General features: G+C 46.2%; 2 protein-coding genes and 1 pseudogene across 4 annotated transcripts in view; 2 read left to right on the forward strand and 1 right to left on the reverse strand.

Moving 5' to 3' along the window:
• Nucleotides 1-7,883, forward strand: part of NCKAP5L (NCK associated protein 5 like) — a gene marked incomplete at its 3' end in the record, with an annotated part of 16,459 nt that extends 8,576 nt beyond the window's left edge. For both annotated transcript variants that reach the window (XM_080705437.1, XM_080705438.1), the window contains exons 6-12: nucleotides 1-14; nucleotides 960-3,583; nucleotides 6,108-6,270; nucleotides 6,525-6,606; nucleotides 6,860-7,156; nucleotides 7,234-7,376; nucleotides 7,671-7,883. The exon at nucleotides 1-14 is cut by the window's left edge and continues 100 nt beyond it. In XM_080705437.1, coding sequence (XP_080561563.1) covers nucleotides 1-14; nucleotides 960-3,583; nucleotides 6,108-6,270; nucleotides 6,525-6,606; nucleotides 6,860-7,156; nucleotides 7,234-7,376; nucleotides 7,671-7,883 — 3,536 coding nt within the window. The remainder of the gene's footprint in view (nucleotides 15-959; nucleotides 3,584-6,107; nucleotides 6,271-6,524; nucleotides 6,607-6,859; nucleotides 7,157-7,233; nucleotides 7,377-7,670) is intronic.
• A 1,902-nt stretch (nucleotides 7,884-9,785) lies between these two features.
• LOC308270112 (KATNB1-like protein 1) lies at nucleotides 9,786-10,695 on the forward strand (annotated as a pseudogene). The gene has a single exon. The product of its transcript is annotated as a KATNB1-like protein 1 (transcript).
• A 29,778-nt stretch (nucleotides 10,696-40,473) lies between these two features.
• Nucleotides 40,474-57,144, reverse strand: TMBIM6 (transmembrane BAX inhibitor motif containing 6; the record flags this gene model as incomplete). Its single annotated transcript, XM_080706079.1, has 9 exons — nucleotides 40,474-40,497; nucleotides 41,871-41,946; nucleotides 44,471-44,571; nucleotides 45,717-45,796; nucleotides 45,994-46,091; nucleotides 46,992-47,040; nucleotides 51,486-51,606; nucleotides 53,439-53,547; nucleotides 57,089-57,144. 9 exons carry the CDS (start codon nucleotides 57,142-57,144, stop codon nucleotides 40,474-40,476), a joined length of 714 nt encoding a protein of 237 aa, XP_080562205.1.
• Between the last annotated feature and the right edge of the window lie 5,815 nt (nucleotides 57,145-62,959).

Below are 62,959 nucleotides of genomic sequence, written 5' to 3' on the forward strand. Positions count from 1 at the left end.
CCGGGCAGAGAGAGGTAGGAGGGGAGGGCAGAGTGACCAGAAGCCTCGCTGGCTAGCTAGTCAGTCTGTTTCACTGCTAGTTCCTAACGAGCCCCCAGGGAAGGGCTGTTTTCCCTGCACAGACTCTTGTCCAGGCTGGAAGCGTGAGCCCTCAGCTCAGCCTCATAGCAGGAAAAACAGATCCCCGCCCCCAGCACTGGCCCACAAGCAAGAGCATGAGTAATGCTCGGAGAGTCAGTTAACTCTTACTCCGTGCCAGGCACTGTGCGGGCACCTTGGGGCGCTTTTATTTTATGAGGTTAAATATAATTACCACCTTACCTGACAGATGATACTGTGAAACGTAGAGATCAGATTAACTTGCTGAAGGCCATATTGCTAGGCGGAACTGGGACTTGAACCTACACGGTCTGACTCCAGAGCTGATGTAGTTAATCACTGCACCAAACCCGAGAGGGAGCTGGGTAGCAGCACTTGGCCTGGTGTCATCCCTGGTGCTTCTGCAGGTGGGCCAGCTGGGGAGGCCTGGGCTCGCCCGCAGGGACTGGCTCGGGTCTTGGCAAATCACTCTCCCTGCTTGAGTCTGTTCTTTCTGAAGCCTGAGATACAGACAGGCCTCCTTCCCAGGGACAAGCACAGAGGTCGGAGTTGAAGCTGGTCAGGTCTGCCAATGTGAAAGGCAGTGGAAATAGGGGGCTAGGATAACCAAAAAGGGGATGCGGGGTACCTGCTTACCCCAAGTGTGCCAGATATGACAGTTGGGGAAAACGGGGCTCCGTGATCCCTGAGGAAGCTGAGCCATCATGTCCTAAGAGCTCTGGATTTGTCTGGGGGACACGATCACACAGGACCAGGCCAGCCCTGTGCCTGACCTACTGTTACGCTCAGCTTGGGGCCGGGCCGGGGCCGGGCCTGGGCCTGGATGCCAGCCCCACGTGTCTTCTTCTCATGCCACTCAGGTGTGTTGGGAGCAGCAGCTGCGGCCCGGAGGCCCAGGCCCCCCAGCTGCCCCACCCCCAGCTCTGGATGCCCTGTCCCCATTCCTGCGGAAGAAAGCCCAGATTCTGGAGGTGCTTCGAGCCCTGGAAGAGACTGACCCGTTGCTTCTGTGCTCCCCTGCCACCCCCTGGCAGCCTCCAGGCCAGGCTCCTGGCTCCCCAGAGCCCATCAACGGCGAGCTGTGTGGCCCACCCCAGCCTGAACCTTCGCCCTGGGCCCCCTATCTGCTACTTGGCCCGGGTAGCCTGGGAGGCCTGCTGCACTGGGAGCGCCTCCTGGGGAGCTCATGGGAGGAAGAGGGTGCTGGGCGGCCCTGGGGCCCCAGCAGGGCCCCCCCGCAGGCCCAGGGAACCAGCTCTGGTCCACACTGTGCCCCCGGCAGCAGTTCTTCCTCCTCTTCTGATGAGGCAGGTGACCCCAATGAGGCCCCCAGCCCTGACACCCTGCTGGGTGCCCTGGCCCACAAGCAGTTGAACCTGGGCCAGCTCCTTGAGGACACAGAGACTTACCTACAGGCCTTTCTGGCTGGGGCTGCAGGCCCACTCAATGGGGACCACCCAGGTCCCGGGCAGCCATCCTCCCCAGACCAGGGGCCCTCGCATCTGTCCAAGTCGAAAGGCCTCTCAAAGACAGCTTGGGGTGGGGGTGCCCCAGAGGCCCACAGGCTGGGCTTTGGTGCTACCTCAGAGGGCCAGGGGCCCCTGCCCTTCCTCAGCATGTTCATGGGTGCAGGGGATGCCCCACTGGGCTCGCAGTCTGGACAACCCCAGTCTTCATCTCAGGTGAAAAGCAAGCTCCAAATTGGGCCTCCTCCTCCCGGGGAGGCCCAGGGACCCCTTCTGCCCTCACCAGCCAGAGGACTCAAGTTCCTCAAGCTGCCTCCAGCCTCGGAGAAGGTCCCCAGCCCAGGAGGCCCACAGCTCAGCCCCCAGCTCCCACGGAACTCTCGAATCCCCTGTCGCAACAGTGGCTCAGATGGCAGCCCCTCCCCATTGCTGGCCCGCAGGGGTCTGGGTGGTGGAGAGCTGTCCCCAGAGGGGGCACAGGGCCTGCCGACGAGCCCTTCACCCTGCTCCATGATGCCAGACTCCACACAGCTCAGACCCCCCCAGTCAGCCCTGTCTGCCACGCTGTCCCCAGGAGCAGTAGTGTCTCCCTGCTATGAGAACATTCTGGACCTTTCTCGGAGTACCTTTAGGGCGCTTTCCCCAGAGCCACCTCCATCCCCACTGCAGGTGCCCACCTACCCACAACTGCCTCTGGAGGCACCACAGGCCCCTGAGGTCCTCAGGAGCCCTGGAGTCCTCCCCAGCCCCTCCCTCCCAGACTCCTGCCCCTCTGGGAGCCCACAAGAGGAGAGTCTGGACAAGGCAGGCTCAGAGTCTCCCCACCCCAGCCGCAGGACCCCAGGCTCCTCCAGGAAGCCCAGCCAGGGGTCAGGGCGGCGGCCTGGGGATCCCAGCTACACACCCCTGCGTGACAGACTGGCAGCACTGGGAAAATTAAGGACAGGCCCCGAGGTGCCCCTGGGTCCAGAGAAAAATGGGATGCCAGCCAGGCCTTGCATCGAAAAGGCCCGAGGACCAGCGAGGGCAGGGGAGAGCACTGGAGACATGGTGCTCCCCACCACCAGACCCCTTGAGCAGCCAGAAGCTAAGGGGGGCTTGAGGGGGGCAGTGGCCTTAGGCACAAGTAGCCTGAAGCAGCAGGAACCCGGACTTGGGGATTCTGGGGCCCGAGTCTACTCCTCTCATTCCATGGGTGCCCGGGTGGACTTGGAGCCCGTCTCACCAAGGAGCTGCCTCACCAAAGTGGAGCTGGCCAAGAGTCGGCTGGCTGGGGCCCTGTGTCCCCAGGTGCCACGCACCCCTGTAAAAGTGCCAACCTCAGCCCCCAGCCTGGGCAAGCCCAGTAAGAGCCCTCACAGCAGCCCTACAAAGCTTCCTTCCAAGTCACCCACCAAGGTGGCTCCCCGACCTGGGCCCGCCCTGCTCACCAGGGAGCCCCCCAAGCCTGACAAGGGGAAGGGCCCACCTTGGACAGACTGTGGCAGTACTGTGGGGCCGCCCACGTCGCCTGGCCCGGGGCCTGTCGACCCTAGCCCGGGCCCTGAAGGGCCAGCCCCACACTCGGCCATCGAGGAGAAGGTGATGAAGGGCATTGAGGAGAACGTGCTGCGGCTCCAGGGCCAGGAGCGGACCCCCGGCTCTGAGGCCAAGCACCGCAACGCCAGCAGCATCGCCAGCTGGTTCGGCCTTAAGAAGAGCAAGCTGCCAGCACTCAGCCGCCGCACAGAGACCACCAAGGGCAAGGAAGGAGCCAGTGGGAGCTCCCCACTCCGGAAAGAGGTCAAAGTGGAGGCCCGGAAGCTGGAAGCCGAGAGCCTCAACATCTCTAAGTTGATGGCGAAGGCAGAAGATCTCCGCCGGGCGCTGGAGGAGGAGAGGGCCTACCTGAGCAGCAGGGCCCGTCCACGGCCTGGGGGCCCAGCCTCAGGGTCCAATACGGGCCTAGGGCAGGTGCAGGGCCAGCTGGCCGGCATGTACCAGGGTGCAGACACCTTCATGCAACAGCTGCTCAACAGGTGAGGGCCTGGACCAGCTGGTGGGTGTTCAGCAGGTGGGAGACAGCCCGATTCTGGGCCCCAAATTGCCCTTCGGGAAGCTTGGGCTTCCCAGAGGTCAAAGGGGGCAGGATGTCACCAGAGTGTCTCAGCATTGGTGACCTAGCTTGGAGGAAAGATCTGGGTCTGTTATCAGAAGCCTGGAGTTTATACCCCACTCCCCTCCCCGCTGGCTGGCTATCAGACCTGAGACAGCTCTCATTTGAGAAGAGTTCACAGTCCCCATCTTTCTGGATTGTCTCATGTCCGATGAGGTGGCCTGAGGTGCCTTCATGCGATAGTTAAGTGAATGCTAGATCCAAACTGCAGGCAAATGAAGGTCTTCCTCTGGGAAGGGATACATAGATTTGTGGCTTAGAAAAGGGACCTCACTTATCTTGAGGTTGTGGTCTGACTGAAGAGGCAGAGTCCAAAGGAGCTGGGCCTCAAGTTGGGCGTGAGGCTGGGAAGGCAAGTACGCGCAGGCTCAGGGAGCAGGCAGGTTATGTTGCGCATGGACCCTGATGTGACCTGGTCTGCCAGGATACCAGAGAACAGTGACCCTGGATAGCTTTAGAGGGAGTCTCCCACCTTCTCCCCTGTGCCTGTTATTCCTCTGGGGGTTCCCCAAGGTCCCTGCCTGTTGGCAGTGTTTGAAGGGGTAGTTGGAGCAACTGCCAGCCATAGGTCATGGGTGGCAGTGAGTATCTCACTAGGCCCCCATCATTGGAGGGTACAAGGCTGATGTATTAGGCCATTTCCACTGCTATAATGAAAGAGTCAAGGCAGGCTTTTTGTTGCTGTGGATCAGAGTGCATTCTACCTGTAAGCTACATTCCCAGCCTTTTTTTTTTTTTTTTTTTTTTTTCTTTTCTGTACTGAGGGTGGAATCCAGGGGCATTCTACCTCTGAACTACATCCTCAGCCCTATTTTTTATTTATTTATTTTTTATTTATTTATTTATTTATTTTTAGTGGTACTGGGGTTCCTGGAAGCCCTTCTACCTCCGGGCTACACTCCCAGACCTATTTTATATTTTTGAAACAGGGTCTCTAACGCCAGCACGGCTGGCTTCGAACCTGCGCGATCCTCCTGTCTCTGCCTCCCAAGCGCGGGGATTACAAGCGTGTGCCACCACGCCCGGCTCTATTTTTTATTTTGAAACGGTCTCACCATGTTGCAGAGGGCATCACTAAGTAGCTGAGCCTGGCCACTAACCTGTGATCCTCCTGTCTCAGCTTCCCAAGTACTAGGATTACAAGTGTGTGCCACCACGCACAGCTAACTCTAGCCAGTTTTGTTTTGTTTTGTTTTGAAATGGGGTTTTGCTAGGTTGATGAGAGTCTCACTACTTGCTGAGGCTGGCTGTCCTTCAACCTGCGATCTTCCTGTCTCAGCCTCCCAACTACTGGAATTACAGGAATACGCTACTACACCTCACTCAGGCAACTGTGTGTGTCTGTGTCTGTGTTACTGGGGATTGAACGAAGGAGTACTCTAGCTCCCAGCTACACCCCCAGCCCTATTTTATTTATTTATTTGTACTGAGGATTGAACCCAGGGGCCTTTTACCTCCAAGTTACACTCCCATCCCTAATTTTTATTCTTTATTTGGAAACAGCATCTCACTGAGTTGCAGAGGGGAGCATTTGACCTCTGAGCTACACACCCAGCCCTATTTTTTATTCTTTATTTTGGTTGTGGGTTTTTTTTTTTAAGGGGTTCTTTTTTTTTTTTTTTTTTTTTTTTGGTCTCTTTTGGAACCGGGAATCGAACCCAGAGCACCACACCTGCAAAGCAGGTGCTTACCACTGAGCTACATCCCAGCCCCCTTATTCTTTATTTTGAAACAGCGTCTCACTGAGTTACAAAGGGCCTCATTAAATAGTTGAGGCTGTGAATCGCAATCCTCCTATCTCAGCCTCCCAAATGCTGGGATTATAAGCCTGCACCACCACGCCTAGTTCTTTATTCTTTATTTTGAAGCATGGTCTTAGTAAGTTGAGGATCTCACTAAGTAGCTGAGCCTCACTGCAAACCTGTGATCCTCCTGTCTCAGCCTCCCAAGTACTGAGATTACAAGCATGCACCACCGTGCCCAGCTCACTAGGATACTCTATATTTTTTAAAAAAGGTTTATTTTGGCTCACAGTTCCAAAAGAGCATGGTATAGGGGCCGCATCTGGTGATAGTCTTCTTGCTGGCATGGGGAGGACACGTGTATATGCAGCTCTGCATGTCTCCCCTAAAGCCACCAATATTCAATCAAGACCACATCTAATCCTAGTCACCCCCCAAAGACTCCCACCTCTAAACACCACATATCAGGTTTCCACCCTCTAGACATGTATGTGTGTATGTCTAGAGGTAGAATGTTTATTCCTTAATATAAAAAGATTTGAACACCTGAAGCCTGGGGTAGGGGATAAATGTCCCCAAACCATAGCAGGTAGCACGTGTGCTGAGCACTGCCCTCCCTCACCTCACCTCCACTATTGCTCCTAGGGTGGATGGCAAGGAGCTGCCACCCAAGAGTTGGCGGGATCCCAAACCCGAGTATGGGGATTTCCAGCCAGCATCCTCTGACCCCAAGACTCCCTGGCCAGCCTGTGGGCCCCGAAATGGCCTGGTGGGCCCACTCCAGGGCTGTGGAAGACCTCCTGGAAAGGTAAGTTCTTGGGGTAGGGTGGGGAGAGGGGCCGGGCTCTCGACAGCTCCCCCTTCCCTTGGACCTGCATCTGCTGTGCACTTGTGCTCTGCACCGAGAGCTAGGGAGGAGGAAGGGTTCTGAGGGCCAACAGTCAGCCATACTCATGGCCTTAATGCCCTCCTCCTTGTCCCCTTGCCCATCAACTCCCCAGAGACACAGTAGGGTTTGGGAAGGGATGGGAATGAGCACGCAAGTCTCCTGTATCCACACAGCTGAGCGGCGAACCTGGAAGGCAAGAAGAGATGCCCTCGGATGACAGCCTGGCAGAGCCAGTGCCCACCTCACACTTTACAGGTCGGTAGAGTCAGGCTGAGAACGTCCCCCTGTGACTACGGCAGGCCAGGCCCCAAATGCCTCCTTGGTAACGGGCACCCAGTGGGCTCAGGGGCTGCAGGTGATAACCCTGTTCCCCTTGAGATTTCCTGCACCCCCCCCACCAGGGCTGGAAGGCCCAGTTGGGCAGGCCTGTGTGCAGGGGTGGAGCTGGGAGTGGGAGAAGGGAGCAGAAGTCAGAGCCCTGCCTCACCAGCCATGGCCTCTTCTCCAGCCTGTGGCTCCTTGACGAGAACCCTGGACAGTGGCATTGGGACCTTCCCACCCCCAGACCATGGCAGCAGTGGGACCCCCGGCAAGAACCTACCCAAGACCAAGCCACTGCGGCTGGAGCCCCCAGCTCGGCCCCCTGCCCTGACCAAAACCCCCCGCCGCGCCCACACCCTGGAGCGGGAGGTGCCCGGCATCGAGGAGCTGCTGGTGGGTGGGCGGCACCCCAGCATGCCAGCCTTTCCCGCGCTGCTCACCACTGCCACTCCTGGCCACCGGGGCCATCAGGCCTGCCCCAATGGTGAGTGTCCCTGCAGGCGGGCGGGTGCCCCCCAGGAGCTGGCCAGCACCGTCCACCTTCCCCTTGTTCCTGGACAGATCCCTGCGAAGACCCAGGCCCACCCCCTCCTGTGCAGCTGGCCAAGAACTGGACCTTCCCCAACACCAGGGCAGCAGGCAGCTCCTCTGACCCTTTCCCGTGCCCATCTCGACAGCTGGAGGGGCTGCCCAGGACCCCCATGGTGAGAGTTGAGAAAGGGGCATGGGAAGAAGACGGCGGGCAGGAGGGAGGGGCATGGGGAGGCCAGTTGTTCCAGTGAGGTGCAGCCCTTTCGCCCCCAGCTGTCCAGCCACGCGCTCCACGGTGGCTCCCTGGGACTTTTTCAGGCCTGCATGCAGTTGTACCTGAAGCCTGCTTCTTTGGAAGTGAGCCCCAGCCTGAAGGAGCCCCCACTCAGTGGACACAGGCCCCCAGAGCCCAGTGCCTCTCAGGCGGGGTGGGGAGGGGTGTACTCCAAGCTGTCCCTCCTTTCCAGGCCCTGCCCGTGGACCGGAAGCGGAGCCTTGAGCCCAGCCGCCCGTCCCCCACGCCCCAGGGCCCTGCATTTGGAGGCAGTCGGACCCCCAGCACGTCGGATGTGGGCGAGGAAGGCCGAGTGGCCAGCGGGGGTGTCCCAGGGCTGGAGACCTCCGAGTCCCTCAGTGACTCTCTCTATGACTCGCTCTCCTCCTGTGGGAGTCAGGGCTGACCAGCCGCCCCCTCTGGAGCCGGGCCTGCAGGCCCCACGCTCAGCCAGTGGGTCCCTGCCTGAAGGGCCAGGGACGCAGGTGGATGTGAAGGTGATGGGGGTCCCCGGCATGCCCACTGCCACCGCTTGTGGACGAGGTGACCACGCTCAGCTCAGGGAGAGCCCCGCCCTGTCCCTTCGCTCACCAGAGGAAGCATTTCCTCTTAGGGACTGGGCTTTGAGGCCACCATGTCCCAGCTTCCACTCCAGGCTGAGCCATTTTGTGGTGCTGGGCTTCCAGCCCCCCAGCCGTGCCATCTCTGCCCAACCCAGCTGCTCCCCTGCCCCTGCGCCCCCAGAGGGCTGTCACGGTGGCCAAGCTGGCGGAGCTCGGGGGAGGGACACGTTGCCTTCTCTGTCCTGGCCCTTACAGCTATCCAGATGGTGCTGCCCCCACCCCCGGCCTATGTCTTCAGGGGTCTGTTTGTCTTTTTTGTTCTTTTTTATTATTTTATTATATATATATATATATCTATTAAAACAGCTGGCCCGGTCCCCCCCTCAACTTGCACTGAGGTTAATTTATCTGTTGTTAAAAATGTGGCTGTTCTGCTTCCAGCCTCTGCTTCTGTCACAGCCCTAATAAAATGCGGAGGCCCCTCCCTCCCTGGCTTGGCTCACTATGTGGGAGGATGTGGGTGGACAGGCTGGCGGGTACCGCTAGCACCAGGTTGAGGGACCCCAGGCCTCCTGGGGAGCTGGCTGGAGTCGCCCTAGCAGGTTGGGGAAATGGGGCTTTCTGTGGCCTGGGACTATGTGTGGTTTGGGGAGAGTCCCCTGTCCCAGAAGCTGGCAGGCCCTTGGAGAGAGAAGAGAAGGATGGCTGTAGGAATGTGCTCAAGCCCCTGGACCACCAACTGGGGTCGCAGCTTCCATGCCTGGAGGGTAATAGTTAACTGACACCTCTGGTTGCAGGTGACACACAGCTGAGTCTCAGATCATTGCCACCTTCTAATCTCTCCCCAGACTTAGGGCAGGAGTATCTGAGGAAAGCCCAGTTCTATTTCTACCTCACATTTCAACCGGAATTTGCATGCTTGCTTGCTTGCCCCACCTACCTGCCTGCCTGCCTACCTATTTTGGTGCTGGAGCTCAAACCCAGGGTATTGCACATGCAAGGCAAGCACTCTGCCACTGAACTACATCCCAGCCCAGAAGTTCTCCAACTCCAAAACTCTGTTTAGGAAGAAGAGGTCAGAAAAGAGGCCATGGGGAGGGGTCTGGGTTTCTGGAAGCTGTCTTGGATTTTCCATGGGCTTCCCATTGGGCATGGAGCTGGAAGTTGAGCCAAGGGCACCTGACATTGGCTTCCTGCCAGGTTGCAGGTTGTGGCATGGCTCCTCCAGAGCACCCTGTCACAGCCTGTATTTGCCACCTCCCTGTGGCCGCCAGGATGGCGGCACACTTGGACTGCTGGGACTGTGGATAGTTACATGGAGGCTGGGTTCCTGCAGTAGACACGATCAACGTGTTCCCGGGACAGGGCATTGCTAGGTCCTTTCAAAACTCAGGTGCAAACTGGGCGTGGTGGCCCATACCTGTAATCCCAGTACTTGAGAGACCGGAGGATTGCAAGTTTGAGGCCAGTGCACAGTAACTTAGTGAGACCTTGTTTCAAAATAAAAAAAAGTAAAAAGGTTGGGGATGTAGATCAGAAGTAGAATACTCCTGGATTCAATCTCCAGTATCAAAAATAGGTATGTAGGGCTATCCCGGCGGGCCGCGCGCGGCGGCGTTTAAATGGCTGTGAGTGGGGCCCAGCCTGGGAGCCACAGGACACTGTAGGCAGCTGGGCGCGCTGGGACAGTGCCGGGGCTGGGCGGAGGCGCCGCGCTACCATGAGGCACCGGTATTTAAGAGGTTATGGCATCTGAAACCCACAATGTTAAAAAATGGAACTTTTGTAATAATATTGAGGATCAGTCCATTGATCTTCCTAGAAAAAGGATCTCTAATTTCACTAATAAAAACATGAAGGAGGTTAAGAGATCTCCAAAAGAGCTGGCTGCTTACATAAATAGAATTACAGTTGGACAAGCTGTGAAAAGCACTGATAAACTACGTAAGGTGATCTACCGCAGAAAGAAAGTTCATCAACCTTTTCTAAGTCCTTGTTTTAGAAAAAAAAAAAACAGTCCCCTAAAAGTGGGGGCTGTGACATGGAAAATAAAGAAAATGAAGTGGCTTGTGCAGGCCACCTGCCTGAAAAATTACGCCCGGATAGTCGAACATATTTGGTTAACTCCAGTGATTCTGGTTCTTCACAGACAGAAAGCCCGTCATCAAAATAGAGTGGGTTTTTCCCCGAGATTTCTCAGGACCATGAAACAATGGCTCAAGTTTTGTTCAGCAGGAATTTGAGATTGAACTTTCTGGAGAAAGAGAAGTCTAAGTGAACTTGTAGCTTATTTGGTGAGGGTAGATCTCGGAGCTGTGGTAGATTGCCTTCTTGTGCTAACCAATAGCTTACAGGAAGAAAAGCAATATATCTCACTTGGCCGCTGTGTAGATTTGTTGCCTCTAGTAAAGTCATTGCTTAAAAGCAGATTTGAAGAATATCTCATAGTTGGTTAAACTGGCTCCAAGCAGTAATTAAAAGGTGGTGGTCAGAACTGTCATCCAAAACAGAAATTATAAATGATGGAAATATTAAGATTTTAAAACAACAATTTTAAGTGGATTGTGGGAACAGGTAAACCATCTTACCTTGGTTCCAGGATATACCGGTAATATAGCTAAGCATGTAGATGCGTATTTATTACAGTTGCATTGAGAGATTTCGTCTACTAAAGAGCGTTGGGTTATTCAGAACATCCTTGGACTATACAATTTCCAAAAATAGGTCTCTTCTAAGAACTATGAACTATAGAAGAAATCAAAACTGTTTTTTCTTCTAAAAAGCCACATAATGAAACCACTCATGAAAACCTAACAATCTACTTCACATTGAAGTGGAAAACTATCCTGAAGGAGCAGCTTCAGCTTCATGAGGTGGAGGTGCACTAGGAGATGGCTCCCTTTGCTGCGATCTGGATGACATGGCTATCTGGCCACATTGTTTAAGAACTACTGGGCCTTGCCAGGCGTGGTGGTGCTTGTAATCCCCACGCTTGGGAGGCAGAGACAGGAGGATCGTGCAGGTTCGAAGCCAGCCGCGCGCGCTGGCTTAGGAGACCCTGTTTCCAAATAAAAAAATGTAAAAATAGGTCTGGGAGTGTAGCCCGGAAGTAGAAGGGCTTCCAGGAACCCCAGTACCACCAAAAAAAAAAAAAAAAAAAAAAAAAAAAAAAAAGAACTACTGGGCCTTAATGCAATCCTGCCTGAGAATATAATTTATACTATGTGAAAAATAAGACAGGACTTATTACTAGAAACCACAAAGACCAATCATCATTCTTTTTTATTGTGTTTTATAAAAAACACTTAAATGTGTACAGCTATTTTATGTTGAAAAGACTTTGAAAGTTTAAAACATCATAATAAATAATATTAAAATTTTCTGTTCACACTGAAAAAAAAAATATGTAGGTAGGTAGATGATAGACAGACAGATGGGTTGTGGGTGTAGCTCAGTGGTAGAAGGCCTCTGAGTTCAGTCCCCACTACCACACACACACACACACACCCAAAAAAAACAAAGTTGTACCACTAGACACCAATCTTATACTCTGACAAAATCAAAGAATATTGAGGACTTAGAGGGCAACATCGCCTCCCTTTGTGCTAGCGCCTTCTGCCAACATTTCTCCAGCAAGATAACTGCCTCAGTAAAATAAACACCTGCCATACTGCCCAGCCTCTCACCATACCGCAGCCCTGCAAGGGAGGAGCATCACTGTTCTCAGATGCAGACATGGAGACTCAGACACAGTTGCTGGGTACTAAAGAAGGGTGGCAGTGATGGGGCCTGGTAGGAGTGCTGCCTGCCTTGCTGGGTGTGTAACTTGGCTTTTTTTATTTATTTATTTATTTTTGCCCAGACTTGGCTCTGAACCCAAGGGCATTCTACTTTTGGGCTATACCCTCAACCCTATTTTATTTTCATTTTGAAACAAATCTCATTAGGTTGCTGAGGCTGGCTCTGAATCTGTGATCCTCCTATGTCAGCCTCCCAAGTAGTGGGATTACAGGTGTATATCACTTTAATCTCTTCCCTTTATGACTTGCAGATTATTTCTAACAAGCAGGACTGGAGAGAGCACTAGTCTAGAAGTCAAAATTCTTCACTACTGAGTGATTTTGTGCAGGAAGTTGCATCCTTTCTAAGGAATGGTGTTCCTTGTCTACAGTAGATTAGGTTGTTAGGCCAAACCAGCTGGTCCTTATCAGCTGTATATTTTTTAGCTTTCTGCTCTTCCTACCACCTCTTGTATCTAGTGCCTCTCTCCCTCTCCCTTTCCCTCTCACTCTCCCTCTCCCTCTCCCTCCCTCTCTAGTTAATATGATCTTTAGTAAGCCAAGTGTGGTGGTGCACGCTTGTAATCCCAGTACTTGGGAGGCTGAGACAGGCAAATCATGGATTCATGGCCAGCCTCAGCTACTTAGTGAGGCCCTCTGCAATTTAGTGAGACCTTGTTTCAATATAAATAAAAAACAGCTGGGTGTGGTGGTGCATGCTTGTAATCCCAGCATTCGGGAGGCTGAGACAGGAGGATCGTGGTTCACGAACAGCCTCAGCTATTTAGTGAGGCCCTCTGCAACTCAGTGAGACCCGGTTTCAAAATAAAGAATAAAAAATAGGGCAGGGGGTGTAGCTTGGAGGTCAAATGCCCCTGGGTTCCATCCCCAGACCCGCAAAAAAAAAAAAATAATAATAATATACACACACACACACACACACACACACACACACACAAGAGCTGGGTGTGGTGGCACATGCTTGTAATCCCAGCATTTGGGAGGCAGAGACCAGAGAGCATGGTTCATAGACAGTCTCAACTACTTAGTGAGGCCCTTTGCAACTCAGTGAGTCCCTATTTCAAAAATAAAAAGACTGCCGGGCGTGGTGGTGCACGCTTGTAATACCCGCACTTGGGAAGCAGAGACAGGAGAATCGCGCAGGTTCGAAGCCAGCTGCGTGCTCTGGCTTAGGAGACCCTGTTTCCAAATAAAAATGTAAAAATAGGTCTGGGAGTGTAGCCCGGAGGTAGAAGGGCTTCCAGGAACCCCAGTACCACCTAAATAAATAAATAAATAAATAGACTAAAAACTAGGGCTGGGAGTGGTGTAGCCCAGAGGTACAATGCCCCCTGGGTTCCATCTTTGGTACCACAAAGAAGAAAAAAATAAAAGCAGGCCTGGAGATGTAGCTCGGAGGTAGAATGCCAGTGAGTTCCATCCCTAGTACCCCCCCCAAAAAAAAAAATATGTCTGGGGATGTAGCTCGGAGGTAGAATGCCCGTTGTTCAATCCCCAGTAAAAAAAAAAATATATATATATATATATATATATATATATATATATATCCTTAGTTAATATCATTGGGGCTGGAAGTACTTGCCTAACATGAACAAAACACTGGGAGAAGATGTCATCATTGAAGAAATTAAGCAGGCACAGAAGGATTAAGTCTAGTGTCTTGGTTTTGTTATTTTGTGTTTGTTTTTTTGTGGTTCTAAGTATTGAACCCAGGGGCATTCTACCTCCAAGCTATACCTCCAACCCTTTTTATTTTTTTATTTTTGAAACAAGCTGTAGCCTAGGTTGCTGAGAATCACTAAGTAGCTGAAGCTGGCTTCGAACCTGCAATATTCCTGTCTCACACTCCTAAATACTGGGATTACGAGCATGTGCCACCACAGCTGGCTTTTCAAGCCCCCCCCCCCTTTTTCGGTACTGGGCATGGAACCCAAGGCCATTCTACCTCCAAGCTATGTCCCCAGTCCTATATTTTATTCTTTATTTTGAAACAGGGTCTCACTGGGTTGGGAAGGGCCTCACTAAGTAGCTGAGGCTGCTGCGAACCGCGATCCTCCGGTCTCAGCCTCCCGAATGCTGGAATTACAAGCGTGCGCCACCACACCCGGCTAAACCCCTTTTCTATGCTTGAAACTACCTCTGAGCTACATCCTCAGCCCTTTTTTCCTTGTTTTTGGTTTGTTTGTTTGTTTGTTTGTGGTACTGGGGATTGAACCCAGGGGCATTCTGCCTCTAAGTTATACCCCAAGCCCAATTTTTTTATGTTGAAACAGCAGGGTCTTGCTAAATTGCCAAAGCTGGTCTTAAATCTGAGATCCCCCTGTCTTGGCCTCCCAAGTACTGAGATTACAATCACATGTCACCACACCTGGCTTTTTTTTTTTTTTTTTAACTCATTAATTTGTAGAGGGCTTCACTAAGTTACTGAGGCTGGCTGTGAACCTGCCATTCTCCTGTCTCGGTCTCCCAAATACTAGGATTATTGGCATCCACCACCACGCTCAGCCCGTGTGTGTGTGTGTGTGTGTGTGTGACTGTGGATTGGACCCAGGGGCATTCTACATCTGAGCTACATCCCCAGCCTTATTTTATTTCTTATTTGGAAACAGGGTCTCACTAAGTTGCAGAAGGCCTCACTAAGTTGCCACGCCTGGCTTTGAACCTGTCATCCTCCTGTCTTATCTTCCCAAGTACTGGAATCACAAGCCTGCACCACCATGCTCAGCTTAATTTTTTTTTTTTTTTTTTTTTTTGTGGTACTGGGAGTGGAACCTGGGGGCTTTTTACCTCTGGACTATACTCCCAGACCTATTTTGTATTTTATTTGGAAACGGTCTCACTAAGTTGCTGAGAGCCTCACTAAGTAGCTGAGGCTGGCTTTGAACCTGTGTGATCCTCCTGTCTCAGCCTTCCAAGCATGGGGATTACAAGCGTGCGCCGCCATGCCCAGCCCAGCTTGATTTTTGTTTTGAAACAGAGTTTTCTAGGTTGCTGAGTGTCTTGTTAAGTTGCTGATTCTGTTCTTAAACCTGTGATCAACCTAAGTGCCGAAATTACGGATATGCCACCATGCCTGGCTCCTGTTTCATTTAAAAAACAAAATAGGGCTGGCCAACCATGGTGGCACATGCTTGTAATCCCAGCAGTTGGGAGCCGAGAAAGGTGGATGATGGTTCAGGGCCAGCCTTAGCTACTTAGTGAGCCCTTACAACTCAGGAAGACCCAGTTTCAAAATAAAGTATAAATAATAGGGCTGGGAGTATCACTCAAAGGTTGAATGCCCCTGAGTTCCATTCCCAGTACCGTGAAAAAGAAAGAAAAAAAAGAATAAGCGGAGCTTGGTGGTGAACACTTGTATGTAATCCCAGCATTTGGGAGGCTGAGACCAGAGGATCCCGGTTCATGGACAGCCTCAGCTACTTAGTGAGGTCCTTTGCAACTCAGTGAGACCCTGTTTCAAAATAAAGAATATAAGGCCAGGTGTGGTGGCCCACACTTGTAATCCCCGCGCTTGGGAGGCAGAGACAGGAGGATTGCTCAGGTTCGAAGCCAATCACACTGGCTTAAGAGATCCTGTTTCCAAACAAAAAAGTTTAAAATAGGTAGAAGGGCTTCCAGGAACCCCAGTACCACCAAAAATAAATAAATAAATAAATAAATAAATAAATAAATAAATAAAGTATAAATAATAGGGCTGGGAGTATCACTCAAAGGTTGAATGCCCCTGAGTATAGCCCAGAGGTAGAAGGGTTTCCAGGAACCCCAGTACCACCAAAATAAATAAAGAAAATAAAGAATAAAATATAGGGCTGGGGGTGTAGCTCAGAGGTAGAATGCCCCTGAGTTCCATCCGTAGTACCACAAAAATAAATAAATAAATAAATAAATAAATAAATAAATAAATAAATAAAATAAAAATAGGGCTGGGGGTGTCACTCGAAGGTAGAATTTTCATTGGTTTCATCCCCAGTACTGCCAAAAAGTAAATAAATAAAATAAAATAGCCAGACATGGTGGCCCACACTTGTAATCCCAGCATTTGGGAGGTTGAGACAGGAGGATAATGGTTCGAGAACAGCCTCAGCTACTTAGGCCTTTTGCAACTCAGTGAGACCCTGTTTCAAAATAAAGAATAAGAGCTGGGTGTGGTGGTGCAGGCTTGTAATCGTAGTACTTGAGAGGCTGAGACAGGAGGATCACACAGGTTCGAAGTCAACCTCAGTTACTTAGTGAGGCTCTCAGTAACTTAGTGAGATCCTGTTTCCAAATAAAATATAAAATAGGTCTAGGAGTATAACCTGGAGATAGAAAGCCTCTGGGTTCCACCCCCAGTATCACCAAAAAATAAAAAATAAAAATAAAAGATAAAGAATAAGCCAGGAGTGGTGACGCACGCTTGTAATCCCAGCACTCGGGAAGCAGAGACAGAAGGATCGCACGGGTTCAAAGCCAGCCTCAGCTACTGAGTGAGGCTCTCAGCAACTTAGTGAGACCCTGTTTCCAAATAAAATATAAAATAGGTCTGGGAGTATGGCCCAGAGGTAGAAAAGCCCCTGGGTTCTACCCCCAGTACCACAAAAAAAAGGGGGGAGGCTGGGAGTGTCGCTCAGAGGTAGAATGCCCCCGGATTCCATCCCCAGTACTGCAAAAAATAAATTTAAAAAGCCGGGCATGGTGGCATACGCTTGTAACCCCAGCATTCAGGAGGCTGTGAACTGAGGATCGCGGTTCGCGGACAGCCTCAGCTACTTAGTGAGGCCCTCTGCAACTCAGTGAGACCCGGTTTCAAAACAGAGAATAAAAAATAGTACAGGGGCTGTACCTCAGAGGTGGAATGCTCCTGGGTTCCATCCCCAAACCCGCAAAATAAATAAATAAATAAATAAATAAATAAATAGGGCTAGTCATGTGACTCGGAGGTATAGCACCCCTGAGTTCAAATCCCAGTACAAAAATAAATTAAAAGACCACTTGCCCTTGCTGGGGTACAAACTTTAGATTGCTGCTGCTTGCAACATCTGCTTACAGAATTAAGGTGACCTCAGAGTTTTCTCCAGAAACAGTGGGCAAATGTTTGCCTTATCATTGTGCAAGACCTTTTCTACTGGATTTTCTCAAACAAGGAAAGCCCAAAACTGCCAGACACCTGCCCATCACCTCCCTGAACGGCATCAGTCAACAAAAGACTATGAAGATGTGGGATCCACTTCGCTGGACACTGCCTTTTGCAGGAAATAACCCAAAAATGTTAACTGAGGTTTTCTCTGGGCTGCTAGTAACTTTATTTTCTTCTTAACCCTTTTTAGCTTATTTTTTGGGGGAGGTACTGATTATTGTTACCAGGGACATAGGGACATTCTACCTCTAGCTATACTCTCTAGCCTTTATTTATTTAGTTTTTATTTTTATTTTTATTTTTAATTTTGAGGATCTGGGGATGAAACCCAGGGGCATTTGACCTCCAAGCTATACCCCCTGCCCTGTTTTTTATTTTTATTTTTGAAACAGGTTCTCACTGAGTTGCAGAGGACCTCACTAAGTAGCTGAGGCTGTCCGCGAACCGCAATCCTCCAGTCTCAGCCTCCGGAATGCTGGGATTACAAGCGTGCGCCACCATGCTCAGCTTATTTATTTATTTTTTAAATTTGAAAGAGGGTCTTGAGCTGAGCGTGGGGGCGCACACATGTAATCCCAGTACTTGGGGAAGCTGCGATGACAGGAGGATCACAGGTTTGAGGACATTCTCAGCAAATAGTGAGACTCTCATTAACCTAGTGAGACCCTGTTTCAAAATAAAAATAGAACCACAACTCAATGAGACCCTTGCAGCTCAATGAGACCCAGTTTCAAAATAAAGAATAAAAAATAGGGCAGGGGGTGTAGCTCGGAGTTCAAATGCCCCAGGTTCCATACCCAGACCTTCAAAAATAAATAAATAAAGTAAAATAAAATAAAATAAATAAAGTAAAAATAAAAATAGGGACTGGGAGCCGGGCATGGTGGTGCACGCTTGTAATCCCAGCATTCGGGAGGCTGAGACTGTAGGATCAAGGTTTGTAGACAGCCTCAGCTACTTAGTGAGGCCCTCTGCAACTCAGTGAGACCCTGTTTCAGAATAAAGAATAAAAAAAGTCCGGGCGTGGTGGCGCACGCTTGTAATCCCCGCACTTGGGAGGCAGAGACAGGAGGATCGCGCAGGTTCGAAGCCAGCCTTGCTGGCTTAAGAGACCCTGTTTCCAAATAAAAATATAAAAATAGGTCTGGGAGTGTAGCCCAGAGGTAGAGGGCTTCCAGGAACCCCAGTACCACCAAAAAAAAAAAAAAAAAAAAAAAAAAGAAAGAAAGAAAAAGAAGAAAAGAAAAAGAAAAAAGAAAGAATAAAAAAAGCCGGGCGTGGTGGCACAAGCTTGTAATCCCAGCATTCGGGAGGCTGAGACCAGAGGATTGCGGTTCGCAGACAGCCTCAGCTACTTAGACCCTCTGCAACTTAGTGAGACCCTGTTTCAAAATAAAAGAATAAAAATGGGGCAGGGGGTGTAGCTTGGAGGTCAAATGCCCCTGGGTTCTGAACATCCCCCAGCCCAATAAATAAATAAATAAATAAATAAATAAATAAATAAATAAAGGGTTGGACCAGGCGTAGTGGTGTATGCTTGTAATACCAGTACTTGGGAGGCTGAGACAGGAAGATCTGGGTTTGTGATCAGCCTCAGCTACTTAGTGAGGCCCTTCACAATTTAGTGAGACCCTGTTTCAGAATAAATAATCATAGCCAGATGAGGTGGCGCACGCTTGTAATCCCAGTACTTGGGAGGCTGAGACAGGAGGATTGTGGTTTGCTCCCAGCCGCAGCAACTTCTGAGGCCCTCTACAACTCAGTGAGACCCTGTTTCAAAAGTAAAAAGAAAATATAGGACTGAGGGTGTAGCTCAGAGATAGAATGCCCCTGGATTCCATCCCCAGAACCACAATTAATTAATTAATTAATTAATTAATTAAAATAGGTTGGGGTGTAGCATAAAATACATTTCTATAAAGGGAATTGCTCAGTTGTAGTGAATGCTTAATTTTAGGGGTGTGTGTGTGTGTGTGTGTGTGTGTGTTACTGAGGATTGAACTCAATCCTTATCTATCTGATCTATACCCCCAGCCCTTTATTTACTTATTTTATGATGCTAGGGTCATTCTACCTCCGAGCTACACCTCTAGCCCTATGTGTCTGTGTATGGGGGGTACTGAACCAAGGGGTATTCTACCTGAGTTATACCTCCCAGCCCTTTAGTATTTATTTATTTGTTTATTTATTTTTATTTTTATTTATTTATTTTGTGTGTGTGTGTGTGTGTGTTTTACTGAGGATTGAGCTCTGGCACATTCTACTGCCCAGCGATACCCTCTGCCCTATTTTATTTTTATTTTGAAACAGGGTCTTGCTAAGCTGATGAAAGTCTCACTGCTTTATGAAGCTGTTCTTGAACCTGTGATCCTCTTGTCTCGGCCTTCCAAATACTAGGATTACAGGCGTGTGCCACCAACTTGGCTCTTTTTTTTTTTTTTAATAGGGCCTAGCCAGATGTGGCGGTGAATGCCTGTAATTCCAGTACTTGAAAGGCTGAGACAGGAGGATCGCAGGTTCAGAGCCAGCCTTGGCAATTTTGGGGGGCAAATTTGTGAGACTCTGTTTCTAAATAAAAAATAAAATAAGCATCAGGGTATAGCTTGAATACAACCCTGGGTTTTATCCCTACCACTACAAAGAGAGGAGAGAGAGAGAGGGAGAGAGAGATAGAGAGAGAAAGAAACAGGGTCTTACTAGGTTGCTGACAGTCTCACTACACTGCGAAGGGTCAACATGCAATCCTCCTGTTTCAGTCTCCCAAGTACTAGGAATACAGGTGTATTCACCACGTCCAGCCCTATTTTATATTTTACTTGGAAGAAGGATCTTGCTAAGTTCCTGAGTGCTTTTCTAAGTTGCTGAGGCTGGCCAGGTATGGTGGCAGACACCTGTAATCCCATTCCTTGGGAGGCTGAGACAGGAGGATGGCGGATTCAAGGACAGCCCCAACATGTAGTGAGACTTGTAACAGCCTAGCAAGACCATGTTTCAAAATAAAAGTAAAATAAGGCTGGGAGTGTAGCTTGGCGGTAGAATGCCCCTGGGTTTAATCCCCAGTACCACAAAAAAGAAAAAAGATGCTGAGGCTGGCTTTGAACCTGTAATCCTCCTGTCTCAGCCTCCTACATACTAGGATTGCAGAAGTGCACCACCATGCCTGGGCACCCTCAGCCTTTATATTTTTTATTTTGAAACAGAGTCTCACTAAATTAGGGTGCACTGGCCTTCAACCTGCAATCCTCTGTCTCTGCTTCCCAAGTCCTGGGTATGTACCAAAAAAAATTTTTTTTTTTTTTTTTTTTTGGTGGTACTGGAGTTCCTGGAAGCCCTTCTACCTCCGGGCTACACTCCCAGACCTATTTTTATATTTTTATTTGGAAACAGGGTCTCTTAAGCCAGCGTGGCTGATTTAGAACCAGCGCAATCCTCCTGTCTCCACCTCCCAAGCGTGGGGATTACAAGCATGTGCCAACAAGCCTGGCTTAATTTAAATTCCTATAGGCCGGGCGTGGTGGCGTATACTTGTAATCCCAGCATTTGGGAGGCTGAGACCCAGAGGATCGCGGTTCACGGACACCCTCAGCTTTCTAGTGAGGCCTCTGCAACTCAGTGAGACCCGGTTTCAAAATAAAGAATAAAAAATGGGGTAGGGGTGTAGCTCGGAGGTCGAATGCCCCTGGGTTCCACTCCCAGACCCGCAAAAAATAAATAATAATAATAATAATTAATTCTTTATAGAAATTAATACATTGGTGTGGGCACTGTGAGGTCTGGCCATGAGTACATCTGGAAGAAGACCCAGGAGAAAGGAAGAAAAAACGCCCCCTGACCATTGCTCTGCCCTGAAATGACCTGGCTACTAACACACCAACCAGCAGTTTACACTCGTGTGCCCTCTCCCCTTCCTTGCCCCCCCCAAAAGCCCCTAATGTGTTAGGAGACAGACTTTCTGACTTTTTGGGCTCTCCCTGGTCAGAAACCTCCTTCCAGGTTTTTCCTAAATAAACCCCTTTCCCTGCCATCAGGCCTTGTTTTCTTTGCCCCATACACCCCCAGAATTGGCTGGGCATGGTGGTGCCTGTAATCCTAGTGCTTGGGAGGCTTGAGATAGGAGGGTTTGCAGGCTCAAGGACAGCCTCCGAAAGATAGTGAGACACTCATCACCCTAGCGAGACCTTGTTTTCAAATAAAAAGTAAAAATTGGGCTGGGAGTGTAGCTCAGAGGTAGAATGTCCCTGGGTTCAATACTCAGCAGCACCAAAAAGGAAAGACATACATTGTTGGGCATGGTGGTGCATGCCTGTAATCCCAGTACTTGGGAGGCTTAGACAGGAGGATCGCAGGTTTAAAGACAGCCTCCACAACATAGCAAGCCTCTCAGCAATCTAGCAAGACCTTGTTTCCAGACAATAAAGGGCTGGGAGTGTAGCTTGGAAGTAGCATGTGTCTGAGTTCAATCCCCAGTACCACACATACAAATATTATTAAAGCATTGTACTCCCACCAGCAATATGTGAACGAACTCTCTCCTCACATCTATCACTACACTGAGTATCACCAAGACTTGTATTCTTAGCCAATTTGTTAGGAGTAAGGGGTCGTGCAGGGCCCTGCAGCCCAGGTAGGAACTGAGGCTTGTACCTGTAGAAGAGGGAACGTTGGAGAGCGGCGAGAACAGCCCCGAGACGGCAGGCATGGGGCAGGCATGGGAGCGGAGCGGGCAGGAGGCCTCTCCAGGGCCCGGAGAGGCGGCGGCGTCCTGGCGAGGCGGCTGCTAACGCACCTGAGGAGGGGCGGGCGGGCAGCGGTCTCTCCAAGGGCTTCGTTGATTTACTTATGTGTGTGGTTCTGGGGACTGACCCCAGGGGTATTCTACCTCTGAGCTACACCCCAGACCTATTTTAGTTTTTAGTTTGAAATAGGGCCTCACGAAGTTGCTGAGGCTGGTCTCAAACCTGTGATCCTCCTGTCTCGGCCTCCCAAGTACTGAGATTACAGGCCCGCACCGTTACGCCCGGCTTCTCCTAGGGTTTTAGAGCAACTAGAAGGACGAAGTTGTTGCTAACTGATATGAGAATGATATGAGAAAGCCTGTCAATAAAGCTCACTGTGGGGAAGGAGGATTAGGAGTGAAGTGCTAGACATGTAGTGTGTGTGTGCGTGCGTGTGTGTGCGTGCGTGTGTGTGCACGTGCATGTGTGTGCGTGCGTGTGTGCGTGTGTGCGCGCGTGTGCGTGTGTGCATGTGTGTGTGTGTGTTACTGGGGGTTGGGGGTTGAACCCAGGAGCATTCTACCTCTAAGCTAGACCCCCAGCCCTATTTATTATTATTACTTTTTTTTTTGCGGGTCTGGGGATGGAACCCAGGGGCATTCGACCTCCGAGCTACACCCCTCGCCTTATTTTTTATTCTTTATTTTGAAACAGGGTCTCACTAAGTTGTGGAGGACCTCATTAAGTAGCTGAGGCTGTCGGCAAACCAGATCCTCTGGTCTCAGCCTCTGGAATTCTGGGATTACAAGCTTGTGCCACCACACAGCCCTATTTTTTATTCTTTATTTTGAAACAGAGTCTCACTGAGTTGCAAAGGGCCTCACTAAGTAGCTGAGGGTGTCCACTGCGATCCTCCGGTCTCAGCCTCCTGAATGCTGGTATTACAAGCATGTGCCACCACGGCGGCTCCTATTTATTATTATTTTTTTTTTAATTTTTTTTTTTTTGCGGGGTCTGGGGATGGAACCCAGTGGCATTTGACCTCCAAGCTACACTTTCTGCCCTATTTTTTTATTTTTTATTTTTATTTTTATTTTTATTTTTATTTTTATTTTGGTGGTGGTACCAGGATTCCTGGAAGCCCTTCTACCTCCGGGCTACACTCCCAGACCTATTTTATACTTTTTTATTTTTGGAAACAGGATCTCTTAAGCCAGCACGGCTGGCTTCAAACCTGCGTGATCCTCCTGTCTCCGCCTCCCAAAAGCAGGAATTACAAGTGTGCGCCACCATGCCCGGCTTATTCTTTATTTTGAAACCGGGTCTCACTGAGTTGCAGAGGGCCTCACTCAGTACCTGAGGCTGTCTGCGAACCATGATCCTCAGGTCTCAGCCTCCCGAATGCTGGGATTACAAGCATGTGCCACCACGCCCGGCTTCTATTTTCATTACTTTATTTTGAAATAGGATCTCACTAAATTGTGGAGGGCCTTACTAAGTTGCTGAAGCTCGCTGTGAATGTGGGATTCTCCTGTCTCAGCCTCCCAAGTACTGGGGTTACAAGTGTGCACCACCACACCCAGCTTATTTTTTATTTTGAAGCAAGGTCTCACTAATTTGCTGCATCTGGCTGCAAACCTGTGATCTTTCGGTCTCAGCCGCCCAAGTACCAGAATTGCAATGGTGTGCCACCATGCCTGGCTTCCCCTAGCCCTTCTTTTTTTTGTTTAGAAACAGGCTCTTACTAGGCTGCTGAGACTGACCTTGAAGCTGCAATCCTCCTCCCTCAGCCTCACAAGTACTAGAATTCCAGATGTGCACCACCACACCTGGTTGCCTGGCTTATAGGCAACTCTTTTTTAAGAGATAGAAAAAGCCAGGTGTGGTGGCACACGCTTGTAATCCCAGCATTTGGGAGGCAGACACAGGAGGATAACGGTTCACAGACAGCCTCAGTTACTTAGCGAGGCTCTTTGCAACTCAGTGAGACCCTGTTTCAAAAATTTAAAAAGGACTATAAAATAGGGCTGGGGATGTAGCTCGGAGGTAGAATGCCCTTGGGTTCCATCCCTGGTACCGCAAAAAAAAAAAAAAAAAAAAGAAAGAAAGAAAGAAAGAAAAGAAAAGAAAAGAAAAGAAAAGAAAAGAAAGAGTGGGAGAGGAAGACAGGGTCAAGAAATGAGGCTTTACTATTTTTCCCCAATATGGTAAATGGACTCAGAGCCCTGCCCAGGAGTAGGCAAATGCTCTACCACCAAGCTACATGCTCATCCCCTTTCACTTTAATTTGAAATGGGATCTTGAGAAATTGCTGAAACCAGACTTGAATTTGTGGACCTCTCCTACCTCAGTCTCCGGGGAAGCTGGGATTACAAGGTTCAATCCTCAGCACCAAAAAAAAAAAAAAAAAAAAGCTGCCACCAGGTGCGCAGCGGAGGGCGCGCCCACCTGAGAGGTCTGCAGGGCTGCACTGTCACCTTGTGGTGAGAAAACGAAATACAGGGCGCCCCTCCCTTCACTGGTGAACAAAGAGCCAAACGCTGACCAGCTCTCCACACCCAGCACAGGCTCAGGACACAGGCTATGAACACATGGACACAAACTCGACTCCCCTGGAACTCAGAAGTCCCCTAAATTCCTCGCCCATTTTCACAAACTTAATCCTCACAACGGTTCTATGTCGCTCTGACCTCCATTCGACCCATGAATGAGGCAGAGGCCGAGACGCCCAAGCTGGCGGCTCCCGGGGGCTGGGTGCAGCCTGGCGCCTAGGCCCTGGGTCTCCGCCTTCTCTCCCTCCTCTCCCCACCCAAGAAACCGCCGAGGCCTGAGGCTTTATCTCTTTTTCTTTCTTTTTTTCCTTTCTTGCGGTACTGGGGGTGGAACCCAGGGACATTCTACCTCTGAGCTATACCCCCAGCCCTATGTTTTTATTCTTAATTTGAAACAGGGTCTCACTGAGTTGCAGAGGGCCTCACTAAGTAGCTGAGGCTATCCGCGAACCGTGATCCTCCGGTCTCTGCCTCCCGAATGCTGGGATTACAAGCGTGCGCCACCACGCCTGGCTTTTTGTTGTTGTTGTTGTTGTTGTTGTTGTTGTTGTTTTTTGTGGTACTGGGGATTGAACCCAAAGTCATTCTACCTTCAACCTACACCCCCAGCCCTATTCATATTTATTTATTTATGGCACCGGGGGTCGAACCCAGGGGCACTCTATGTCTGAAAGGTTTTTGCCACTGTGCCCACCCATTTACCTCCAGAATGTTCCAGCGCAGTTTCTTCCCTCCTACCAATCCTTATGCCTACTACTCTAATTCCTTTCTTGGACAATCTCACCTCTTCTTTGCTTTTTAATTTTCTATTATAGAACATGTCAAGTTTGCCAGATATGGTGGCACATGTCTGTAATCCCAGTGCTTCGGAGGCTGAGACAGGAGGATCACAGGTTCGAGGCCAGCCTTCGCAATGTAGCAAGACCCTCAGCAATCTGAGAACGTTTCAAAAAAAAAAAAAATTAGCTGGCACGGTGGCACACACTTGTAATCCCAGTGCTTGGGAGGCTGAGACAAGAGGATTGCAAATTCAAGACCAGCTCAGGAATTTAGTGAAGCCCTACACAAATTAGTGAGCCCGTTTTCAAATAAAAAATAAAATAGAGCCGAGTATGGTGGCACACACCTGTAATCCTAGTACTTGAAAGGCTAAGACAGAAGGAGCACAGGTTCACAGTGAGCCTTAGCAATTTAGTGAGAAGGTCAGCAGCTTGACAAGATCAAGATTTTTTTGTGAGCCGGGCATGGTGGCGCACGCTTGTAATCCCCGCGCTTGGGAGGCTGACACAGGAGGATCGCGCAGGTTCGAAGCCAGCCTCAGCTACTTAGTGAGGCTCCCAGCAACTTAGTGAGACTCTGTTTCCAAATAAAATATAAAATAGGTCTGGGAGTATAGCCCAGAGGTAGAAAGTTGTGAAAAGACTCACAAAATAGCTGAGGCTGGCCACGAACTTGTGATCCTCCTGTCTCAGGCTTCCAAGTACCAGGATTACAAGCGTGCGCCACCATGCCCGGCTCCCAGACCTATTTTATACTTTATTTGGAAACAGGGTCTCATTAAGTTGCTGAGAGCCTCACTAAGTAGCTGAGGCTGTGCCATCTTCCTGACTCAGCCTCCCAAGCGCTGGGATTACAAGCGTGTGCCACCATGCCCAACTAAGATATTTTAAAAGTATAATCATAAGCTTACAATTTTAAAAACATTTATTCATCCAGGTATAGTGGTGCAAGCTTGTAATCCCAGCATTTGGGAGGCGGAGACTGGGGGATTGCTGTCCACAGACAGCCTCAGCTACTCATGGAGGCCCTGTGCAACTCAGTGAGACCCTGCTTCAAAAAATAAAAAGACAAGCCGGGCGTGATGGCACACACTTGTAATCTCCGTGCTTGGGAAACTGAGACAGGAGGATTGCACAGGTTTGAAGCCAATCTCAGCTACTTAGTGAGGCTCCCAGCAACTTAGTGAGACCCTGTTTCCAAATAACATATAAAATAGGTCTGGGAAGTATAGGAGGTAGAAAGCCCCTGGGTTCCACCCTTAGTACCACCAAAAAAAATTAATAATAATGATAAATAAAATATAAATAAAAAGCCGGGTGTGGTGGCGCACACTTGTAATCCCTGTGCTTGGGAGGCATAGACAAGAGGATCATGCTGGTTCGAAGCCAGCCTCGCTGGCTTAAGAGACCCTGTTTCCAAATAAAAATGTAAAATAGGTCTGGGAGTGTAGCCCGGAGGTAGAAGGGTTTTCAGGAACCCCAGTACCACCAAAAAAATAAATAAATAAAAAATAAATAAATAAATAAATAAATAAATAAATAAAAAGACAAGCCGGGCATGGTGGTGCACGCTTGTAATCCCGGCATTCAGAAGGCTGAGACTAGAAGATGGCGACCGAGAAAAGCGGGGCTTAAGAGCCCCGCTAACAACCAATCTCCATTACCACAAAATCAGCGCCTTTCATAGCCAGAAAACACCATCACCAGAGAAACAAAAAAATCACCAGGCTCCAGAGAGAAAGCGGACTGAGAACCGAGCTCAGAGCCACAGAGGAGATACACCGGCCTCACGCCCGAGGACGTGGCAGCAGCGCCATACTGCCAGCGGCAGCGGCGAGTTCACCGGACGGCTACAGCAAGCCGAGGTGAGCCGCTGGGGAACAGCCAGGTGGGATCTTTCGGCGCAGGGAGCATCTAAAGCTCCGAGTGGCTGAGCTCAGCACACACTGCAAGACTCAGAGTGGAACTCAAAACCAGAGAAGAAAAGATACACCAGCCTCACGGCCAAGGGCGTGGCAGCGGCGCCATATTGCCACTGGCGGCAGCAGCAGCGAATTCACCGAGTCCAGTACAGCTACTTCTGCGTACTCAACAACAGTGAGTCAAATTGCAGGCCACAGAGGAGAAATCCCAGTACTGTACTCCCTGGGACTTGACCCAGTGGGGGAGGGGCGGTGGCAGAGATATCACACCATAGGAGAACATGCAACCTGGCACCCCCCCACAGTCTAAAGCAGCCTCTATCGACTCTCTGGGTCGGAGACTCTGTGATACAACCCAGTAAAGGAGTAGTAGGGTCAGAGATACTACAGACTCAAGATCCAGAGCACCTTAAGCGAAGTCATAGTGACCCAAGGGAAGAACCCAGAGAAGGCACAAACTTCCGAAATCATGGGAAAGAGGAATAACACTGGAGCAATGAATGCCCACAACCCCACAACATCAGAACCCGATAAAACAGAAAATCAGAGATTTCTAGAAGATCAAATCAGGAAAATAACTGTAGAAATAATAGAGGTGCTTCAAAAAGAACTCAGAGAGAGCCAAAAAGAGATAAAGGATGCAATTAATGAAGTAAAGGCCTCAATTCAAAGCACAAACAACCGATTAGAACACATGGAGAACAGAATCTCACTCTTAGAAGATGAGCAATCCAAAAATGAACGCATAGTTTCTAATATAGAAAAAAATATCTGACAGCAGGAATCTGATATTGAAGAAATATGGGCCCATTTTAAGAGAGCTAACCTAAGAATTATTGGAATAGAGGAGGGAAAAGAAAGTGAAACCAAAGGGATCAACAATCTCTTCAAGGAAGTAATAGCAGAAAATTTTCCAGACATAGAGCAAGAGGTCGATACACAGGTCCAGGAAACTTATAGAACTCCCTTTAGACAGGATCGGAGAAGAGGATCCCCACGCCACATAATTGTCAAAATGACCACTGTGGAAGCCAAGCAGAGAATCTTAAAGGCAACAAAAACAAAGGGCCAAGTGACATTCAGAGGCAAACCAATTAGAATCACTCCAGACTTCCCAAACCAAGTCATGAGAGCCAGAAGGGCTTGGAGTAACATATTCCAAACTCTGAAAGAAAACAACTTCCAGCCAAAAATTTCCTACCCAGCAAAACTTTCTATCAAATTAGATGGAGAAATAAGAAGCTTCCATGACAAACAGAAACTGAAGGAATTTATGTCTTCAAAACCAGCGCTAGAGAAAATACTCAAAGAGATTAACTACACAGAAGAAATAGGTAACACACACCAGAACCAGAGAAACAAGATTTTCCATCCAACAGTCAACTAAGATTGGTTATCTGTGGAGATTCATTATTTATGTTAGTCTTTTACCTATCTCTAAAGGGTATTGTTTGCCTTTATTGTTGTTAATTTTTAGGATTTCTAGTTGGAATATTAATATACCTTCAGATATAGCAATTGGAAATATTTTATCCCATTCTATTAGTAACTGTTAACTCTGTTTACATTGTCTTTGGATATACAATATTTTTTTATTTTTTAGGGAGTTTGTATACTCCTCTGTTGCCTGTGCCATTGAAATCATAACCAAGAAATCACTGCCAATTTCAATGTTGTGAGGTTTAATGACCCAGATTTTCTCCTAAAAGTTTATAGTCTTAAGATTTATATTTAGGTCTATTATCTATTTTGAGTTAATATTTGTATATGGGATTAGGTAAGGGTCCAATTTTATTCTTTTCCATGTAATTATTATTTTTTAACAATATTTAGTTAAAAGATTAATATTTCCACCACCAAATGTTCGTGGAAACCTTGTCAAAAATAACTTGACAATATAGGGAAGAATTTAGCTCTAGGCTTTTATTTAACTCCAATGGTTTATATATCTGCCTTTAGAATAGTACTACACTGTTTCAATTATTGTAGCTTTATATGGTTTGAAATCAGAAAATATATATCTTCTAGCTTTGTTCTTTTTCAAGATCGTTTTGGGTACCTAGAGTCCATATTCCATATTAGGATAGATTTTTTTCTGAAAAATAAATATATAAATATATGATAGTTTCACCTAAAAAATAGAAAAAAAATATTCTCTGGTAAGAAAGAAAGCAAAAAGAAATATTGAAATGTTATCTTTAAGTCATCAAAAGCTTGGTATCAGACAAATGAAACTGTTATGTGAGATTATCATTTTTAATTTTAGATAAATTGCCATAATACTAGATGTCAACTACTAAGCCAAGCATGGGAGGGAGGGATAGGGAGAGAATGGGGTGGGGATTGGGTGGGGGCTGACTGGGAAAAGTGTGCATGTATGTCTACAAAAGTATGTATCCTACTATGATGTATGAATACAGTGCACCAATAAAAAAAAAAAAAGAAAAAAAGATTTATATTTAGGTCTTTTATCTATTTTGAGTTAATATTTGTATATGGGATTAGGTAAGGGTCCAATTTTATTCTTTTCCATGTAAGTATTATGTTTCAACAATATTTAGTTAAAAGATTATTATTTCCACCACCAAATGTTCGTGGAAACCTTGTCAAAAATAACTTGACAATATAGGGAAGAATTTAACTCTAGGCTTTTATTTAACTCCAATGGTTTATATATCTGCCTTTAGAACAGTACTACACTGTTTCAATTATTGTAGCTTTATATGGTTTGAAATCAGAAAATATATATCTTCTAGCTTTGTTCTTTTTCAAGATCATTTTGGTTATCTAGAGTCCATATTCCATATTAGGATAGATTTTTTCTGAAAAAATAAATATATAAATATATGATAGTTTCACCTAAAAAAAATAGAAAAAAAATATTCTCTGGTAAGAAAGAAAGCAAAAAGAAATATTGAAATGTTATCTTTAAGTCATCAAAAGCTTGGTATCAGACAAATAAAACTGTTATGTGAAATTATCATTTTTAATTTTGGATAAATTGCTATAATACTAGATGTCAACCACTAAGCCAAGCACGGGAAGGAGGGATGGGGAGAGAATGGGGTGGGGATTGGGTGGGGGCTGACTGGGCGATGTGTGCATGTACATGTATGTCTATAAAAGTTTGTATCCCACTGTGATGTATGAAATCAGTGCACCAATTAAAAAAAAAAAAAAAAGAAGGCTGAGACTAGAAGAACGTGGTTCGCAGCCAGCCTCAGCTACCTAGTGAGGCCATCCACAACTTAGTGAGACCCTGTTTCAAATTAAAGACTAAAAAATAGGAGCCAGGCCATGGTGGCACATGCTTGTAATCCCAGCCTTTGGGAGGCTGAGACAGGAAGATCCGACTTCTTGGCCAGCCTTGCCTACTTAGTGAGGCCCTCTGCAACTCAATGAGACCCTCTTTCAAAATAAAGAATAAAAAATAGGGTTGGAGGTGTTGTCTGGAGGCAGAATACCCCTGGGTTTCATCCCCAGTACTGCAATAATTAATAATAATTAATAATAATAATAATAATAATAATAGACTGAAAAACAGTGCTGAGAGTATAGCTCAGAGGTAGAATGTCCCTGGGTTCCATCCCCAGTACTGCAAAAAAAAAAATTATTTAGTTTATTGCATATATATATTTATTTTTGGTGGTACTGAACATGGAACCCAGGGGCTTTCTACCTCTAGGCTACCCTCCCAGACCAACTTTATATTTTATTTGGAAACAGGGTCTCACTAAGTTTCTGTGAGCCTCACTGAATAGCTGAGGCTGGCTTCAAACCTGCGCGATCCTCCTGTCTCAGCCTCCCAAGCGCGGGGATTACAAGCGTGCGCCGCCACGCCGGCTGCTTTTGTTGTTATTGATACTAACTTTATCCCATCTGTGGCCAGTAACAATCCCATGTTGGTCTCCAAGCCCCTTAGATGATGCTAGTCATCGCTGATAGCTTCTTTGCTTTCTGGCATAATATTATGTTCCAGGCTCATTTCATACATTTCTTGCCACAGAGACCTCTTGGCATCATTTCTCCAAGGAGCTCTGGTTTCTTTTAGTAGAAAGTGATGGAGACTGAAGTCTCAGCCTTAGCTCTAATTGCTTTCTCCTGGACCCTCTTGCCTGTTCTCTACTCACCTGGGTATAAAACACCATCTGACCACTCCCTTGCCCAAGGTCCTTGGGCTGCTGTCCTGGGGACGCGGCCAGCTCCTTCATACAGCGTCCCAGGCCCTCAGTAACTGTTTACCCGTTTACCCTCCCTCACATCACCTAAGAGCCCCTCCTCAGCTCACCAAAACCTGCAGATACCAGCAAAAGCCACGCCCTCTCGGCATCTGCATTATCGCAGTTCATAGGCAGAATCTCAAAGTGAGAAATAAGCCCCGAGAGAAGGTGTGGTCGCTGGCCAAAAGCATTCTCCACTTTTAGATATTCTTGCATAACTATTATTCTTCTAGTATTCTTTTAACACTCTATACGAATTGCTCCAGTGATGTGAGACCAGGACTATGAAAGAGATTGAGTCCGTGAAAATAAATTCTCTAATAATTTGTCTAAATGCCCTTGGCTTTGCTCAATAATAATGAAAAACTGGCCAGAACTCAGATGCTGTGATAAGCATTCCAGCTGCAGCAATCACAAAGGGTCTCTGACCCTCATTCCTATCACTAATTTAGGTTAAGCCATTAACTTCCCCTCATTCCTATCACTAACTTAGGTTAAGCCATTAACTCCGGTAAGCTAACTCTGTTTACCCTTGAGATCCTGCCTAGAGACAGAGAAGATGAACAACGTAGTTGCCCAAATACAATAGACCCAAGGAAAAAGATTGTTGATTTTTACGCCCAGTATGAGCATTCCCGGAGACAAAGAAACTGGCCGCATGGTTAGGAATGAATATGACAAAATAAAGGACAGACGTTCTAAATATATATGTATGAAGGAAAGGAAATACCGTAAGAGTAAGAAAAGCATTTTTGCATGAAGAAGAGCTTATCATAAGAAAGTCCCAACTGGGAAAGAAAGGAATTAGAAAGTTAGAAGCAGGCTGCAGAGAGTTTGTGACAGGGAAATGGATTATTAAAGATGAATAGGCTTTTAATAGGCTCGTTGTCTAAAGAAGAGTGTTCAGCAGTTAAGGAAATACATCTGACAATTAAATCCAAGAACTTTGTGGTGTTGTTTGTGGTATTTTGCCTGCAAAACTGTGTTGTGAGTTTGCTTAAGCTTTCAGATTTAGGAGATAAGATGCCAACACCTGAAGAAACTCTATCGCATCCATCTGAATCACCACATCTCCCCACACTTGCTATATGAACTGAGCCCAAAAGATGGAAAGTTCCAAGAAAGTTAAAGAAGATTCCCCGAGAAGCCCCCAAGCCTTGGGCATGCCTGTTTCTCCTGGGAGGTCGCCCCCTGGAACTGCTTATCTGCAAGACCTTGGAGAGGATCAGGAGTTAATCTCTCGAAGATCAACAGCCAGCTGAAGGACTAGTTTTATTACCTTTGTTTACATGTCATTCATTATTATTTCACAGTGATTGCATTCACTCCCTTTTCTCTTATTATTAACTTTACTGGTGAAGGGTATAAATTTTTCGGGGTTTCTGTAATAAAGTGTCATTGGCTCGAGAAGCCTTTGTCCACCTCAGGTTCTTTCCAAAGCGTCGTACCTAAAAATTTAAGGAATTCATAGAGGGGAAAGAATCGCTGCAGATAAGTTTCTGCAGAACTTCACCTGCCTTTTGCCCCATCTTTCTGAGGATTTGACCGGGAGCGGACAATAACGACCCGACTGAGTTTAGTCTGCGACAAAAACCTACCATTTGCAGGTCCCTGCAGTTATCCTTTGTCTTGCCTCATGCTAATCCACTGGCCTGAAACCTCTGCTCTGCCTTTCTTAATCTGTGTCACGCTGACTCTGAGATTTATTTTAGCTCAGGTATCTAATCTCCAAAGTGCTTTCCCTGACCTCCTAGGGCAGGCTGAGCCTCCCATACGGGTCACCTCACTGCACTCGGTGCTTTCTCCTGTTCACACACAGGTTTCCATGAATGACTACCACATAGGAACTTTCCTGTCCATCGCATCCAGCTTGGGGAGAGCAGACAGCCCATCACTGATAGCACTGTCTTCCTCATTCTGGTGCAGCCCTGCAGGTCCCTCAGGCAGGCAGACTGAGCTTTTTTTCCCTCCTGGTACTAGGTATCACTGAGCTACATCCCCATCTCCCACCCACCCACTCACCCACTTTTTTGTGGGTGGTCCTGCGAATTGAACCCAAGAATTGTCTACCTCCAAGCAATACTCCCAGCCCTATTCTGTGTGTGTGTGTGTGTGTGTGTGTGTGTGTGTGTGTGTGGTATTGGAGATTGGACCCAGGGGCATTTAGCCTCTGAGCTACACCCCCAGCCTGATTTTTTATTCTTTATTTTGAAACAGGGTCTCACCTCACTAAGGGTCGGAAGTTGTGGAGGGCCTCAGTAAGTAGTTGAGGTTGAGGTTGAGCACGAACCCAGATCCTCCTGTCTCAGCCTCCCAAGTACTGAGATTACAAGCATGTGATACCACGCCCAGCTCCCTATTCTATTTTGAAACCATCTTGCTGCTAAATTGCTGAGGGCCTGAGTTGCCGAGGCTGGCCTGTGATTCTCCTGTCTCAGCTAAGTACTGAAATTATAGGCATGTACCACACCTGGCTGTTTGAGTCTCACTAACTCACCCAGGAATGTACCACCTGGCTTGTTCACCTCTACAGCTTAATGAATAAATGGTGAGGAATACTCTCTACACTGGCTTAAGATTTGGGGTGGAAGAAATTAGCTCAGATTCCTCCAACTTTTCCCCATCTCCCTTGGCCAGGGTCAATAGAAAAAGAATGACACCAGCCTTGAAGGACTAACTTGTTACCTCCATGGGGTAACTGCAGATACCAGCAAAAGCCACGCTCTCTCGGCATCTGCATTTTCGCAGTTAAATAGGCAAAATCTCAAAGTGAGAAATAAGCCCCGAGAGAAGGTGTGCTCGCTGGCCAAAAGCATCTTTCCAGTTTTAGATATTCTTGCATAACTATTATTCTTCTAGTATTCTTTTAACTCTCTACATGAATTGCTCCGGTGATGTGAGAACAGGACTATGAAAGAAATTGAGTCTGAGGAAATAAATTCTCTAATAATTTGTCTAAACGTCCTTGGCTCTGCTCAATAATAATAAAAACTGGCCAGAACTCAGATGCTGTGATAAGCACTCCAGCTGCAGCAATCACAAATGGCCTCCGACCCTCATTCCAATCACTAATTTAGGTTAAGCTATTAACTCCGGTAAGGTAGCTCAGTTTAAGGTAACTCTGTTTACCCTTGAGATCCTGCCTAGAGACAGAGAAGATAAAAACCTTGTGTGTGACCGTAAAGCAATTTAGTTGATAAACAACTTAGTTGCCCAAATACAATAGACTCAAGGAGAAAGATTGTTGACTTTTACCTCAGTATGAGCATTCATGGAGACAGAGACTGACCGCATGGTTAGATATGAATATGACAAAATAAAGGACAGACGTTTTAAGTATATATGTATGAAGGAAAGGAAATACCGTAAGAGTAAGAAAAGCATTTTTGCATGAAGAAGAGCTTATCATAAGAAAGTCCCAACTGGGAAAGGAAGGAATTAGAAGGTTAAAAGCAGGTTGCAGAGGGTTTGTGACAGGGAAATGGATTATTAAAGATGGATAGACCTTTAGCAGGCTTGTGTCTAAAGAAGAGTGTTCAACAGTTAAGGAAATACATCTGACAATTAAAACCAAGAACCTTGTGGTGTTGTTTGTGGTATTTTGCCTGCAAAACTGTGTTGTGAGTTTGCTTAAGCTTTCAGATTTAGAAGATAAGATGCCAACACCTGAAGAAACTCCATCACATCCACCTGAATCACCACATCTCCCCACACTTGCTATATGAACTGAGCCCAAAAAGATGAAAAGTTCCAAGAAAGTTAAAGAAGATTCCCCAAGAAACCCCCAAGCCTTGGCCATGCTTGTTTATTTTGGGAAGTAGCCCCCTGGGACTGCTTATCTGCAAAGACCTTGGAAAAGAATCCGGAGTCAATCTCTCGAAGGCCAACAGCCAGCTGAAGGACTAGTTTTATTACCTTTGTTTACATGTCATTCATTATTATTTCACAATTACACCCACCTCCCTTTTCTCTTATTAACTTTACTGGTGAAGGGTATAAATTTCTTGGAGTTTTTGTAATAAAGTGTCATTGGCTCAAGAAGCCTTTGTCCGCCTCAGATTCTTTCCCAAACGTCGTACCTAAAAACTTAGGGAATTCATAGAGGGGAAAGAATCACTGCAGATAAGTTTCTGCAGGACATCACCTGCCTTTTGCCCCATCTTTCTGAGGCTCCCGGCCGCGAGTGGACTTGCCCCCCCACAAGGACTGAGCTCGTCGGTAACAGATAACAGTGAAGAGCAGTGGCCCTGGAATGTTTTGGGACCTGCCACTGCCTGCCAGCATGACCTTGACCTTGATTATACATATATATAGTGTGTGTGTGTGTGTGTGTGTGTGTGTGTGTGTGTGTGTGTGTGTGTGTTACTGGAGATGGAACCCAGGGGCATTCTACCTCTGAGCAACACCCACAGCCCTTTTTGGTCTGAAGCAGGGTCTTGCTAGGTTGCTGAGTCTAAGTTGTTGAGGGTGATCTTGAACCTGCAATCCTCCTCTCAGTCTCCAAAGTACTGGGATTAGAGGCATGTGTCAGCATACTGGCCTGATACGAATATGTAATAGTAAATTTCTCCTCTTCTTGGGCTACTGAGAATACTAAACAGTCCATGTCAGGCACTTTGCACAGTGCATGGCATTGTGAGCATTCAAAATGTCATGCCTCGCCAGGCGTGGGGGTGCACGCTTGTAATCCCAGCACTCGGGAGGCTGAGACCGGAGGATCGCAGTTCGCGGACAGCCTCAGATCCTTAGTGAGGCCCTTTGCAACTCAGTGAGACCTGGTTTCAAAATAAAGAATAAAAAAATAGGGCAGGGGGTGTAGCTCGGAGGTTGAATGCCCCTGGGTTCCATCCCCAGACCCGCAAAAAAAAAAAAAAAAAAAAAAAAGTCATGCCTTTTGCCTGCTTCCAGAACAAAAATAAAACTGAGCTTTAAAGACTGGTCTTTCAGCTGGGCAAAGTAGTGCACGCCTGTAATCTTACCTGGGAGTCTGAGACAGGATTGCAGTTTCAAGGACAGCTTCAGAAAGTAATGAGGCTGCTGGGCATGGTGGCGCACGCTTGTAATCCCCGTGCTTGGGAGGCTGAGACAGGAGGATCGCATGGGTTCGAAGCCAGCCTCAGCTACTTAGTGAGGCTTTCAGCAACTTAGTGAGATCCTGTTTCCAAATAAAATACACAAAAGGTCTGGGAGTATACCCTGGAGGTAGAAAGCCTCTGGGTTCCACCCCCAGTACCACAAAAAAAAAAAAAAAAAAAGAAAGAAAAAAAAAAAGAAAGTGTGAGGCTCTTAGCCTGGCGAGACCCTGTTTCAAAATAAAAATTAAAAATAGGACTGGGAGCTGGGTGTGATGGCACATGCTTGTAATTCCAGCATTTGGGAGGCTGAGACAGGAGAATCACGGTTCACAGACAGCCTCAGCAACTTAGTGAAGCCCTTTGCAGCTCAGTGAGACCCTGTTTCAAAATAAAGAATAAAAAAATAGGCCTGGGGTGTAAATCAGAAGTGGAATGGCCTTTCCTCTAAGAAAAAAGACTGAGGAAGCTGAGCACGGTGGGGCAAGCTGTCTCAGTCTTGGGGGACTGAGACAGGAGGACTGAAGACTCAAACCAGCCTCTGCAATTTGGTGAGGCCATTAGCAATTTACTGAGACCTGTTTCAGAATAAAAAATAAGAGCTGGAGAGCTGGGCGTGGTGGCCCACGCTTGTAATCCCCAGTATTCGGGAGGCTGAGACAGGATTGCAGTCCTCAGCTCCTACTTAGGCCCTCTGCAACTCAGTGAGACCCTATTTCAAAATAAAGAGAATAAAAAATTGAGCCGAGGGTGTAGCTCAGAGGAAGAATTTCCTTGGGTTCCATCCCCCGTACCAAAAAAAAAAAAAAAAAAAGAGCTGGAGGGCCTCAAGAGGTAGAATCAATCAAGCCCAAGAGGGTCCAATCTTCCATAAAACATGGACACACATACAAGCAGGGCCAGGGGTGTCAGCTTAGAGGTAGAATGCCTCTGGGTTCAACTCCCAGATTAAAAAGTGAGGAACATTAGTATAAGGAGTATCTTTCCAAATTGGGGAAAACATCTGTCCTTGCTGGTGTGGATTTTTTTGTGGGTCTGGGGATGGAACCCAGGGTCATTTGACCTCCAAGCCACACCCCCTACCCTGTTTATGTATTTTTTTTGGTGGTATTGGGGTTCCTGGAAACCCTTCTACCTCCAGGCTACACTCCCAGACCTATTTTATACATATACTTTTTTAATTTGGAAACAGGGTCTCTTAAGCCAGCGAGGCTGGCTCCAAACCCGCGCGATCCTCCTGTCTCTGCTTCCCAAGCGTGGTGATATACATAGCGCGCGCCACCATGCCTGGCTTTTATTCTTTATTTTGAAACAGGGTCTAAGTTTCAGAGGGCCTCGCGATCCTCTGGTCACAGCCTCCTGAATGCTGGGATTCCCAAGTGTGCAGCACCACGCCAGGCTTTTTGTTCTTTATTTTGAAACAAGGTGTTGCTAAGTTGTGGAGGACCTAAGTGGCTGAGGCTGTGAACTTCATCCTCAGGTCCCAGCCTCCCAAATGCTGGGATTGCAAGCGTGCGCCGCCACGCCCGGCGAGCTGGCGTAGGTTTAAATGGAGTCCAAACAGGTCAACTGTAAGTAACCTGAATAAACGAGTCAGAAGAGCAAATCCTAACAGGAAGGTCGGTGCCTACAAGGAACATGACAACAGCTGGGTAAATTAGGGCTGTTAGAGGAAGAGCTGATGATGGTGCCAGCTCTGACTTAAGAGTCTTGTATGTAAACTCCATAAGGACGAGGACTTTTATTCACAGATGTACCTAGGACACAGCCTGGCTATAGTTGAACAAAAATACTAGAACAAGTAAATATGGTTCCTTTTCCATTTGCATCCCCAAATCCCAAGGTCTGACTGCAATCTCAACCACCTGCATCTGCCATTACCTGACAATCAACGGTAAAGGGGTAGGTGTGCTGTGGGGGTAGAGAAAGGACTAGAAAATGAGCCATGTATCAGAAATTCCTAACACCGTGGCACACTGAGACTAGAGTGGAGGCGCGTGCGTGCGCGTGCGTGTGTTTGGGCTCCTTGTTCTAATCCACATCTTAAGAGCAGACGCTCCAGTCCCATTCTCAGCCCCTCTAGCAAGCCAGACAGCACCCAAAGCCCCTGTCAATCTGCGCCCTTGATTTAATACATACAAACATCAGGAAAGGTTAAGGAATTATCTTTATTTTTTACAAACTATGTAGATATCATATATTTTTGAATCAAAAACACCTTTGTCTTCACAGTATGAGTTAATAGTATGCAGCCTGAGCTGGAAAACCAAGAAACTAGAAAAGAAAGTAGAAATTACAGTGATACCTGTATTAAAAATCTGTTAGGCATTTCCTTTAAAAGTAGTTTCTTTATATCTTGTCATTCTTGGCACTGTTTCTAAAGAACAATTTCTTTATCCCAAGCAAAAAAGCACAAGAGGTGGAGTTTGGCTTCAAGAGGTGGAACTCAGATTCTCAGGCCTTGCAGAGAATCAACAAATTTTTGGAGAATTGCTAATGGGGGCTTAGAAGGAAGTCTCTTTAATCAGTCAAGCCAGAGGCGGGGCAGCATCCTCAGTGGAAGCAAGCCACTCTGGACGGCCTGATGCTACAGGAACAGTTTCATGGGATGAAACCGTGACACATGTACTGGAAACCAGCAGCCGTGGCATCAGACTACGCACCGGGCGTGAACAGGGAGAGCCCCAAATATGTAATGAGCTTTCAATGGCTTGGTCCCCTTGCACTAAAAGCCATGCGTAGCCCAAGGCATGAGCACCCCTGACACTGCCCCTGCGTAGCTGGCTGTGGTAACCCACAGGGAAGAAGCAGGTAATCCACACCAGGACTGCCCACCCGTACTTGTAACCACGAAGCTGCAGGGAATGGAGCACGTTTGGCCACTGGTTCCTACTCAGAAGACTGCAGGATTCATTATAATTAGCCCCGGAGGCTCAACCGTCCTCCTTCCCTATCCTTCCTCTCTTGGAACATTTGATCATAGCAGTCCTCGTGGTGGAGGCGATTCAGAAACTAAGGTATCAACCAATTTTAAAAACCACCAAGAGCCGAGTGTTGTGGAGAGGCTGAGGCAGGAGTATCAAGGTTTGAAGCCAGCCTCAGCAATACAGTGAGGCTCTCAACAACTTAATGACACCCTGTTTCCAAACAAAAAATAAGCCGGGTGTGGTCGTGCATGCTTGTAAGCCCGGTACGTGGGAAGCTGAAAGGAGATTCACAGGTTGGAATCCAGCCTCAGCAACTTAGTGTGATTGTTTAAACAAAACAAAACATAGGGCTGGAGGTACTGCCCAGAGGTAGAATGCCCCTGGGATCCATCCCAGTGCCACACACACGCAAAAAAAAGGAAAAAAAAAAAAAAGCCACAAAAATAGTGCTGGGGGTGTAGCTCAGAGAGTAGAATGCCTCTAGGTTCAATTCCCAGCAACACCCCAAAAAAAAAAAAAAAAAAAAAAAAAAAAAACCCCACCAACAATACATAAATGCCAGGAACAATCCAGGAATACTATATGCCATCTGTACTTTGCCATATGTACTCAGCCTTTCCATAAATGCCTGACAAGAATTAGTCTTTCCTTTGGCAGAAATCCTCCCACTCCATGGATGTAAACAAGCAGATTCCTTGAAGGTCAGGCAGGGTGGGAAAGGGAACACATACCAGTCCACACTCCCTCAGTGATGGCAAAGCAGAAAGGTGTTTGCCAGGCCAGCTTGGGGGCAGCGCAGAGGAAGCAAATGAGCAAGGGAGGCAGGTTCTGCTTTCTTTGTAGGGCTGACAGTTCAGATATATAACAAGTCTGAGTTAACCAAGAGACCATCAAACTCCTTCCTAATGGCAAAGACATTGCCCAGTCTCACAGGAACTGTGTGCAAACCACACGAAGGAAGCCTGGTTGAGGAGGCTCTACTAATGTCTGGGCCCACCTGGTGAGGTGCGGGGGAGTGCCGACTGCCGGGGTCTGCTCCCTCGGCTGGACCCACTCTTCACCACAGTGGACCTGATGCAGATCAAGAGGCTACAGATGGGCTGACAGAAAAGGGGGTGAGGAAAACCCCCCAGAAATACGAAGCCAAACTCCAAACTATATTCTGCTAATCAGTTTTTTGATCAAAAATTCAAAAGAGAGAAAACCACAAAGTACAAAAGCTTTTCTGATGCTTTTCATTATCACAGAACACGCCACCTGCAATGTGTGCAAAGAGGAAATGAAGGGTGGAGGGACAAGAAGTCAAACTGGGAAAGCCTGAATGCTCATTTCACTTCTTCTCTTTCTTCTTGTCCTATAAATGAACAAACAAAAATCACACAATTAATTTTTGGCATTTGACATGCAGGCCTGAAGTCTGAAGTGGAGTCAGGTATGGTAGCACATGTCTGTAATCTTAGCTGCTGGGGCAGAAGGACCCCAAGTTTGTAGGGAGACTGTCTCAAGTTTGAAGGAAACTGTCTCAAAATAAAAAGGGCCAAGGATGCAGCTGAATGGTGAAGTGCTTGCCTAGCACGAACCAGTCACTGGCGCCAATCTCCAGGACTGAAAAAGTCTTGAATGAGCCTTTGGTTAGCAATTAGAAGGGATCTGGACATGTTCCCTCGAGCTCAACAAAAAACAAACATCAACCATCATTCACTGGTGGTCTTTCCCCAAAGTTGCTGGCAGAGAACAGCAGTTAAGCAGATGTCCCCAGCCCCACCCACCTGGGTGGGCTGCCTGATCGTCCTCAGCCACTTACAACCACCACCATAGCTCAGATCCCAGAAACTCAAGGCCAAGACCCCAACTTTCCATTGGGCCTGAAAAGTGCTCCTCCCTAGAGGGTGGGCATGAATCCACAACATAAGCAGACATTCACAGATAACCCAGCCCAGAGGACCCATCGCTCAATCTTAGGTGGAAGCCCAATGTGTTAAAAGAATAAAGGCTAAGTTGCTCTGATGTAAACTGGGGCACTGCTTGGTGCTTAGTCTATCAATCTCATTTAATTCCCTGCCTCCCTTACTACTGTACTCAGGTTCCAGAATAAGGTCTGTAATGAAAAGCTTACAGTTTCATTTGTTCCCCCATCGCTGGGATAGACTATTTAATACAGATCACTTCTTCTTTTCTTAAGAGGTAAAACTATCAATGAGCATTTATTAAGTACCTTTGCTCATACACAGACATGACAGATGTGCCATAACTAACTCAACTTTATAGGTGAGCAATGGGATCACAGAGATGTTAAGGAAGTTGTATAGACTACAGACTGCTTTTTTGGAAAAGAAATTAAAACTGACATGTGGCTATTATCAGTCTATTTTTGAAATTTACAAAAGATGGCTGCCAGTATTATATGACCCCCTATCCATTATCTTTTTCTGAGTCATAATTATCTTTACAACCTTTAAGTTCTCCAAATAATAGGTTCTTATTGCCATTGAAATTCTTTTCCCTTTGATACTAATCTCAGGGATTAGTTACGGGGAGGACAAAAAAGGATTGTTTTTCTTATTTCTTTTCTCCATCAGCTGAAGGTTTCACATTTGCCTCTTGCTTAGTGGCCTGCCTTATCGTTACCTTGAACCTACACAATGTATGAAAAGTTTTCAGATCTGATGTACACAGAGATGCTGATGAGATGAGATTCTTTCATATGTGGGTTGTAAGCTGACTAACCTTCTCATTCATGGCCAGAATCATCATGAGTTTTCTGAAGAGAGTAACGAAATCTAAGAAGAGATCAATGCAGTGCCTGAAAGAGAACAACCAAGTAAGGACTACATTTCCCATTTTCCTCCACCCACAAGCCAACAAAGTGGAAGAATATAAACTCTACTTCACCCACAAATCAGTTTCTCTGAGATTCCACCCCAACTAAGGAAGTAAATCTGGTGTCTGGGATCCTTTTCAAATCAATGAAGCCACAAGGGCTTTGGACTGTGTAAAAGCTCAAATCTGAACCCTGAATTACTAATTACTATGAGACTTTGAAAGGATTACTACCCTAAAACACACACACACACATCTGCTTTTCCTTATCCAAGATTTAAAGAATACAGAAGCCAGGCATGGTGGCACACACTTGTAATCCCAGCATTCGGGAGGCTGAGGCAGGAGAATAGCGGTTCAAAGCCAGCCTCAGCTACTTAGTAAGGCCCTTTGCAACTCAGTAAGACCCTGTTTCAAAATAAAGAATAAAAATTAGGGCTGGGGAAGTAGCTTGGAAGTAGAATGCCCCTGGGGATTCAGTCCCAGTACCCCAAAAATAAAAAAAAAGTAATACAGAGACTATAACGAGTAAAAGGAGATGGGAGTGGTGGTGCAGGTTTGTATCCAGTACAGAAGGATTGCAGGTTCATGGCCAGCCTGAGCAACTTAGTGAGGTCCTCTGTAATTTAATGAGATCCTGTTTTTTTGTTTGTTTTTTGTGGTACTGGAGTTGGAACCCAGGGGCTTTTCTACCTCTGGGCTATACTCCCAGACCTATTTTATATTTTATTTTCAAATAGGGTCTCACTAAGTTGCTGAGAGCCTCATTAAATAGCTGAGGCTGGCTTCAAAACGGTGTGATCCTCCTATCTCAGCCTCCCAAGTGCTGGGATTACAAGCGCGTACCACCACATCTGGCTCCGAGATCCTGTTTCAAAATAAAAAATAAAAAGGGCTGGGTGAGGTGGCGCACGCTTGTAATCCCAGCATCTGAGAGGCAGAGACAGGAGGATAGTGGTTCGTGGCCAGCCCCAGCTACTTGGTGAGGTGCTTTGCAATTCAGTGAAACCCTGTTTCGAAATAAAGAATTAAAAAAATATGGCTGTGGGTGTAGCTTAGAGGTAGAATGCCCTTGGGTTCCATTCCCAGTACCGAAAGGAAGGAAGGAAGGAAATAGGGTTCAGAGGGCTCAATAATAAATTTATGGAAAGCTGGGTGTGGTGGTACACACTTGCAATCCCAGCATTTGGGAGGCTGAGTAGGAGGATCACGGTTCACTGCCAGCCTCAGCTATTCAGTGAGACCCTTTGTAACTCAGTGAGACCCTGTTTTAAAATAAAGAATAAAAAATAGGGTTGGGGTATAGCTTGGAACTAGAATGGCCCTGGGTTCCATTCCTAATACTGAAGAATACTGAAGGGAGAGAGAGGGAGAGGGAGAGAGACAGGGAGAAAGACAGGGAGGGAGGGAGAGAGAGAGAGAGAGAGAGAGAGAGAGAGAGAGAGAGAGAGAGTGTGAGAGTGAGAGTGAGAGTGAGAGTGAGAGTGAGAGTGAGAGAGAGAGAGAATAGAGAAAGACCACCCTCTCTCCTGCCTAGAGGTAGCTATTAAGGCTGGGGGTATAGCTCGGTGACAGATTGCTAGTATGTATGAGGCTTTGATTTCAATTCTGCCATTGTAAATGGGAAGAAAACTCTAAAATACATATACATAAGTCTGGCTTTTTTATTGTTGTTTTCTGTGGTGCTAGGGATTGAACCCAGGAGCATTCTACCTCAAAACTAAACCCCCAGCCCTATTTAAAAATAAAATAGGCCGGGCTTGGTGGTGCACGCTTGTAATCCCTGCGCTTGGGAGGCTGAGACAGGAGGATCACACAGGTTCGAAGCCAGCCTCAGCTACTTAGTGAGGCTCTCAGCAACTTAGTGAGACCCTGTTTCTAAATAAAGAATAAAATAGGTCTGGGAGTATAGCCTGGAGGTAGAAAGCCTCTGGGTTCCACCCCAGTACCATCAAAAAAAATAATAATAATGAAAAAATAATAATAAAACAAACCCCCAGCCCTATTTTTTATTCTTTACTTTGAAACAGAGTTTCAATAAGTTGTGAAAGGCTTCACTAAGTAGCTGAGGCTGGTTATGAACATGCAATTCTCCTGACTCAGCCTCCCAAGTACTATCGCAAGCATGGGCCACCAGGCCTGGCTATTAAATCTGGTTTTAAAAAATCCAATTCCTAGCTGGTCATGGTGATACATGCCTATAATCCCAGTACCTGGAAGGCAAGAAAGGAGGATTGCAGATTCATGGCCAGTCTCAGCTACTTAGGCCCTCTGCCAACTAGCGAGACCCTGGGCTCAATCCCTAAGTACAGAAAAAATAAAATCCAACACCTTTCAGGAAGTAAGGAAAACAAAGTTGCTGATAGGTAATCCCCGAACCATGTTACTACACACATTCCTAATGCTTGGCCAAATAATTTTAGCAGTGGAATGGAATGGTATGCCCCAACCTCTGTTATTACAGATCAGTTACCATCAAAAACACCAGATACAAACATCACACTCACCAGATATAATCCTTATCACCATGTTCAGCCTTCTCAATGATGAGTTGAGTATCAAAAAGGACAAAGCCACACATGACCACTAGCCCCACATATAAGTTTGCCTAACAAAAGAAAAATGAGATGAAGTTATCATATAGTCCGTAGTTGCAGTAGAAAAAAAAAATCCGTATTTTCTGGCTCTCTGCCACCTCAAAGTATATCAAACACTAACCCAATAAATAAGGATGAAGATCATATTGCTTCCCAAGGCACAATTCTACTTCCAATTTCAAGTCAGTGAGAAGCTTCCACAATAGGATGCTGCCAGACTGACCTGGGACCAATGATATCTGAGCAACCTGCATTCTCAGCTACACCCAACTATGTCTGCCCTGTGCCTTCACCTGTGGCAGAGGCTGCATCATACAGGGGCTAGGTGGGAAGGCTTGGAGGGCACTTCCCAAAGGTGGGATCCTGGAGGACTTCTAGCATACCCTGCTTTAGAGTTAGCCAGAAAAAAGCATTATGAGGCACATAGTAAACTCTTAACTCCAACCCCAGCCCTAATCCCAACCCCAACCAAAACATTTAAAAAAAACGAGGCCAGGCGTGGTGGCACACGCTTATCCCCGCGCTTGGGAGGCAGAGACAGGAAGATCGCGCAGGTTCAAAGCCAGCCGTGCTGGCTTAAGAGACCCTGTTTCCAAATAAAAACATAAAAAATGGGTCTGGAAGTGGTAGCCCAGAGGTAGAAGGGTTTCCAGGAACCCCAGTACCACCAAAAAAAAAAAAAAAAAAAAAAAAAAAAAGAGGCCTTGGAGGTAGACACAGGAGGATCACAGGTTCACAGACAGCCTCATCTACTTAGTGAGGCCCTCCATAACTTAGTGAGACCCTATTTCAAAATAAAGAATAAGCTGGGCGTGATGATGCACGCTTGTAATCCCCACGCTTGGGAGGCTGAGACAGGAGGATCGCACAGGTTTGAAGCCAGCCTCAGCTGAGTGAGGCTCTCAGCAACTTAGTGAGACCCTGTTTCCAAATAAAGTATAAAATAGGTCCGGGAATATAAGCCCAGATTAAAAAAAAAAAAAAAAAAAAAAAAAACCCGAGTTCCTCTAGTACCACCAAATAAATAACAAAAGAAAAGGAAAGAAAGGAAGAGAAAAGAAAGAAAAAATAGGGCTTTGGATGTAGCTCAGAGGTAGAATGCCCCTGGGCTCAATCCCCATAAATGGCTGCTAGAAAGTTCTATGAAAAATCTCACCTGGAAAAGCCAAATGGATCCAAAGAAAAGGTTCCCCAGGGAAGACATGAGCATCAGGCTCATAGCTGACATCAAGATACCTATTAAGACACAGCAAAAGTTCCGTGAGAGAAGCCAAAGCAAAGTAAAGCACTCTCATTAAGGCCATTTTTTACATTCTCCAAAATGAAGGCTTTTAATATCAACCCAACAGTCACCAGGGAATTGAGGAAGGGAAAGAATCCTGGTGAGATTTCCAGCCAGAGCAGAGCTCTGCTGTTTCCTCGTCCACACTTACCTCCCAGAAAGAGGTAGCTCCGGCGCTTAGCATAGAGTGCACTCAGAGTGAAGCAGGTGAAGATCATTGCTGTGCCCATGAAGGCAGTGGGAAGGATGCTGGCAAAAAAATGAACCATTAAGAGTTTGAGGGCTTTGGGTATGTGGCTTATATTTACAAGGCTTCTCTCTCTCTCTTTTCTGGTACTGGGGATTGAACCCAGGAGCATTCTACCTCTGAGTTACACCCCCAGCCCTATTTTATTTCTTTATTTTGAGACAGGGCCTAAATTGCTGGCTATGAACCTTTAATCCTCCTATATTAGCCTCCCAAATATTTTATATTTTATTTAGAAACAGGGTCTCACAAAGTTGCTGAGAGCCTCACTAAGTAGCTGAGGCTGGCTTTGAACCTGTGCAATCCTCCTGTCTCAGCCTCCCAAGCGCTGGGATTACAAGCATGTGCCACCATGCCTGGCATTTTATTCTTTATTTTTTTGAAACAGGCTTTCACTGAACTGCAAAAGGTCTCATTAAGTAGGAGCCGAGGCTGTCTTCGAACCGCGATCTTCCTGTCTCAGCCTCCCAAATGCTGGGATTACAAGCATGTGCCACCACGCCCGGGTGTGATTTGATTTATTTGGAACAGTCTTGCTAGGTTGATAAGAGTCTTACTACTTGCTGAGGCTGTACTTGAACCTGCGCTCCACCTGTCTCAGCCTCTCAAGTATTGGAATTACAAGTACATGCCACCATACCCAGTCTTTTTTTTGTGCTACTGGGGGTGGAAACCTTCTATCTCCAGTCTACACCCCCAGACCTATTTTATTTCATTTTTATTTGGAAAGAGGGACTCACTAAGTTGCTGAGAGCCTCATTAAATTGCTGAGACTGGCTGGGAATCTGCAATCCTCCTGTCTCAGCTTCTCAAGTACTGGGATTACAAGTGTGTGCCACTATGCCTGGCTAGAAGGTATATTCTTTAAGGTAAAAAAAGACATAAACTACTAAAACAGTTACCTGGGATTGACAGCGATGCAGAACTCCAAAGCAGGGCCCAGGCCAACTCCTAGGAAACAAACCATCCCAGAACACATTATTACCAAAAGTTCTTTTGTTTTTTTTTTTTTGGTGTGTGTGTGCGTGTGTTACTGAGGGTAGAACCCAGGGGCTTTCTACCTCCGGGCTATACTCCCAGACCTGTTTTATACTATTTGAAAACAGGGTCTAAGTTGCTGAGAGCCTCACTAAGTAGCTGAGGCTGGCTTCGAACCTGTGCGATCCTCCTGTCTCAGCCTCCCAAGCGTAGGGATTAGAAGCGTGAGCCATCACGCCCGGCCTAAGTTCTTTCGTTTTTGTGGTGTTGGGAATTGAACCCAGGGGCATTCTATTCCCAAGCTACACTCCTAGCCCTATTTTATTTTGCACTATTTTATTATTTTTATTATTACGTTTTTGGGGGGCTTTTTTTGGTGGTACTGGGGGTGGAACCCAGGGGCTTTCTACCTCCGGGCTATACTCCCAGACCTATTTTATACTTTATTTGGAAACAGGGTCTCACTAAGTTGTTGAGAGCCTCACTCAGTAGCTGAGGCTAGTTTTGAACCTGTGTGATCCTCCTGTCTCAGCCTCGCAAGCGCGGGATTACAAGCGTGCGCTACCACGCCCGGCTTTTTTATTACGTTTTAAAATACTAAAGATATAATCCAAGGACATTCTATCTCCAAGCTACACCCTAGCCCTTATTCTTTTTTTTTTTTTTTTTTTGTGATACTGGGGGTGGAACCCAGAGGCTTTCTACCTCTGGGCTATACTCCCAGACCTATTTTATATTTTATTTGGAAACAGGGTCTCACTAAGTTGCTGAGAGCCTCACTAAGTAGCTGAGGCTGGCTTCTAACCTGTGCGATCCTCCTGTCTCAGCCTCCCAAGCGTGGGGATTACAAGCGTGCGCCACCACGCCCGGCTTATTCTTTATTTTGAAACAGGGTCTCACTAAACTGTGAAGGGCCTTACTAAATAGCTAGGGCTGGACACAAACCCACGATTCTCCTGTTTCAGTCTCTCAAGTACTGGGATTACAAGCCTGTGCCACCATGCCTGCAATCACTTGTTTATTTACTTATTAATCCATTTATCTGTGGTACTGGAGATTGAGCCCCAGGGCACTCTATCTTCAAGCTGTACCCCCAGCTTTATATTTTTATTTTGAAACAGGGTCTCGCTAGGCTGATGAGAGTCTCGCTACTTGCTGAGGCTGTCCTTGAACCTGTGATCCTCCTATCTCAGCTTCCCAGGTAGGATTGCAGGCATGGGTAATCATGCCCAGTTTTTATTTTATTTTTGCAGTATTGGGGATGAAACCCAGGGGCATTCTACCTCCAACCTACACCCCAGCCCTGTTTTTTTATTCTTTATTTTGAAACAGGGTCTGAGTTGCAAAGGGCCTAAGTAGCCGAGGCTGTCCATAAACCGCAATCCTCCTGTCTCAGCCTCCCAAATGTTGGGATTACAAGAGCGCGCCACCACGCCCAGCTTTTTGTTTATTTTGAAACAGAATCTAACTAAGTGGTGGAAGGCCTAAATTGCTGTGGCTGGCCTTTAACTGTGAACCTCCAGTCTCAGTCTCCCAAGTATTGGGATTATAGACATGTGCCACCACGTCCAGTTCCAAAAATTTTGTTTTTTGCGGTACCAGGGATGGAACCCAAAGGCACTGTGCCTCTGAGCTACACCCCCAGAACTATTTTTTTAGTCTTTTTTTGAAACAGGGTCTCACTGAATTGCAAAGGGCCTTGCTAAGTAGCTAAGGCTGGCCGAAAACTGTGATCCTCCAGTCTCTGCCTCCTGAATGTTGGGATTACAAGCATGCACCACCATACCCAGCCCAAAAACTCTTAAAGGGGACCCTTATTCAAAAGCTGATTAATAACACAGGCATGAGCCGGGCATGGTGGCACATGCTTATAATCCCAGGATTTGGGAGGCTAACACAGGAGAATCGTGGTTCTAGGACAGCCTCAGCTACTTAGTGAGGCCCTCTGCAACTCAGTGAGACCCTGTTTCAAAATAATAAAAAATAGGGCTGGAGGCCAGGCGTGGTGGCACACGCTTGTAATCCCCATGCTTGGGAGGCAGAGACAGGAGGATCGCATAGGTTTGAAGCCAGTCTCACTGGCTTAGGAGACCCTGTTTCCAAATAAAAAAAAGTGAGCCAGGCTTGGTGGTGCATGCTTGTAATCCCCGCACTTGGGAGGCTGAGACAGGAGGATTGCACGGGTTCAAAGCCAGCCTCAGCTACTTAGTGAGGCTCTGAACAATTTAGTGAGACCCTGTTTCCAAATAAAATATACAAAAGGTCTGGGAGTATAGCCCAGAGGTAGAAAGCCTCTGGGTTCCACCCCAGTACCACCCAAAAAAAAAAAAAGATACAATAGGTCTGGGAGTACAGCCGGGAGGTAGGAGAGGTTCCAGGAACCCCAGTACAACACATACAAAAAAAAAAAAGGGCTGGAGGTGTAGCATGCACCTGGGTTCCATCCACAGAACCACAAAAAACAAAACAAAACAAAAAAAAACAGGCATGCTCATGCTCCTAAAATACAAGCATGTAAACTAAAGTAATTAAATCTCCCTTTCTTCCTTAATCATTTAAGAGAATATATACCTGAGGCATTTATTTATAGATAAAACTATAAAATTGTCTGCTTTAGCTCAAAATCATGGATGATTCCAGGAGGAATAGAAACCAGAAAAAAAGGAGGCATCTCAAATAGTTTCAAGTTGGAATGATGAGAGACTATAACGTGGGCCAGATTAGGAATTAGGACAAAATGCAGGGTTGGTGGCCAGCAACCACGCAGTAATGCAAGACTCCCTTTGTAACAGAGAAAGGCCAGACCGGTTCTGCAGCAGGACACCTGCCAATGGGAGTTCAACCTGTTCTAGCCCAGTATTTCTTCTACTCTGGCTATTTCCTCTCCTGATAATTCTACTCTTTAATGCCTTTGAAAACTAGCTTTGGGCCAGGTGTAGCGACTCATGCTTATAATCCCAGTACTTGAGAGGCTGAAACAGGAGGATCGTAGGTTCCTATTAGAAGTAAGTAGTACTAGCCAGGTGTGGTGGTGCACACTTGAAATCTCAGCACTTGGAAGATTAAGACAAGAAGATCGTGCAGGTTCGAAGCCAGCCTCAGCTGTCTTAAGAGACCCTGTTCCCAAATAAAAGATGTAAGATAGGTCTGGGAGTGTACCCTGGAGGTAGAAGGCCCCTGGGTTCCAGTCCCAGTACCACACACACAAAAAAAAGTAGTACTAGCTGGGTGTGGTGACCCATGTTTGTAATCCTAGTACTTGGGATCTCAGGTTCAAGGACAGCTTCAGCAATTTAGTGAGGCTCTCAGAACCTAGTGAGATCCTATTTCCAAATAAGAAATACACTCTCTTAAGCCGGGTATGGTGGCACACGCTTGTAATCCCAGCATGTGGGAGGCTGAGACAGGAGGATCGCGATTCGCAGACAGCCTCAGCTACTTAGTGAGGCCCTCCATAACTTAGTGAGACTATTTTAAAATAAAGAATAAAGAATAGGGCAGGGGTGTAGCTCAGAGGTTGAATGCCCCTGGGTTCCATCCATCCCAGACCTTCAATTCCCAGTACCACACACAAAAAAAGAGATAAACAGTACAAAGAAAATCATATTCAAACACAAGTCTGATGATAGTACAGATAAAGAGACCAGGTCGGTGTGGTGATGAATGCTTGTAATCCCAGCATTTGGGAGGCTGAGACCAGAGGATTTCAGTTTGCAGAAAGCTTCAGCTACTTAACGAGGTCCTTCACAACTCAGTGAGACCCTATTTCAAAAATAAAAAGACAGCAGGGTATGGTGGTGCACACTTGTAACCCCAGCATTTGGGAGGCTGAGATAGGAGGGTCGCAGTTTGCTGACAGCCTCAGCTACTTAGTGAGGGCCTCTACAACTTAGTGAGACCCTGTTTCAAAATAAACAATAAAAAATAGGGCAGGGGTATAGCTTGGAAGTCAAATGTCCCTTGGTTCCACCCCTAGACACGCGCAAAAATAAATAAATAAATAAATAAAAAATAAGACTACCAGTCAGACGTGGTTGTGCAAACTTGTAATTCCAGCATTTGGGAGGCTAAGACTGGAGGATCACGGTTCGCAGACAGCCTCAGCTACTTAGTGAGGCCCTTTGCAATCCAGTGAGACCCTGTTTCAGAAATAAGACTAAAAAATAGGGCTGGAGTACAGCTCACCCCCTGGGTTTCATCCCCAGTACCAAAAGAAAAAAAAAGGGGGAAAAAAATCACAGCAGAGATGACTCTCTACAAACAGAAGTCTTCTGAAGAAATATACAACTGGAATAGGCAAAGTATGCCAATAGAGTTAACTCAGAATTAATACAATAAATAAATCTCAACTTTAGTCTAAAGAGATACTAAACATAATCCTTCCCCTTCCTAACAATTAAACACATCCCTTAACCTACCTGTAAGGAAAGCAAATCCAGCAAGAAGTCCCAGTCGTTTCTGCTCAGTTTCATGGTTATGAGGTGTTGCCATCAGCCAAATCATTAACCCCAAGGAGCCCAAGGCAGAAAGCAGGCCAGCCTGTCAGAGCCAGTCAATAATTAAATGCTTGAAGTTTCAAATATATTCTGCAATAGACCTTTCTGGGTTCAAACACTCATTTGAACTGCCCAATATATACCTCTAACCTGGAGGCTGAGGGCGGGAGGGGGGGGGGCAGGGGCAGTGCGTTCTTAGGGATGGGGAGAGAAACCAGAAGCTTTGAAGCTGATGGTGGTTGCTGGAGGCTATTCTGGCTTGGGTAGTCCATCAGCTCAAACTATAAGTGAGTTCTGCTCAACAAATAGAAAGGATGAGCCAAAATGACAAGTGCTTGAAACACATTCCATTTGCAGAAGAAAAAGAGCCCTTTAGGGCTTTTATCTGGTGATGAGAATTGAACCCCAGGGGCTTTCTACCTGAGGTATACCCCCCCAACCATTGTTATGACACATGATTGTAATTCCAGTACTTGGGAGCTGAGGCAGGAGATCACAGGTTTGAAGACACCATCAGCAAGTAGTGAGGCTATCATCAACCTAGTGAGACCATTAAAAAAAAAAAAAAAAAAAAGGGCTGGGAGGTAGCTCGGAGGTAGAATATCCCTAGGTTCAATCCCCCCCCAAAAAAAAGAGAGAGGAGAGAAAAAAAAGCAGCCAGGCACAGTGGTGCATGCCTATAATCCTTGCTACTTGGGAGGTTTAGCCAAGAAGATGGCAAATGTGAGGCAGGCTTGAGCAAACTCAGCAGGACCCTACCTCAAATAAAAAATGAAAAGGGCTGGGGATGTAGCTCAGTAGCAGAACACTTGCCTAGTATGTGTGAAGCATTAGGGGTTAATTCTCAGTATGTGTATATGTGTGTACGTGTGTGATGCAAGTCCTCTGAGTATGTGCAATAATTTTCCCTTGCCAGAAGATATGTGAGCAAAGGATAGTTCTCTACAGTGGCAATGCCAGCACAAACAAAATGTATATTTATGTTAAAGAGAAATAAGACTTGGACTTTAAGACTACCTTTTTAATTAGGCTTTAAACTGTGCCTTCTACTGCTAGCCAAACTCAACCCTCCCTCAACACAGGGAAATGAGCTGCTAAAGGTGTCATTCAACCATACAGATAACACGTGATCAAAGAATAAAATGGATCAAATCCATAAAAATCTAAATTCCGCCTCTCCTGAAAATCCACTTTAATCAGTGTTTTATACTCAAGTATGTAATGGTCATTGAGGTAATCAAGAACAGAGGAGACAGAATGGCTACAACGTGAAAGAATCCCAGCTTGCACTTCATGCTTTACTGGGGTTGTAGCATGTCTTGTATGTCAACATGCACACACCACTAGATGTCAAGGTTAAAATACTTTGTGAGCTGGGCATGGTGGCACACGCTTGCAATCCCAGTACTTGGGAGGCAGAGACAGGAGGATCATGCAGGTTCAAAGTCAGCCTCAGTTACTTAGTGAGGCTCTCAAAACTTAGTGAGACCCTGTTTCCAAATAAAATATAAAATAGGTCTGGGAGTGTAGCCCGGAGGTAATAAGATCCTGGGTTCTATCTCCAGTACCACACACACACAAATAAATAAATAAAATAATAAAAAATCGGGTGAGGGTGTAGCTTGGAGGTAGAATGTTCCTGGGTTCAATTCCTACAAACACACACACACAAAAGATATTTTGTTTTCAGTATCTAGAGTGGCACACTTGTCAGAAAATTTAAACGGGTTTATGTGTTATGATTTAATGGCTTGCTGAGTTCCTATCTCACACTACTGATAAGGATTAAGGAGAGGCATGGAAATGGACTACCCTGCTGAGCTGATTTTTTCCTAATGCAGTTTGTGCCATAACCAGAGAGAAACCCATTCTTACCTGAATGAAATGAGTGACCACATGGACATAGGCTCCTGCAGCTGCCAGAAACATACACAGGGCAAAGCTGGCATAGACCTTCTTCAGGTGCTGCTGTGTAGAGGGGGTTCTAGGAAAGAATATTCACAATAGCCATCACATCTGGAACAATCTCGTCTCTAAGCTAAGTGTTATTTTCTTTTCTCTCTTCCCTGGGGGAGTATATGAAAGTTAAATTAAAAATAGTTTGAAGTACTTTGGGGCAAGTATATTTTATTAAAAAAAATTTCTGCACCAGGCATGGTGGCGCACGCTTGTAATCCCTGCGCTTGGGAGGCGGAGATAGGAGGATCACGCAAGTTCAAAGCCAGTCTCGCTGGCTTAGGAGACCCTGTTTCCAAATAAAAATATAAAAATAGGTCTGGGAGTGTCGCTCTGAAGTAGAAGGGTTTCCAGGAACCCCAGTACCACCAAAAAAAAAAAAAATTACCAAATGTAGTGGCCCACACATATAATTCCAGTACTGTGGAGGTGGAGACAGGAGGATTGCAGGCTCAAGGACAGCCTCAGCAACTTAGGAGACCCTGTTTCAAAATTAAAAATAAAATAGGGCCAGAGGTGTAGCTCAGAAGCAGAGGGTTCAACCTTCAGTACCCCCAAAAAAAGTTTTGAAAAATAGGTTAAAAGAATTTTTGTGTGTGATGCTGGGAATTAAACGTAGGGCTTTATAGCCAGGCGTGGTGGCGCACGCTTGTAATCCCCGCGCTTGGGAGGCAGAAACAGGAGGATCGCGCAGGTTCGAAGCCAGCCCCGCGCGCTGGCTTAGGAGACCCTGTTTCCAAATAAAAATGTAAAAATAGGTCTGGGAGTGTAGCCCGGAGGTACAAGGGCTTCCAGGAACCCCAGTACCACCAAAAAAAAAAACAACAAAAAACAAAAAAAAAAACAACAAAAAAAAAGTAGGGCTTTACACATAGTGCTCTTCCCTAAGCTACATGCTCAGCCTTTATAATAATTTTTTTGTGTTGGAGACTGAACCCAAGGACATTCTACATCTGACTTACACTTCTAGCCCCATTTATTTATTCATTATTTATTTTGCAGTACTGGAGATGGAACCCTCTGAGCTACAACCCCAGCTCTATTTTTTTATTCTTTATTTTGAAACAGGGTCTCCCTGAGTTGCAAAGGGACCTCACTAAGTAGCTAAGGCTGTCCACGAACCTGCAATCCTCCTATCTCCCCAAGTACTAGGATTACAAGTATGCAGCACTACACCTGGTTTATTTATTTATTTATTTTTATTTTATTTTTTTGTGGTACTGGAGGTAGAACCTAGGGGCTTTTCTACCTCCAGGCTATACTCCCAGACCTATTTCATATTTTGTTTGGAAACAGGGTCTCACTAAGTTGCTGAAAGCCTAAGTAGCTGAGGCTGGCTTCAAACCTGTGTGACCCTCCTGTCTCAGCCTCTCAAAAGCACTGTGTGCACCACCACACCTGGCTCTCTGGTTTATTTATTTTTGCAGTACTGAGGATTGAGCCCAGGGGAATTACACAAGTTCCATGTATTTATTTTTTTTTAATTTTGAAATAGGATCTCACTAGGTTAATGAGAGTCTCACTACTTACTGAGGTTGTCCTGGAACCTGTGATCCTCCTGTCTGAGCTGCCCTTGGAATTACAGTACCACCACACCCAAGTTATACCTTAACCCCATCTTTTTTTTTTTGTGGTGGTACTGGGGATTGAACCCAGAGGCATTCTATCTCCAAGCTGTACTCTAGCCCTATTTTATTTGGGGGGGGGGGTTGGGTACTGAGGATGGAACCCAGGGGCATTCTACATCTGAGCAACACCTCCAGCCCTATTTTTTATTCTTTAGTTTTGAAATAGGGTCTCACTGAGTTGCAAAGGGCCTCACTTAGTAGTAGCTGAGGCTGGTCTTGAACCCAGATCCTACTGTCTCAGCCTCCCAAATGCTGGGTTTACAAGCATGCACTACCACGCCCGGCTCCTATTTTTCATTCTTTGTTTTTAAGTAGGGTCCACTAGGTTGCAGAGGGCTTCATTAAGCAGCTGAGGCTGTCCACAAATCGTGATCCTCCTGTCTCAGCCTCCCAAGTACTGGGATTACAAGCGTGTACCAACAGGCCCAGCACCATTTTCTTTCTTAATTTGAAACAGTCTCAATAAATTGCAGAGGGCCTTGCTAAGTTGCTACGGTTGGCTTTGAACTTGTGATCCTGTCTCAGCCTCCCAAATACTTAGATTACAATCATGTACCACCATGCCTGGCTTATTTTTTATTTTAAAACAGGGTTTTGAGCCGGGTATGGTGGTGCACACTTGTAATTGCTTTTCATCCCAGCATTTGGGAGGCTGAGAAAGGAGGACTACGATTCGTGAACAACCTCAGCTATTTAGTGATACCCTTTGCAACTCAGAGAGACCTTGTTTCAAAATAATAAATAAAAAGTAGGGTTGGGGGTGTAGCTCAGAGATTGAAGCCACTGAGTTCCATCCTCAGTACTGCAAGAAAAAAAAATTTTTTTGTTAAAAGTTGTTGAGGATTAGATTAGAACCTATGATCCTCCTGTCTCAGCTTCCCAAGTATCCTTAACAAAACCTTAAATTCGCTGGATGTGGTGGTGGGTGCCTATAGTTCTAGTACTGGAAAACTGATAGGAGGTTCACACAAGTTCAAGGCCAGCCTTGGTGATTTAATAAAATCTGTCTTCAAAATAAAAAATAAGCCAGGCATGGTGGTGCACATTTACAATCCCTGCATTTGGGAGGCGGAGACAGGAGGATGTGGTTTGCAGACAGCTTCAGCTACTTAGTGAGACCCTTTACCAACTCACTGAGACCCTGTTTCAAAATAAAGAATAAAAAAATAAAAAACAGGACTTGGGGTATAGCTCGGAAGTAGAATGTCCCTGGGTTCTCCAGTACCACACACACACACACAAAAAAAAAAAAAAAAAAAAAAAAAAAAAAAAACCCCAAAAAACAAAACAAAAAAAACACCTGGGAGCTGGGTGTGGTGGCACACAAATTGAGTTAGTGGGGCCCTTTGCAACTCAGTGAGACCCTGTTTCAAAATAAAGAATAAAAAATAGGACTGGAGGTATAGCTCAGAGGTAGACTGCCCCTGGGTTCCATCCCCCGTACTGGGAAAAAAAAAAAAAAAACTGGGCATGGTAGTACAGATTTATAATTCCTGGGAGGCTTAGACAGAAGAATCACTGGTTTGCAGCCAGCCTCAGCAACTTATGAGGCCCTCCACAACTTAGACCCTGTTTCAAAATAAAAAATAAGCTGGGCGTGGTGGTGCACGCTTGTAATCCCCCCTGCGCTTGGGAGGCTGAGACAGGAGGATGGCACAGGTTTGAAGCCAGCCTCAGCTACTGAGTGAGGCTCTCAGCAACTTAGTGAGACCCTGTTTCCAAATAAAATATAAAATAGATCTGGGAGTATAGCCCGGAGGTAGAAAGCGTCTGGGTTCCACCCCCAGTACCACCAAAATAAATATAATAAAATAGGTCTGGGGGTATAGCTCAGAGGTACCCCTGGGTTCAATCACAAGTACCAAAATAAACAAATAAACTAGGAAAGAAATCAGACACAATAGGAAAAGCAGTAAGAAAGCACAAAATTAAACCACTTACATATGGGAAAATTTTAAAAGTGCATCAAAGTTGATCTTCCGATCAAATATATTCATGGTGAATATATGTGTCTGTGAGACACAGCCTCCGCTCTGTAGAATCAAGAATTTTAAAAAGTTAGATACTAAGACATATAAAATAGCACAAACAACATTCTTACTAAATATAGAAGCAAACAAATTTGGATAAACGAAAAGTTATCTAAAATTTCACTGCCCTAAAACAACCATTTTTATTTTATGTATGTCTCAGGTACATAAGCAACCATTTTAAAGAGGCAAAGGAGGAGCTGGGCATGTTGACACATACCTATAATCCCAGTACTTGGGAGGCTGAGACAGGAGGATCACAGCTAGCCTCAGCAACACAGCAAGACTCTCTGCAACCTAAGCCAGACCCAGTTTCAAAAACAAAAATAAAATAGGGCTGAGAGTATAGCTCAGAGGTAGAATGCCTCTGGTTCAACCCCCAGTACCACTAAGAAAAAAAAAAAAAAGGGTGTGTGTGGGGGGGAGGAGGGAGGCAGGGAACAACTGCCCATGCCTCCGATATAATCCCAAGGTCAGCCTCTGCAATTTAGCTGGACCCTGTTTCAAATTAAAATAAAAGCTGGGGCCCCCGCGTGGTGGCACATACTTGTAATCTCAGCATTTGGGAAGCAGAGACAGGAGGATCACAGCTGGTTCACAGCCTCAGCTACTTAGTGAGGCCTTTTGCAACCCCCAGTGAGACCCTATTTTAAAATAAAAATAAAATAGGGCTGGGGTGTAGATTTTAGACAGAATACCTTGGGGCTAAATCATACCCCCCCACACACAAAGGCATTTTATTTATTTATTTTTATGGTACTGGGGGTGGAACTCAGGGGCATTCTACCTCCAAACAACACCCCAGCCCTATTTTTTATTCTTTATTTTGAAACCGTCTCACTGAGTCAGCAACCGTCTCACTGAGTCAGCAAAAGGCCTCACTTAGTACCTAAGGCTTGCCACAAACCACGATCCTCCTGTCTCAGCCTCCCAAATGCTGGGATTACTAGCATGCACCACCACGCCAGGCTTACAAAAGCAAATTTAAATATTGGCTATTTTACTAATACCCAAGTTATATCAGGTCAACAACATGAAGTCAAGATCACACCCTTAGGTGCTGGGATTAAACCCAGGACCTCAGGCATACCATTAGCTACATTTCTAATATTCTCAAGGTTCTTAAGGTTTGTTCTCTTCCCTATCTCACATGTAATCTTAAACAAACAGGTTCAATCTATAGATCTAAAGAATTGATCAAGATTTTTTTTTTTTGCACCACCAGAGACTGAACCCAGGACATTCTACCTCCGAGCTACAGCCCACACCCTATTTTTTAAATTCTTTATTTTGAAACAGGGTCTGAGTTGCAAAGGGCCTCACTAAGTAGCTGAGGCTGGCTGTGAACCTGGATTCTCCTGTCTCAGCCTCTGAAGAACTAGGATTAGAAGTGTGGGCTACCATGCCCAGTGAGCTTTCATCTTTCTTAAATAACCCCCCCCCCAATTCTTATTAGGCCAATGACGCCCATCTATTGAAAAATCTAACAACAACAAAAAAAAGAGGGCAGTGGGGAAGACTCAATTCAAACATAAAACATAACCTGTTAAAGCTAGGCCAACTACTCATGCCCATTCTAATCGGTATCCAGCATAATGTTCCAACAAAATTAATCTAGGCAATGAAAATATAATCTTCAAGTCAATTTCCTAAGGAATCCTGGGCCAGTGCAAAGATGCTAGCTACTCTTAAGAGCTCAGAAACATCATTACCACTGGTTCCCTGAGGTTCTTTCTCCCTCAAATGAAACAATCAAAACTGCAGGCTGGCTTTCTCTGATTTCCTCCTCTCACCAACATTTCTACTCACCTCACTTCTTTTGTTAGTTCTGTTCTTAGGGATGGATACAGTAAGAAGCTGAAGAACCAACTACAGCTGCCGCTTTCGCCTCTAAGTCATAGGGCTCTGGGCTCTCTTGATCTAGATGGTGCAATTATTGCAGGCTGTTGCAAGGCCAAGCACAGCCTTCCATAACCATGATGAATGCATCCTCTAGAGAAAATGCTTACAGAATGGCAGAACCCAGGACCTGGAAAGTGTCTTTGTTTAAGGCTTCCATTAACACCCCTAATGACATCCCTTGGCACAACTTGCAACAATACTGAAGCAACCTGAAGAGCCAAATTTCTCAGTATTCACAACAGCCAAACTAAAGAGCCTCTTGCAAGAACCAAAAAAGGGGAGAGAACCCGGGGGTGGTGGCACACACGTGTAATCCCAGCATTCGGGAAGCAGAGACCAGACAGCCTCAGCTACTTAGCGGGGCCCTTCGCAACTCAGTGAAACCCTGTTTCAAAATAAAGAATAAAAAATAGGGCTGGAGGTATAGCTCGGAGGTAGAATGCCCCTGGGTTCCATCCCCAGTACCACAAAATAAAGGGGGGGGGATGTTAGAGGGCCACAAACATCCAGGGGAGGAGGAGGATTATGATTTTATTTTATTTATTTATTTATTTATTTTTTTTTTTTACAGTACAGGGGATTGAACCCAGGGCATTCTACCTCCAAGCTTTACACTAGCCCTATTTTTATTTTTTTTAGTGGTACTGGGGATGGAACCCAGGGGCCTTCTACCTCCGGGCTACACTCCCAGACCTATTTTATTATTTTATAGTTTATTTGGAAACAGGGTCTCTTAAGCCAGCGAGGCTGGCTTTGAACCTGCGCAATCCTCCTGTCTCAGCCTCCCAAGCATGGGGATTACAAGCGTGCGCCACCATGCCTGACTACACTAGCCCTATTTTTATTTTTTGTTTTGAAACAGGGTCTCTCTAGGTTTCTGAGAGCCTTGCTCCATTGCTGAGGCTGGCTTTGAACCTGTGATCGTTCTGTCTCATCCTCCCAAGTACTGGGATTACAAGCATGCACTAGCATGCCTGGACCGGAGGATTAAAAAGGCAAATCATGTAACCAGACCCCTATTCACAGAATCTGTGGGAAAGAACAATGGCAGAAATTCTTTTCCCAGTTTGCTCTTTGATGTTTCCCAAGGGTACTGACCAACTCTTTCTGGGGCTCTCTCACAAAAACCATTAATAAAAAAGCCAAATGTCAAAAGCTGTGTTGGTGGAGAGGAAAATGTCAATAATGTCACCATGATTTAATAGTTTGTCATTTTAAATAAATAAAACTTTCATTTTTTTTGGTATTGCTACCTATTAAAAACTTAAGTGAAACATGTAACTACCTAGTTTTAGAGATGAAAAAGTGTATGGCAACTTTAATACCGTTATGGAAAAAAAAAGAAATGCAAACAAGTAAGCATTTAATGTACAAGAAATAATGTATTTTAGAAATATTAAAATGTGAGGAGGAAAAAGTAGGTCTTAGAGGCAGGCACACACCTATAATCCCAGTATTTGGGAGGCTGAGACAGGTAGATCAGAGATTTGATGCCAGCCTCAATTTAGCCAAGGCCCTCAGCAATTTGAGAGAGACTCTTTCACCAGGCGTGGTGGCGCACGCTTGTAATTCCTCGCTTGGAAGGCAGAGACAGGAGGATTGCGCTGGTTTGAAGCCAGCCTTGCTGGCTTAAGAGACCCTGTTTCCTAATTAAAAAAAAAATATATAAAATAGGTCTGGGAGTGTAGCTCGAGGTAGAAGGGTTTCCAGGAACCCCAGTACCACCAAAAAAAAAAAAAAAAAAAAAGAGAGAGAGAGAGAGAGAGAGACAGAGACACTCTGTTTCAAAATAAAAAATTAGCCAGGCATGGTGGTGCACGTTTGTAATCCAGCATTTGGGAGGCTGAGGCAGGAAGATCATGATTCATGGACAGCCTCAGCTACTTAGTGAGACCCTCTCCAACTCAGTGAAGCCCTATTTTAAAATAAAGAATAAAAAATAGGGCTGGGTTGTAGCTAAGAGGTAGAATGCCCCTGGGTTCCACCTCCAATACCGAAAAAAAAATAAAAAAATAAAAAAGGCTGGGTGTGGTGGCACATTCTTGTAATCCCAGTACTTGGGAGGCTGAGACAAGAAGATAGGAGGTTTGTGGCCAGCCTTTGCAACTTAGTGAGACCCTGTTTCAAAACAAAAAAAATAAGGATGGGTGCAGCTTGAAAGTAGAATGCTCCTGGGTTCCACCCCTAGTACCATAAAATAAATAAAAGAATAAATGAATAAATAAGGGCTGGGGTGTAACTCAGCAGCAGAATGCCCATAGGTTCAATCCCCAGACACACACAAAAAGTAGGCTGTAGAATCAAGGAAATAAGATAGTTTGCTCTAGGGCTGTTTCAAATAGAGAAGAGCTAATGTACAAATAAATAATGAGATAAAATGTTCCCTCAAGTTTGGCCAGATAGAATAAACCTACCAGGTTTCTATCTTAACCTCAATTGGTTGGGCATGCTGACGCACACTTGTAATCCCACTTGGGAGGCTAAGACAGGTGGAGTGCAAATCCAAGGACAGCCTCAATAACATAATGAGAATCTCAAGCAACCTAGTGAGACCCTGTTTCAAACTAAAAAAACAAAATAGGGCTGAGAGCATATGTAGCTCAGAGATAGAACTCCTCTGGGTTCAACCCCCATCACCAAAAAAAAAAAAAAAAAAGTACAAAATGTACCTATACTGTCAAAAGCCAATGGTCAAACTCAACTGAAAGAGATTAAATTGTACTCATAACTCAAAATCAGCAAGCTCCCAAACCAAAAATATTTTCAGTCCCAAGAGCAGCTGGCTCTTGGCCAGGCATGATGGTGTATGCCTGTAATCCCAGTACTTGGGAGGCTGAGACCGGAGACTCAGTGGTTTGAAGACAGCTTCAGCAAGTAGTAAGATTCTTATCAACCAAGCAAGACCCTGTTTCAAAATAAAAATAAAGTAGGGTTGGGAGTATAGCTCCAAGGTAGAATGCCCCTGGGTTCAATCCCCAGTACTGGAGAGAGAAAGAAGAAGGAAAAAAAAAAAAAATTGGGGATATAACTCAGTGGTAGAGCACTTCTAAACTCAATCCCCAGTACCCACCCCCAGAGCACACTAAAAACAGTATTACACTATGTAGATGTGTGTGTGTGTGTGTGTGTGTGTGTGTGTGTGTGTGTCTGGGGATGGAATCCAGGAGCATCCGACCTCTGAGCAACACCCCCTGCCCTATTTTTTATTTTGAAACAGGGTCTCACTGAGTTGCAGAGGGCCTCACTAAGTAGCTGAGGCTGTCAGTGAACTGCGTTCATCCAGTCTCAGCCTCCCAAATGCTGGGATTACAAGTGTGTGCCATCATGCCCCGCTCATTATGTACATTTTTACTTTAAAAAAGAAAAAAGAAGCCAGGCGTGGTGCTGAGACCGGAGGATCGCGGTTCGTGGACAGCCTCAGCTACTTAGTGAGGCCCTCCGCAACTCAGTGAGACCCTGTTTCAAAATAAAGAATAAAAAATAGGGCAGGGGCTGTAGCTCGGAGGTAAAATGCCCCTGGGTTCCATCCCCAGACCCGCAAAAAAAAGGAAAAAGAGCTGGGCATGGTGAGGCCCCCTGCAACTTAGTGAGACCATTTCAAAATAAAAAATATAATAGGGCTGAGGGGTGCTGAGCGTAGTGATGCACACTTGTAATCCCAGTACTTGGAAGGCTGAGACTGTGAGGTTCACAGACACCCTCAGCTACTTAGTGAGGCCCTTTGCCACTCAGCAAGACCCTGTTTAAAAAAATAAATAAAAAATCAGGCTGGGGGTGTAATTTGGAGGTACAATGCCCCTGGGTCCAATCCCTGATACCATGGAAAAAAAAAGGCCCAACGTGGTGGTTGTAATTCCAGCATTAGGAGGTTGAGATAGGA

Source organism: Muscardinus avellanarius, assembly GCF_963383645.1.
Source record: "Muscardinus avellanarius genome assembly, chromosome: 11".
NCBI lineage: Eukaryota > Metazoa > Chordata > Mammalia > Rodentia > Gliridae > Muscardinus > Muscardinus avellanarius.